Below are 72,089 nucleotides of genomic sequence, written 5' to 3'. Positions count from 1 at the left end.
TCATATTCATATTGTTGACGTATCTAATTCACCAATTTTTTTCAGTTAAACGGAATCACTAGAGGTTATTTACTCAATCCATCAATGAACACATGTTAGCTGAAAATCTTTCTGTCATAAGCAATTATAAGTTAGAATAGAGAAGAACTATACATCATTCAAGGTCGAATGTACAGAAAAACAATATATAATAACAACTGTTTTCATTTTAGCTAGGAATTTTATTAAATCTCTCAAATGTACAACATTTCAACCCAAACGTTAATTTGTGTGCCCAACAACTGCTATAAGACATAGCAAGAGATTGGATTTATTATTATTATATATAAGGAAAATACAGGCCCCAAAAGAAGGAGAATACAATACATGAAGCTTGGTAAGAACTGAGCTATAGCTTAACATTTGATGAGAAAAAAAAGATGTTATGTTGCAGCGAATTGCAGGACAGCTTCTTTTGAGGGTAGTGCAGGAATTGCCCCTCTCTCTGTTACCGTGATGGCACCACATACATTCGCAAAATGCAGAGCTTTTCGGAGACGTTCCTCATTCTGCCACACAAATTTAATGTTCAAGTTAATGCCTGAAACTAACTGTTAAGAGTTTCTTTTTCTTTGATATTATACAGAATTCAATTCAAGAGTACTATCCCTTTAACTAGTACTGAATACCAAGAAAGAGAGAAACAAGATTAATAAAAGACCAAAAAAACTAAGATTAGAAGCATATGCAGCATATGTTCTGCTTTTATCTTTTAGGAGAATCATTAAGTTGTTTAAGATAGTCCCAGCCAATCTTTTAAGTGACAGTATATAAGTTGTGTTACATAAAGATTGGCCAATACTAAGTGCAAGTGGTATTTCAGGGACCCATATTTTGAATGTGTAAAAAATGCATCAAGATTCAAGAGGAGTGTGTAAAAAATTCTGAATTACCTGGAAAAGACTTTGGTCAGAAGCTAAGCTATAGATAATGCCACTAACAAATGCATCACCAGCACCAGTTGTGTCAACAGCTTTAACTTTGACACCTCCAACCCTGCCCTTAAAATTCTGCATAGTAATTAGGCAATCACTATTAGGCTAACAGATTGGACATCAAAGAAAACCTGGTAATCAGATTTACAAGTAGTCAAGTACACTACAACACGATGAAACATTCTAAATAAGTCACAATCATCAATTCAGCCCACAATGTTAATACAAGAAGCAAACACACAAGCACAGACAGAACATAGAAAATGATGACATGAGGGAATACAGTACACTACAAATTAAAGGCAACATGGTCAAATAACTTTGACAAAACTAACTTACCTTGGCGTAATATCTACAACCTTCTGACCCTTCAGTAACGATTAAAAGCTTGAGATTAGGGTGAAAAAGCTTCTTTAATACAACATTATCATCATAAGGATCATCACCACCAGTCAAAAATGAAATCTCGTCCTCACTTATCTGCACAAACATAAAAATTGCACATATGATTTACTAAGGGGGAAATGACAGAATGCTTATTTTAAAAATAATAAGCTTTATGAAGTATATCATACAAAAATCTACCAGCCACACACAATATACCTTTATGACATCGGCTTGATCCCATATACTCTTTATGCCATTCCGAGCAGCCTCAGCAGAGGGCCATAGTGCCAATCTCAAATTTGGATCATATGAGAGAATGCAACCAGAGTCTTTAGCAATTTTCATAGCAGCAAGATGAGCTGACTTGATTGGCTCATCAATCAAGCTGATTGAACCATAATGGAATATTTTAGCCTGCGATCAATATCATGAGTAGCTGGACCTTCTTAAACCACATTTTACAACTACAAAAATGAAACTAAAAAAATTACCTTCTTTATGAGATCGGTATCAAGCTCAGACTCTTTAAGAAGCATATCAGCACTAGGATTTCGGAAAAACAAAAACTCACGCTCGCCATCGGCTCTAAGTGTAACAAAAGCTAAAGCAGTTCTTGCATTAGGGTCAAACTTTATGCCAGATGTTTCAACATTGTTCTTCTTTAAAATATCAGCCAACATATACCCAAATTCATCTGCTCCAACCTAAAATGCAGATGACAGATGACAAATAATCAAGCTATGATTTTCCTATCAAATAGATCAAGCAAGCATTCTCTCTATCTCTCTCACACTTTTTTTTTGCGGGGTGAGGAGATGTCCTGGAACAGTCTTATTCAGATAAATGCAATTAATTTTAAACAATATAACACATGACATGGATAGAGAAATACACCTTGCCTATAAAAGCAGCTGAACCTCCAAGCCTAGAGATGCCAACAGCCACATTGGCAGGAGCACCACCGGCAGCTTTCTTGAAAGCGGGTGCTTCAGCTAGTGACACTCCACCCACTGTTGGCACAAAATCTATTAACATTTCACCAAAGCAAACGACGGGTCCATCTTTTCCCTTACAGTCTTCATTTTTGAGATCGCTTGATTTACCTGCACAAGTGGAGTAGCTAAGGTACCAACATGAAGTGTAAGTAATCCAAGATGCAGCCACTCAATACTTTAAAAGGAGAAAAATTCATCTTCGTAATAGGATGACTTCTATTAGTGTATTTACATGTGGAATACCATAAACTTCTTATGCTAGATACCAAGAGAGACAATAATCATTTCACATGTATCACATGACATCCTATATGGCTAAATTGATATTACATCTTCTGCTCTCTGTTTCCTTGGACCCAAAATCCATAACAACAAAAAGTGTAGGCATTTTGAATTCAAATATTGCTCGAGTATATACCAATAATAAACCTTCAAAGAATTGGCTACGAGCCAAGGCATCTTGTGAGCAAGCTCTAACTCAATTTGTTAAGAACTCAGTTAAAATTTTGAGACGTTTGTTAGATGAAATGAGCTTGATGATTCACAAATTCAATTCAACGGCTTATGAGTTAACTTTTTAAGAATACATGGAATTTTTTTTAAGAATAATAATAGTAGTGATTTGATTAAATATATATCATCACTTAAATTTATTTTTAATAGTACCTAATATAAATATATGTAAAAGATTATCATTGAATTACAAATTTGGAACTAACTCGTTGAGTAAAAAAGCTCTTCAAATTTTCAATGAATTATGCTCCCCGGTAGGCCCTATCTAAATCAAAAACAGATCCCAGAGACACACAGAGGCCAAAAAAATTTAAATATAAATAACCACCCAAGCAATCGGATCTTCACATCAACCACCGCATAGCCTTCTACGGAACGGCCTCATGTGTTATGATATCAGCCTTTAAAATAAAGAATCCATATACCAGATTTATATCTCTTCATGCATTAACAAGAAAATATAACAACACATGCAGACAAACACAAAAGCTAACAAAGAAGAACTCGAATCTGATTCAGCAAACAAATTCAATAAAAACGGGAACCCAACACCAGAAGAACATCAAAGATGCCATCTTTAGCTCAAAAACACAGTTTCAACGCACACGACAAACAACGTCCTCATCTGAACAACAATAACAGGTAATGAAACCGTAAAACAGAACACCCCAGAAAAGAAAAGAAAAGAAAATCCGTGAGAGAGAGGGAGAAAGTGGAAAGACGAGAAACCTGAGGAGGTAACGTGGTCCATCGGGGCAATGGAAACCAAGAAACAGAGTATTGGAAATGCAGAAGAAGAAGACAAAGAAGAATGTTTTGGTGGAACTTAATAGTTTATACAGAGAGAAGAGAAGCGAGGGAATGCAATGAAGAGGGAAATTGGTTGGATTTATAAAAGCATGGAGATTTGTATTGTTCTGTTTAAAAGAAAAGTGAAATGTTACAGTGCGATACCTGACAACGTGAAATACGACCACGATAAACTTTTTTTTTTTTAAAGAAACAATATGATTTAAGAAAAATTTAATTTTAAAATAATAATGATTAAGTATTCAAATTTCATGCATATAGAGTTTAATGGTTATGAAAATGAGTAGAAAGTTTATTTAGTTAATTAATATAAAGATATTTGGTTTGAGGCTATAGTTTTAGATTGTGTCGACAATAAATCTTGTCGTATAATCTAATAATAAGTAATAAAAATCCACTTTTATAATTTTTATTTGCTAAATACTTTCAGGACAATTTTTTGTTTTGTTTTTACTATCACCAAAATAATTAATTGGTAAAAGTGGTCTCGTGTTGTCTTTTTCTAAAATTTATTAATAAATGTTTTACTTTTATCTTATTTATTTAATTTATAAATATTTATGAAAAAACTTCCCCACATACTTTTTATTTAAAAGTTAACAAAAACTATTGATCAATCAAGTTGATTCGGGAGAAAAATATATTTGATATATAAATAAATTTTAATCAGTTTATTTTGGATTTTAAATGGAATTATCTAACAAATTAATAATTAAATTTATGTAAGTTCATATCGACCATGTCAGTGTATTTAAAAATTGAATTTTCTTTTTCATGGTTAAAAAAAATCACAAATTTACTCCAAATTTTAGAAATTAAAAAACATAATTAAATATAAAAAATTACTACAACACGCACTCTTTATTTTATTAATATAGGATTAATTTTCTAGCAACGTTAACAAATTAGAAATAATCTAAGAATATTTTAGAAATAATTATTAAAAGTTACTAAATTTGTAGTATAATATTAATTAAAATTCTGCATTGTAAATACATAGTAATTATTATTATTATCTAATTTTAGTGTTGATACTATAGTTGTCAAAATTGGAATTGTGTAGCTAATTGAGTTTGGTCCATTTTGATCTATTTAAATGGGTGGACACAGTTTGATTCATTTAATATGTAATTAAAATTATTAATTTGATTTACTAAATCCGTGGTAGATGGCTTAAATAGGTAGATCAATTTAAATTTAAAATATTTATTTTTAAAAAATCAATTTCTTTAAATTTGCATATTTTTAACAAAAACATAAAACATAAGATATGAGAATTTATGTTTCATAATTAAGAGTTAAATGCATAATTAATATAAAATTAAATATGCACTAGTGCAGAAATGTAAAACAAATGCAGCTATTTTAAATTTACAAATGCGGTCATGGAACCGCATTTGATCAGCACGCATTCGTAAATCTGGCATTTACAAATGCGGTCATAGGACCGCATTCATAAATCACATTTACAACTGCGGTTACTTAAAATAACCGCATTTGTATATTATTCTGAATGAGGGACGAGGGTTAGGGGTTTAGGATTTATGAATGCGGTCTTGGTAAAAACCGCATTCATAAATCACATTTACAAATGCGGTCATTTACCAAGAAGCTTGATGGTGATCGGAGTGGAAGACAAAGGCAAAGGCGACGGCGGAAGCTGTGACGGTGGCGGAGCACGAAAACAGCAGCGAACACCAATGGAACAGTAACCTAAGTGCCATAAACGAAGTGAATAATGAATGATGCGAAAACGAAAACGAAAACAAATGAGTGAAACTGAAACTTACAAAATGCAGAGAGAAGAAACTAAATTGAGCGCAAAACGTTAAAACGAAGAGCGGAGAAGAGGAAAGTGAAAGTGAAACTAGTGGCGCGCTACAAATTTTTAGGGTAAAATTGTTTTACAAACACGGTCTTACCCTACAACCGCATTTGTAAAATAATTTAATTTCAAAAATGTCACCACGTTTTTTACAAATGCGTTTAAGCGCAAAGTCGCACTAAATAAAGGATCATTGTTTTACATTTTTCCACTAGTGATATCACATCAATACATTTATGAGTCCTTTTAAATTTTAAAATTTTCAAGTTTCAAAGTTACTGTAAATTGATCTTTAGTTTTTCAAGTTTTCTCGTAACTTGATTCATTTTAAATATTATAATTCATTAAATTATATTATAACTCATTAAATTATATTGAATATGTTTCTATCATCACTAATAATATTGTTTATTTTTACTTTTTTATAATTACTAGTCTATAAATATGATATATATATATATTTAATGTATAAATTTTCGTAAACTTCTCATCATATGATATTTTAATGTAGTGATCAGATGTGAGATTATTAGTGAAGTATAACATACATCTTTTTCTTAATAAGTTACTCGATATCTTTTTAACACATATTCACAAAGGACAACAGATATGTAAAATGTCTTCCATAAAAGACCCTTATCACACAAAACTTAAGTTTCAAACTTAAAAACATCACTATTTGAATTATAAAGAAATAATCAACAAAAATAACATCTTACATATACTCAAATTTACCCAAATCATCAAATATATTGATATTCAACTCTAAAAGTATTTATAATAAGATACATACTTCCTTTTATTCCAAAATCATAAATATAAATATACATATATAAAGTTTCATATGTTTATACAACAATTCAACTATCACATTTTTCGTACATTTAAACAATCATTTCATTAATTATATAAAAAAATTAACTCCTCTTATTTGGAGAGGTAGAAACTTTATTAGCTAAAACTTCCTAGTTTACCAAAGTTTTAGGTAAATCCCTCAAATATCAAACCATACACATCAACAATATATCCTCTTAAGAAATGACTCATAAAGAAAAAGAAAAAAAATTCTTGCTCTTTTTAGAAATGTAATTTGAGAATACAATTGTGTCGTTGAATCTAAAGAAAGTTAAGAAGAATGAGTTATACAAAAATAAAATTATGAACATTTAATCTTTTATTTATACACTTTCTATCTTTTATTTATTTAAAATTTATATTTAAGTAAAACTCAAGTCTTGCAAAAAAAAAAATTAAATATTAAAACCAAAACAATTAAAGAACTAATATTTTTGGACCAAAATATTGGTTTTCATAATATCAGTAATTTCAATCTAGAAAGATAAATTGTTTTTAAAATATAAAAATTAAAATAATCAACGATAATGCCACATGATATTAAATTTTCATATAACTTCACTCTAATATAGGTTATATCAATGTTTTTTAAATTACTGTGTTATAGATGCCAAATATTTTATAAAAGTGTTACATATGTGAAGTAACAATAAATTATTTACCCGAGAATATGGCTAACTTTTAATGAATTTTTACTCTCAGATTTTATGAATGTTTGTCGTTCTGTCAATATAAAATTTTAAAATATTACTATTCTATTATTTATTTATTTTCTCGTTGTCAATTTAAAGTGAAATGTACAATCAATATAGATGAAACAGTAGATTATGTAAAGAGAAAAGGGTGTTTGAACTCAATTTTATATAATTAGGATAAGTCAATAAACTACGGTTAGGCAAATCTCAATCACTCAATTGAGGCCTAACATTCTCTGCGTAAAAAGCCAACAGTTCAGAAGAATATTTAGAAGGGATAGGAATCGTTGAAAATCAATTATATATGTATAAGAGATTAAATTATACTCGTATAATAATTTATATTAGATGTTAGATTCTCACTAATTTTATATAAAAATAAGTTGTATTGATTTAACTCTTTAATTATGTCAAATTTTATTAAAACTAAATAATAGTGATAAGACGAGTATTATTATATTTGGAAACAACAATTTTAATGTAAATAAAACATGTATCAAATCTTTGTATATTATTTATTTAATAGTAAATTTTAATAAAAAGGACAAGTTTTAAAAAAAAATGTAATTCAATAAAAAGATACTAAATAATGATGTAATTTATTTAACATCCCTTGTTTATCTATTCCAAATACTACATCATCATGCATGTAATATCTATTCTCTGTCCGTTGAGAGAGTGAGTGTAAAATTTTGTCGCATGAAACATCATTGCTCACATGTAATATACGATTATCACAAATTCTAAAACAAACACACAACAAATAGTAGGGGTAAGCTAGCAGTTTTAAATTCAATAAAGGTTTAAATAAAACAATTTTCATTCACAATCATATCAATCGTCATTCACAAAGAGTCAAATGTCTACAATATATATCTCATATTTCACATCCCTGATGCCGTAAATTCACTAGCATCGACACATAAACACTCAATTCTACTTTTAGAAGAATCGTGTATTGAAATTAGCACTCGGAGAATTATATTTGTCATACTACCTGTCGTGAATCCACACAACCACGCACATAATCTCAATATCAAATTACCTCATATGACAGGGTAAATCCATATGATCTGTTATGATCATTTATTTCAAACCTCAAACTCAGTCATACGAACATCTTTCGACACTCATAACCCGATACTCTTCATCTATATGATTCCAAGATATTAGTAGAGTCAGGATCGTCTCTTTCACATAACACTCACAAATCAATACATTATCCTAACAATCTCAACACAATATTTCCTTTCCTAAAATTACTATCTTGATTTCACTTTCACATAATTTCATACTTCATATCACACATCAATATACCATTCAATCACACTAAAGTTTATATTTTTAAAACAATTCAAAAATATCACAAAAAACACATAAACACATAACTAATTACTTTTAACGACATTTTTAAATAAAAAATTAACTTTAAAACAATAAACATTAATAAATCATACTTTCATAAGCAAAAATAAAAGTTTTAAGTCTTTTGTAGCTTGAGTGAAAATGGCTCTCGTTTGAGATAATCTCGTTATTTGAGCAAAAATCAACTCGAAAGCACTCTAAAATTCACCCCATTTTCACTTTGAGCGAAAATAGACCCAACTATTTTTCATCCTATTTTCGCTTCAACAAAAATAGATTTGGAACTCACTATCTTGATTTAGCTTAAGCGAGACATGCAAACTAAATATTCATAATAACTGATTTTCTTAAAATTTTCACCAAATATTTTAATTCCAACCTATATTTTATAACACCTATCATATAAAAATAATATCATTTTGTTTAGATTTGTAGAGGTGCTCTCATTGAGCTTTTATATCAACCTATATACTTAAGCATTAATAATTTTTAATCCAAAATCATTCAAACTCAAACAACAATTATTAATCAATGTTTTGTAGTATTTGCTGCCATAAGTCCAATGACGAACTTTGATCATGAGTTTGATGACAAATGGATTCAAAAAGTTATAGAGAAGACAAAAGAAGAAAAAAGAAAACATTTTAGAGAGATGGTGGTTCTTTTAAAATGAAACTTGAATAACTATTTTTTTTTCTATTTATATACTCTTTTCACTTTAATAATAAAAATATTCATATGTCATTTTAAATATATCACTTCTACTCTAAACATATTTTCTAGTTCCTTACAATTTATTTCAATGTAATTTTATTAATACTAATATAATATGTAACTTTTAAAATTAATATACATATATATTCAAAGAGTGATTTGTTTATATGTAACACAAAAATATTTTTCGTAATTTAAATACTAATTCAGAAAGATATTTTTTTACACGAAGTTAATAAATATAATTTGATTATAGATAATTTTATAGGTAGTTAAATTTTTATTTGAGAAAAAAATAAAAAATAATCTTTAAGGAGGATAGTTTAAAGAGTGATTGTTTTTACTGATTGTTGTCCTACAGGGAGGTTGAATACTAAGAGTCAAGATCATTATTTGGCCACTCAACATCCCAGCATCTCTAACTACGTCCCACGAAATGATTAACTACATCATTTAGCAATTATGTATGAAAACCACAATCGAGAAGTAGTGGGTTCTATTATAGTTGAATGATTTGTAAACTTCGTACACTAGAAAGTCTAATCCCACAATTATAAATAGGTGAACCTCCTAATAATCTTTGACTCAGATCCTAATGAGAAAAAGAGTGTGAGGAGATTTGAGTGTGAATGAAGGAGATTGGTATAAGAACTTTATATAGAAAGTGTGAGAGAGAAATAATGGGTAAAGAAATTTTATTTAATGACCTGCTTGCTTTTGTAGACGTACTCTTCACAAGAAAAAATATGAAAGAATATCAGTTATTTGGATCCAGGGTATGTGGGAAAGAGAAGGAAATGATATAAGTCTGAACAATAAATATCATTTTCCCTTAAAATGAAGAAAAATAAAGGGGAAGTCACATCAGCATAGGGTTATTTTCGAATTTATCCTTATTAAATAAATTTAACTAACACAAATATTTTAACAAAATGAAATAATAATAATTAATAATAAATTTTGAATACAAAAATATATACTTATTTATAATAAACAAATTATATAATAATTATTATATATATAATAATACTATTTATATTTAATACAAAATAATTTTCTAATTATAATTTTTAAATTTATGAATATTTAAATTGTTTATTTCTATATAAAAATTAATAACTTTTACATATATTCAAAATTTTACATATGTAAAATATTTTTTCGTCAAGTAACTCGTATTTTCTTATAAATTAATTATTGAACTATATCAAATTATACTACTAATAATTTTAATTCATCCAAATTTACACAAAAATACATAATATTTGATTGTTCTATTTTTTTAAAGACAAGAGTAAATTTGTAATTTTACATTTTACACCTTCAAAAATAATATAAATACTTTCACAACCATCACATCACTCCAAACTTCAATAAACTTCACAAATCTAATTTAAGATACCCAATACCAAACACACTAACTTTCTTCGGACTTTTCTCTCAAATCCTCACATTTCCACCTATCAATCCAAATAGAATCTAAATCTATATACAATTCATGTTCGTTCTCATGAAGGCACACATGTTCATAATATATAAATTAACGTTGATTTGACCCACGCTAATGTCTTTTATTTTAAAATATATTTAATTTAGAGTCTGGTTAGTCCATGCAAATGTTTTTTATTAAAATTTATTTAATTTTACGTTTCTTTAGCCTATGGTAATATTTTTTATTTTAAAATATATTTAATTTAGCATCCGCTTTATCCATGTTAATGGTTTTTATTTTAAAATTTATTTTATTTAACATTCGTTTCGTCCATGCTAATATTTTTTATTTATTTAATTTAGCATCGCTTAACCCACACTAATATTTTTTATTTTAAATTTAATTTAATTTAATTTAGCGTCCAACATTAAACATCCTCTATTAACGTAAATTAAATCAATATTAACAAAAATATTTATTTAATTAAAAAAATGGATTTTATGGTTTTTATTTATTTTTTAAATATTTTTTGGTGTCGCGTTAAGATCGACTTTAGCTGACACTGATAACAACACAATTTGATCAAAGCTTATTTGAAAGTGAATTAGTGTGCTCTTTTAGAGTATGTTTGCTTCTATGGATATAATGTTTACAAACAAAGATGTTATAGGATATCAATTATTTGGATCCATGATTTTGTGAGGAAGAGAAGAAGAAAGAGAAACAAAGAAAAGTCATGTTAATGTGGGTTATTTTCGAATTTACCTTTATTAAATAAATTTAACTAAAACAAATATTTTAATAAAATACAATAATAATTAATAATAAAATAAAACATACACTTATTTATAATAAACAGATTATATAATAGTTGTTATTGTAAATATAATAATAATAATTATAGATATAATAATACTATTTACATTTAATACAAAATGATTTTTTAATTACAATTCGAAATTTTACATGTAAATTATTTTTCCATCTAAGTCACTCATTTTTTTATTCAAAAATTAATTATTGAACTATATCAGATTATACTACTAATAATTTTAATTCATCCAAATTTACACAAAAATACCTAATATTTGATTCTTCTAATTTTTTTTTTCTAGATAAGAGTAAGTTTGTAATTTTACACTTTTACAAAAAATAGAAATATTCTCACAATCATCACATCACTCACAAACTTCAATAAACTCTTAAAAAATCCACTTTGAGATACTCAATCCAAACATACTATCTTTCTTCACACTTTCATCTCAAATCCTCACATTTACTCCCTCAAATGCTCACACATTCACTCTTCAATCCAAACACAACCTTAATAACATACGTGGCTTAAATTATTTGTAAAAAACTTGTGTCTTACATTTCCTTTCAAAGAACTACATCTCAATAATTGGGTATGACATTTACAATAAAAGGAAAGATGAAGATCTTTGTTCTGTGATGATATTTTTTTTTTGATAATGATTCATTCAACTTTTATGGTTAAAAACCTTTCCTTTTAGTTTTCTACTTAAAGTTTAATTTTATTTCGTATACATAGTTATGGTATTTGGGAGTGTAAAAGATTAAAATGACGTGTAGAGAAAAAAATAATTAAAATTGTATGTGTAAGATCGAAAATAAATTATTTTTAAGTATATAAAAGAGGGTTTTTTTTGTAAATTTAGAAACCAAATGTATATTTCTTTCCTTTTATTTCCTTATTTTCTTGTGTAGCAAAATAAAGAAAGGCTTTTAATAAATGTATATCCATCTCCTTCCTTTTTTACTTCATTATTTTTCTTGCATTCGAAAATATACATTAGTAATGTTTACGACAAAAGTAATTAAGTCGTGAAGAAATTAATTAAATATTTCTTTCAATGTTATTGCAAATGTTTAATTATATTTTTAGTTTTTGAAATCTAGAATGAGTATAGTTTTGGTCTCTCAATTTTTTTAAAATATTCAAACGTCTCAAAAACTTTTAAGAAATATGTTTTTAATTTTTAAATACTAAGAGGAACTAAAGTGATTTTCGTAAAACTATTTTTCTTAATTTAATAAATCAAAACTATATTCTTTCTAAATTTTATAGGATTTTTTTTTCCATCAGCAATCAAGAATATATATACACAAGAACCACTTTAGAGATGATTCAATAATTATACAAAAAGGTATGAACAACCTAACCGTATAACACATTTCAAACATATAAGAAACAAAACAGTTCCTGATATAACCTGGCAAAACCTGACAAAAACTTCTTCCGACATCCCACTAAAACGAATACAGACAAACCAAAGGGACAAGACACCAATCATCTAAATTTTATAGGATGTAAAAACATAAATATTAATTTTTATAGGATGTAAAAACATAAATATTAATTTAACCATTGCTGATAAAAAAAAATTTAACCATTAAATATTTTGTTCTTGAAACATTATAATATGCTCATTCATATAAATGGTAACTATGAAAATATACTAATGGTTTTTAATATTCCATGTATCCTCAAAATAGGTTCTCTTAGCAATTATCAAAAATTAAAAAATTTAGTGAAAGACAAATGCTAGTTGATAAATTAATATAACAAAATAGGACATATAAATAAAATACACTAAGTCAAACTGTCATCAATTGAAGCTCAACTTGCTAGATTTCTGAGACTTAGGAACTAAAAATATATATTTGATGGATATACACACGACCAAGAGCAATGAATATTAAGCATATGGCCATTTTATTGAAAGCTGCCATTGGTTATTCGTGTCTACTTCTTTTCCTTTTGAACTACTTTGCTCCTGCTGAAGCCGCAACGAACTGCAGCAACAAAAATTCTTTATGAATGAAGTTTAATTTTGATCATCTTTCCTTTCACCTTGCCAAAATATTTCATCTCCTTTTGCCCTAATTCCTCCTATATCTAAGTTAATACATCTCTGCATAAAAAAAATGCATGCATGCTGCAAAATTTCCCTATGCATCATACGTGCATGATGATGAATGACTCATAATTTGCGTTTTTAAAAAGTAATAAGAGTAAAGAAGAATGAAGTACTCACCCTGCTGTTCCAGCTTCAAACTGATTAGTAGAATCTTCAGAAATCTGAGTGCATTTGCCTATTTCCTGCTGCATAAAGTTTGAAAATGCACATAGAAAAGGCCATATCAGATAAACTGTTCAATTATACAACATTCATCTACTATATTCACATGTTTAATTATTTAATGAAAAACCTTAGACTCCAAATGTTTGTTAATCTGCTCCAGGTTGCGCACCTAACAATACGTAGATATAAATTAATTTATGTGTAAGTTAAAGTTGATTTTTACAAAAAAAATAATTGTTTTTTATATATGTAGAAGATGATTTTAGTTTATAATTTGTTTTCTATTTTTGAAGTACATTTGTTTGTAAATAAAAACTCATCCAAAAAATACTGTAACCATAGACCACAAATAAGTGATTATTAAAGGTTGCTTTCATTGAATTTAATATTTGATGAAGTAATTACATACCTTTCCGTGTAGTTCGTCAATTCTTGACACCAGCTTCTGTGACTGCAATTGAAAGAGAGAACTTAAAAGTATTTTTATTTTCAATAGAACAAATTATTTCTTTTATTTTGTGTATTGATCTTTGAAAACAAACTTTGAAAATGTGCATTGGAAATTCCTATAAATATGCCCCTCATTATTTATCTAGTTGAAAGGAAAATGTAAACATAGTTAAAAAAAGCATTAAGAATAAGTTGTAGTAAGTACTAGGTGCTTCCGAGCTTGTGCAAGGGTTCTATCCAATTGTTTCTCTAAGTTATGCAATTCTTTCATGCTAAGTGGCTCAAGCTCTTCTCCCAGAAGATTCCTTCAAACACAACAGAAACAAAATAAGTCAGTGCATGTCCTCTAGAACTTTGACATGATCGACAAGTTCTCTTTTTCTCCATGATCGTGCGTTCATCAGAATTTGTACCTTTGAGTTCGCTGGAGTGATTCATGTTTGATTCTTAATACCAAAAGCTCCTGATATAAGCACTGTAAGGTGCAGCGTTATTGTTGATACTATCTATTTTATGTAAATTAAAGGAGCACGTGCACATTATATGAATCGCTATCTTGAGAACTGGCATGGAAATTAGCTTCACAATTTTCTAATTATGTTTTTCTCTATTAGAGAGGGGAAAAGAAGAGAAAAAACCTGCTCCGATTGAGGTTCAGCATCGTCGCCAGCCTGAGACATGCTGAAGCAGCATTGACGATACCTCTCAATGATTCTGTTAATGCTGATAAGAGTGAACATAACATTATTCATTTAATGCTATGTAGAATTGTAAACATAGCAACGACATTGTATGATTTCTTCATTTCAGCACGAAGGGTTTGCTAATTTCAAAATAGATGTTTGAAAATTATGTAAACATCATATCAAGATTTTCACATTTAAAGAGAGTAAAAAAAACAGCAAAAAAGAAAAGAAAAAGAAAAAAAATTGTGAGAATAAATAAAAATAGATTATTTAGTTAGAAATAAATAAAATGATAGAAATAAAATAATTTGAATCAACAATAATAAAAAAATAAGATATATATTTAATTAATTTTTACTATTGTTATTATTATAAAAAAAAAAGCACTCATGACTTTAATAAAAATAAAACATAAGATAATATTTTTTATATTTTTTTAATAATATTTTTTTTATGACAAAAGTGTAGATTAGTTGAGATGTCAATTAGTATAGCAATACCTAATCTGAATTTTTTTTTTTAAAAAGTAAAACATATATAATATATAATGATTTAAGTTCATTGTGTGTAGATCCACCTTTTTCACTCATTTACTTTTCTCTGTTTTCCTTGTTTCAAACAACTTTTAATTACCCGGAACAAACGAACCCTAATTAGCATCACTTAAAGTAATGTACTATGTTTGATTGAAAGTTGAAACGCTATTTAAAAAGTTGTTTCCTAATAAATAACTTTATAATTTCCTAAATAGCCAATAAAAGAGTATTTCAAATAGGGAAAGCTGGAGACAAAATGAGAATTACAAATTAAAGTCTCCTGGAGCAGCATTTTAAGAAAATATGTATGTCTGGGGACAGTAAATTATCACAATTCTTTTAAAAAAATATGTTATGTTTGCATGAGTAATTGTGAACTTTAACTTAGTTCAAAAGCATTAAATAAAAATTAAATTTAGAAAAAAAAACTAGTTATTATATTAATTAAAGTAGATATTATTTTATAAAAATTAAAAAATATATTGATATTTAAAATAGTTTTTATTATTAATAAAATTTCTAAATTAATTTCTAAATATTTAATTAGCTACCAAGTTTTTATTTACTAATTATTTTATATTTTAATAAATAAAAATAAAATATGTTTTTTTTTATTATTTATAAGAATAAAACTTATCAAGTATTAACATAGCCTTGTTTTTTTGCCTTTTTAAGAGAAAACCACTTTTAGTGTGGTCTATTTAGTTGATGTGGAATAGCAATTTTTCCAAAGTAATTGAGTGATGAAAATTGTGCAACACTGACCCACAGATAAACATGCTCAATTAACTTAATTTAGCTACATTGTTCCATATCTTCCGTTTATGGTATTGTTTCCTTTTTTAAAAGGGATTTTTAAATCGGCCCCATTGGATCCTTATATCATGACCTCTTTCATAACTTTAACCTTATAAATGCTCACTAAAATATTTTAGCACAAGACCCTAACATAGTAAATAAATAATAATAATTTTATTGAAATTCAATTTTTTTTTTGTTAAGTCTGGGACAGTATCTTGGTAGTTCGTGACTATAAGAAATATTGGAATCAATTTGTCCCAGTTCACACAGTTGTATAACTAGTACTTAAAGGGACACCTGGTGACAAAACTATTATGTAAATAATCAATTAAGAGTTTTGCAATTGCTTCCTCATCTATAAACAAAACATAATGTTCAAATCTATTTATGATTATGAGGGCCAGTCACAAAATAACCCTTAAAGAAAAATAACAGTTACTCCACCTCCAAACAAAAGAGCCTTTACCCTACATATATGTATGACCTATAATTTATATTATCCCAAAGGGTTGGGGAAATTTTGTCCACTGAAACAAACAGTTCTCCCAAGTTAAGGATTAATTATTAATTGTATTAGCTTTTAATTTCATTTATTTGATAAAAACACATTTATTCTTAATTAAATGATAAATTTTGATACTCTTGAAAGTTATTTATTTATATGAATTTGTTGTTATGCTATTTTTAATGTTATGACACATGTTGACCAATAAATTTTAAGTTTAGTTTTTGTTGTGGTTCAAGTTTTATACCATCCAAATATTTATAATATGAAAATGATTAAAATTGACACTTTTGTATTTTTTTAAAAATTAAATTAAAAAAAATATTTAAGAGGTGTTCCAACCAAATCCTTTTATATATAAAATGATTATAAGTTATTTTCAAAAATTATTAGTTTTTTTAAAACTTATTATTGTTTTAATTGCTGATTGATGTCTATTACAACTACTTTCAATAGTTTGATAGATTGAAACCTAAAATTGAATCAAATTTACATAAAAATAACATATTTCAATATTTTTTATACTAAAAAATACTACAAATATCTGGTTTGTGTTATAATATAGGACAAAAACATATTTAATTATAAATTTTATAAAAAAGATATAGGAAATAATTATATTTGATCAAACTAGGAAATCACATATTGATTCATTAATAAACTAACAAATAAGAATACTAGTTCTAACAATTATATATATATATATATATATATATATATATATGAGTAAAATTTTACTTTAATAGGGGAAAAAACGATTTCTAGCTCCCGATGCATTCTTTTGCATGATAATTACACAAGGGCATCCCATCTCAAGTTGATATTTTCTACAAGTGACTAATTCTTGCTATTTTTGAAATACTACTTAAAGGATGATTTTGTTCAGCTGAAATAAGCAACGCTTTGTAATTCTTACTGTGGCAAACACTCTTCATCGGATGACAAATACTACAACAACAATATGATTAAAAATTCACAATAAAATCATAAAATAAAAACTAATTTTTAGATATAAAAAATAATTAATTATTATAATAACTAAATTAGAAACTATTTTAGAAATTAAAAAAAAAATTAAATTAGTTTGTATTATTATTAAATGATTTCTAAATTGATATCTAATTAGCCACCAAAGTTTTTATTACCAAATTTAGAATCTATATAATTAGTAGTTAAAATTTTGGTAGCTAATTAGATATCAATTTAAAAACTATTTAACAATAATATAAACTAATTTAGAAACCAATTTTTTTTAAGTCTCTAATTTAATCATTATAACAACTAATTATTTTTTTTTTCTTCTAAAAATTAATTTATATTTCATGATTTTCTTGTCCTTCTAAAAATTAGTTTATATTTCATGATTTTCTTATAATGGAAAGGTCATCAGTCGTCCTCGAATATATACACACATGTATAAGGATTATTTTAAACTATTTCAAAAGTATTCTTCAAATTATCGTAAATTTAAATCCATAAAAAATATTATATGTTTAATTGTAGTACATTTTTTTTGTTAAGAACATTTCAAAGAAATTTGCAAGAATAAATATTCGTTTCGAGATAAAAAAAAAAAAAAGAAACAAAATCTTGGACATGCTAAAAACAGTTACCCTTCAACAAATTACTCTACCCCGACCTCTTTACTTAAGGAGATATATAGTGTTCGTATGAATATACAATGAGAGTTTGTTATCTTTTTTCTTTCAATGATAAAAAAAAAGTGGCAAAATAAAGGGGAAAAGGGGGTGAATGAAGAATTGAAAACCCTAGCAACGATCCCTGCACCTCAATTAATAGAAGAAAACAAGCGAAAGCTTCACAGGTTTCAGGGATTTACTACGTAAGTTATGTGCAATACTAACAAAAAAAAAAAGTGGAAGCAGGTAGCAAGATGATGATGAAAAAGAAAAATCTAGGAATGGAGATGAGAGAGAAAGAGGGAAATTACTCAGTGGTGCTGTACTGAAAAAGCTTGCCACGACTGGAGAAGATGATAAGAGCGATTTCAGCGTCGCATAGCACAGATAGTTCGAAGGCTTTCTTTAACAAACCGTTTCTGCGCTTTGAGAAGGTGACTTGGCGATTGATCTTGTTGTGTATTCTCTCCAGAACGACCTTCCCTCTTCCCATGCTTCCTTCCTGATCTTTCTCTGCACCTCTCTCACCCTTTTCGCTTCTCTCTCTATATTGCATATAATAAATTAATTAATAAGGGATCTAATAAGAAAGCCACATGCACAGCATATACAGTACTATTATATGCACTCCCTATTATATTTTGACTGCACCAAATCCAAAATAGAGTGGCATATGGTTGTTGCCGGGGCAACATCAAGCAATTATTCTGCCTACGAAGATAATATTGGTGAAAAGAAAGCAGCTATACACGTGTCGATCAACATACATACAATTTTATCAAAGCTTCACTTTCATCATAGCCATAGAAATTTTGAGGTCATGCTTCCAATTAATACTTTCTTTATGCAAAAACAAATGTAGTGTAAGTATGGATAAAGTAATTTTTAAGAAAATGAGAATAGAGAAATCACTATCAGAAAATACAGATTTAGTCATTAAGTTTAGAGATCAAACAATAGTGATCACAAGAAATAACTACTGATTACACCTAATGTCAAATCTACTATCGAAATAGCGACCGAATAAAACGTTAATGATTTTAGTTAGTTTTATGATCGAAACAATGACTGAAATTGATAGTAAAAAAACATTTCATCCTATTTTGATGTTGAATATTTAAGATATATTAGTCCTACTGTTTTAAAAACTCAAATTGACCAAGACATTTCATCTTATTTTGTTATATGGTGTAAACAATATGTAGGTTTTTAATTTGCCTTTTATAAAAAAAAATATTTTTAGATAGACATTGTATAATTTATAATCTTTTGTTTAGGTTTTAATCTAGAAAGTAATATTGAAGATCCATTATTTGTTAATTTAGCATGGGTCCTAAGAGAAAAGTTCAATCATGGCCTTTCAATGTTATCAATGGATACAAATTTCACATTGTTCTTTGGAGTGAAGGCATGAATTTCAATAACTATGGTGTTTATGTTCGAGGAACCAATGGTCAATCAGAGTCAAATTTCTATGAAATATTGTCTAATATTATTCAATTGGAGTATATTGGCTTTTCAATAATGAATGTAATTCTCTTTCAGTGTGAATGGTTTGATAATACTCCTAATATAGGAACCAAAGTAGATAATAACTATGAAATCGTTCAAGTAAAGGAATCACGAAGATATAATAAAGTGTATGATCCATTCATATTTGAATAATTAAAACAAAAGTTCATATTAGAATCATTGATAACACCAACTTGAAGTAGTGCTACATGTTGATTCGGACTTCATTCATGATTCTCTTGTCGATGTTGATGGGGGAGAAGGAGTAGATATAAAATTACTAAATGAAACAAACATAGATGAACAATACGAGGAGGAATACATTTCAAGTGAGGATAACATTGATAGTGATTTTAGTGACACAAATACCTTTTCGATAATTTATGCATTAAAATTAATTGTATTCCTTGTCTAAATTATGTTTTACATTAATTTTATCGTAATTTTCTATAATTGTAGTGAATGACATACAAGATAACTGACATATTTGGTCATAGAAAACACGACCAGGTTTGAATTTTTTTTATCATGATTACGTTATTTATTTATTCAAAATTGTTTGATTCATTTTGATTATATATGTAATACGTTTTACTTATAGATGACACCAAGGGGTGGAGGTAGTGGTCGTAAACCACCTAATCGTGGTGGTCGAGGTTTTTGTGTCGACGACAAATCTTTACCTAACACCAACATTCCCCCTTTGTTTGTTCTTCCAACAACCATGAAGTCTACACATCCTATCTATGAAGGACCACCATTTCCTACATTTCACGAACAAGGAGTTGAACATCATGTAGGAGAACCAAATCTTACTGTCTTTCCTACAGAGCCAACTATGAATCAACCTTCACCAATACAAGACACTCTTACACTTGAGTATGAGTTTGTGTAGTTGATCAAAGGCTCTGACTTCATGCAGAAAGAGGAGAGTAAGTATATTTTAATTTAATTGTTATTCAACAATATGTTCTTATTTCCATATATCATTTTGACAATATGTTTTGAACACAATTTTGCACCAGCAAGTGGACCTTCCAATGTAATCTCACGAATCATCAAGGAAAAAATATTATGAACTCAGTCCCACTTGAAAGAAGGTTCGTCTTGAATTTGTAGTATTTATAAGCAAGTTAGAAAATTGTTTATAAACAGGTCGGAATACCATTTAAAATAGGTATTAATAATACATATAAAAATAACCACCGAAACTTATTTAGTGGTTGATTCTAAATAGTCATTGTGTAGAGACTATTGCTATAATTAAAAAACTAATATTTAGTTCACTGAAATAAATTTAGTCGTTATATATTTTTAAATTTAGTCACTACAATTTAATTTATTTCAATCCATTAGCTTTCAAAATGGTGTTCAGTATTACCTTTTACTTCAGGACCAATTTCTCATAAAAAAAAGGGTCGCTAATTACTATCAATTCATTATTAGGTGACTAAATAGTTTGCTACTAGAGTTTTTAGTTTTTGTTAGTCTATTTTGATCACGAATGCTTAACGAGTGATTGTAATACTTTTCCCTACCAATGTTATGATACTAAAAGTGAAAAGGAAAAAGACAGATAATAAGACGAAACTACCTTTATTTTTTATTCTATTTACTAATAGTCAGAAAGTCTCATTGTTATTCTTATTTGGTTGAAAGACATAATCACTTAGGAAGACTTTAAAGAATAAGACAATGAACTATACTTAAAAAGAACAAAAGATTATGGACGGGAACAATCAATTGTATTCTTATAAAAATTATAATTATGTTATAGCTTTTATAACCTAATCGATTATATAATATAATAACAATAAAATAATTATATTCTAAATAATATATCAAATATTAAAAAAATTATATAACAAAAATAAGAAAAATAAATTAATAATATAAATATTAAAAATTATAGAATAATAATATTCAAAATTAATTATAAAATAATAATAATAAAATCACAAATAATATTTTTAATAAAATATTAAAAATAATAATCATCAAAATTAATTTATAAAATTATTATTATTATAAAAATAAAATTATGAAATAATAAGAAATTTTTTTAAAATAATTATCAAAATAAATTCATTAAATAATAATAGTATTAACAATAATTTTACTTTATAAACATATTTTTTAGATTTTTTTACAGTATTAAATTACTCTTATGATATAATTATTTTCGCTTAATTATTTTAATTTAACTCTCTTTTATTATTACATTGTATTATATTATTTTATATTTAATATTTATTAGGTGTTATATCTTTACATCAATTTCTAATCATTTTACTGAATTTTACAAAATTTACAATTTCAGTTATTTAATTTTATAAAAATATATTTTCAACAAATTTCCATATATGCACAATGAGATAAATCATGTTTTATTTCAATATTTAGTTGAACAACATTAAGAGAAATTAATTTTAATTATAAAACAAAATTATACTCTTACAACTTTATGAGTTTAAAAATATTATCAATCACGTTATAATACTTACAAATCTTTATAAATTTTTCTTTCATGTTTTACTTTTTTTCTTAATTTAAATAACCTCATTTCTTACCTTCTTTTTCTTTAAATTCAGTTTTTCTTCTCTCTATAAAATGATGAATGATATATTGATACTAATTACATTTGTTTAAAAGTTAAATAAATTATTATTTTATTTTCAAAAGCAAAGGTAGATAACTCTTTCTACTATTTACATGTGAAATAAACTTTATTTATATGAAATTCATTCTAAATAAAGCATAGGTGAGGCTAAAGTGAGTGAATTACTCGTGTGGATTCCCATTTTGCGGACACAGAGTCAATTCAATCAAATCAAGTTTTGAACTTTATTCCTTATAGATAAATTGTTATTATTATTGGGATCATAGTATTAGACAGTAGATGGGTGTAGGATAGGAGGTTATAAAGTTGTAGGTCCAGTCACAGTTAGTTGGACACGTTTCAGAGCCTCACTGGTTCTTCCTTTCTTTCTGTCCTCTGAAGAGACCACCATCCTTTCCACCCTCGACACGTTGCATGTCCTTCGTCTACTTAATATTTTTTAAGTCCAATAAATTCTTCAACTCCAATATTTTTTAAGTCCAATAAATTCTTCAACTCCAATATGTTTATATCTAATGTATAATGTAGAAGTTAAAACTTTTTCATGCGTAGTGAGTTAATAGAGTTTTTATCATCGTTGGGTTATTTATTTATCTTTTATTAAAATGGTGTCTATTTTTAAAAAATTATAAATTTAAGGAGACACGACTTCGTATACACAAATCGTTTCAATTTGACACAATTCTACCATGTCATAATAAAGTCGTGCCAACTTGGCACGACTTCTGTCCTGTCATACTGAAGTCGTGCCAACTTGTCACGACTTTTGCTATGTCATAATTTTTTTTTATAAATTTTATTGTTTATATATTGGGTTGTAAGTTATATAATGTAAAAAATTAATTAGATACATAATTTTCTAAGAGTGTTAGTTTTAAGAAACAAAAAATTGGATAATCGTGTATCACAATTATTCATTTTTTTTCTAAAGTAATAATTTTTTTATCACAATTCAAATAATACATTTTTTAAACCTGTTTATTTTTTTTAATGTCATTTATATTAAAATATAAAAAGGTATAAGTACTGTAATTATTTTTGAAATAATTAAATAATTTAAAAATAATTATATAAATTTTAAATAAGTCAAATAATATAAATAAGTTGTAATTATTTTGAAATAATTAAATAATTTAAAAATAATTATATAAATTTTAAATAAGTCAAATAATATAAATAAGTTGTAATTATTTTGAAATAATTAAATAATTTAAAAATAACTATATATCCAAATTTTTTTTCCTTAAAACTAACACTCTTAGAAAATTATGTATCAAATTAATTTTTAACATTACATAACTTACTACCCAATATATAAACAATAATTTTTAAAAAAAAAAATAAGATGTGGCAGATTTGTGCCAAGTTGGCACGACTTCAGTATGATAGGGCAGAAGTCGTGTCAAGTTAGCACGAATTTAGTATGACATGACAGAGTCGTGTCAAATTGGAACGATTTGTGCATATGAAGTCATGCCAAATTGGCATGACTTGCCTAAATTTGTAATTTTTTTTAAACGGACTCCATTTTGATAAAAACAAAAAAAAACAACCCCATCATGATAAAAAAAACTCGAGTTAATATATCAATTTTAACTAACTTAACTCCTTAAAGACTAATAAAAGTTATTGTAATACATTTAACGAGGAAGTAAATAACTCAGGAAAAGTTCTATTTCCTCTACTTCTTGTTTGACGAGAGTTTTCTTCTTCAAATATTAAAATAAACATGATGTGAGAAATTATTGATAGTTTCTCTAATTTCTTTAATATTTTGACTACTTTGATTGTTGACTTTTGATGGATTTATACATGCTATTGAACAAGCTAAAAAATGAGTCTTATTAGTTTATTGCTTAAATGTGATTTTGCCTTGATTTGTGCTTCATTTATTGTTACGACTAATGTTCCTTGAATGTTTTGTAATAGGTGGAACGTTTGTCTTAACTATTGTGGAAAAATCAGGTTTATGATTTCTCACATTTTTCATGAAGGGATAAACTTGCTAACTTAGGCTTTATTCATAAAGAGTATTTTCATTGGTATAATAGATTTTCATCTATTCTTTTTTTAGAGTTTTTTATTAATAGGTATAGATTATCTATGTACCATTTTTGTTAATATATTGGGTTTTGGTATAGTCCCCCCATATTTTCCTGTATTTCCTTTTTTTTTTTTTTAATAATACTTTTAACATGAGATGTCAAGTTTCATAGTGATGCCTAACATAAAAGCTTTTATATAAAAAGAAGTAAATACCTCAGGATAAATTCAATTAAGGTTAGTTATGTGATGATATGGATTGTATCTAAAACATTGCATAAGTTTTTAGCATTGGTAAAAAAATTGTTGATACAATATGTACTGGTCGGTATCGACAAGCTAGTCTCGGCCTCGATGACTAACCGCCCGCGTCAAAGAACATCTTAAAACATATAATAAATAATGTTGAAAACAATTACAATAACATTGAATGAGTCAACCTATATCCCGAAATATACGAGAATATCTTCGAAAAACCAACTAAAACAAAATTAACAAAAAGATGTACATTCCTAGTAATAAGAAATCACGATGCACGTCTAATAATAACTGACAGACGAGCCATTAGGGCTAGGGCCTATTGATACAAACCACATCAACCAGCAGATGACTAAGGACACAACAAACACTACACAAATAAGTCAGTCATCACAAAACCTCGAGAGAGAATCAGTAGAAGAAGAACCAGATATAAACTAGAATATCATAAGTTCTTCCTTCTTGTCTTTCCACAAGAGAAGTTATGTAAATAAATTGGGCTCACTTTGGGGGTCCAAATAGAAGAATAAACTAGAGTAGGGTGTGTTTAGTAATTTGAGTAAGGTGTGCTTAGTAATTTAATTAGGGTGTGCTTAGTAATTTGGATTTGTGTCAAGCCCACCTTTCACGACAAGTGCTTCTAGGTTTAGGGTTTCTTTGACCTACCTTTTAGAAGGCTTCTAAAAAAAGACACCCATACCCCTCTATCTTGTTCTCTAAGGCACTCTCTCCTATGTCTTGCCTCATGTATTCACACATTGAATTCGATTATAGTAAAGAAACTTTGCATAAATGTTTTTGTGAGACCTGAGAGTTCTCATAGTGGGTCTTATCTTGAATGTGTGAGCACTTAAAGTAGCGGCTCTTTCACCACTCATTTTGGAGTCCTCCTTCTCCAAGTGGCGTGACTTCCTTCTTCTTCCATAAGCTTTCTTTATCCATTCCTCTTTTTATCTTCCTTTTTGTGTCATTCATTCCATTCCTCTTTATCATGTTTGTATTTTAATTTTGGTTAACACTTGTCTTTCAGGGATGAGTGGCGGAGGAGGAGAAGAGGGGGATAGTTTGAAGTTCACTCCCATCTAGGTAGTGGTCGCTGTTTGCAAAACAACATTACCAAAATTTGCGTTTCATCGGACTTCATGCTCGATATGCTTTTGTGTAGCCTTGACCTCGCCCCCAACCATGAATCTCATTTCCATAATTTTTATTTCCCCGAAACACACAAACGCTTTCTTGTTTCCACTACGGAGGAACACGCCCCACCCCACTCCAATGCTGAGACTGAGACTAGTTTCTGCGCTCGCAAGGTCGCACCTCACACAATCGCTACAATTCAAAAAACCATAAACCCCCAACTGATTTTTCCTAATCTTTCAATCCATGCCACTTGACACCTCACACCTTACATAACACCAATCTGACATCTCTATGTCACATAAGCAACACTTGATGCCATAAGGTGAGATTTAACAAAAAAGATCAATTTAGATATATTTTAAAAAACATAGGGATAAAATTGATTTTTTTTAAAAACCACCGTACTAAATTGAATATTGACTCTAAATGTATGGACAAATAAGATAATTATACCTATATTTTTCATATTTTCAATTTGATATTTTGGAAAGTTGCATTTATCTAGTATAAGGTTATGTGAAGTCACAATAAACTCAGTTGTAAAATAAATATACACTTCTCTTATATTTTTAATAAAATAATATTCATATATATATATATATATATCTTTGTTTTTTTTAAATGACACTATTTTTTTATATTTGTAATAAAACGATATTTATCTTCTTTATTTTATTTAAAAAGGATATATTTGTTAAAATTTAAATAAAATTATAAATAAAAAATACAAAAAGTTAAAGAATTTTATAAATAAAAATGGAATGATTTAGCTATTTGAAAATTATTCTCATCTTTCTTAGGACTTTTATACATAAGGGAAATTTGATATTCTTCCATCTCTTTTTGGTCAAACTTTTATTAAGATCCAATCTTCTTTGGCTGTTTCTCCCTACACCCCAACAAATGACTTCCTGCACCCATTATTTTTGGAAAAGACCATTTTACCCTTTTTAAAAATGATTTTTACTTTTTTCAAAATATTTTCAAAACATACGGAACATATTTTATGAATTCTGAATTTACTATTTTAGAAATTTAAAAAAAGTGTTTCAGAAAAGATATTTCAGAATAATTTTTTGGCTTTTGAATTTCCTATATCAGAAACACATTTTGTTTACAGAACCCTATTCCAGAAATATCTTTTGCTTACGGAATCCTTATTCTGGAATCATCCAAAATTATCAAAGATAATTCTAGTATTGCATAGAATGTAGGGGTGCAGGAAGAAATACCTATCTTTTATTTCCCTTGACCTCAGTCGCCAGTTTAGGCCCAAGTCTCTTAGCCCAAAAGAAGCCCATATATTGGCCCAAATCCCCCAAGCTAATTTTTGTAATTATTTCAATGACGGTGATATCATTTCATCTTTTCCTCCCACCGCCACATATCCACGGCAACCGCCACTTTGCAGATCGCCGGCAGGGTCCATTAGCACACCCTCAGCCGCAAGCACCATTCCAATCCCTAATTCCTCACCGAAGCGTAAACTCGAAGAGCTGAATCCGCAGAATAACAAGAGCAGAGTTGTTGAATCTTAACCATGAGGAGGTACGGTTCGATAAGGCTTCGATGTTGAATTTCTCTTTGAGTGTAACCGTCGATGTTTTGTTTTTTGTAGAGCTGGCTTCCACAGGCAGCATGGGAGGAACACTGGAGGAGGCTCAGGAATGAAAGGAATGATTGTGAAGTTATCTGTTGCTGCTGCGGTGCTCTTGATCTGCACGCTCTCCTTGTTCTTCTCTTCAACAGGAACTTCGAATGTTCAATCCAGCTATCGCTCCGAGGTTCTTGCAAATTATTCAGTTCAGATTATTTACTCGCTGACCGAAATTTAACCAATCAAAGAAAATTCGTTCAGCATCTTTATACATTATCTTTTATGAAATGAAATTTGTACTTATATGATGTAATTCGACGATTTGTTATTCGTATTTCGTTCGGTTTTTGTCAGATCCATGTAGAAGAGCTCTGGAGCAACGCTGATTCTGGCGGTTGGCGGCCGTCGTCTACTCCGCGAACTTATTGGCCTCGTATCTATCTATTCTTGTAGTTACAGACTGTTTCTGATGCAATAGTTTTCATCTGGATGCAACGTTCATGAAGTTTCTGATGTTGTGTTTGATGTTATGTCTCAGCTCCTCCTAATGAGAGCAATGGCTACTTGCGTGTTCGATGTAACGGTGGACTGAATCAACAGAGGAGTGCGGTTTGTACCTTTTTGCTCTTACTGTAAACTTTAGTATACTTTTATGAATTGTGGGAATTATCTGTTGTATTTTTTGGTTTAGTGCATTCAATGAAGCTGCAAAGTATTTGCATTGCGTCTCTTACTAAGCTAGGTGAATATAAGGCTTTTGATAGGATGAGGCTTGCTATGTGTATGGTGGTGCTATTCTGTATATATACACGTTGATGTTGTTATACTGATACATTAGTTTATCAATGCTGTAGATATCTAATGCTGTTCTTGCTGCACGGATCATGAATGCTACGTTAGTGCTACCCGAGTTGGATGCGAACTCTTTTTGGCATGACGACAGGTAACTGTCACGACTCTTAATTCTTATCTGATTTCTGAGCTGTAGTATGCATTCATTTACTTCGGATCAGGAATATTTTTTTATTGGGACGAATAAAAGAAAATAAATTCTTTTTACTCTTGAACATGAAGCCTTTGTAGCTAATTTATAGTGACAAATTTGTCTTCCCCTTTTTGGTTTTAGTGCATCTTCGGTTTTACTTAGAAGAAGGGTGCTAGCAACACACTTTTTAATACATTCCTTCTACCTTCATTATTGGTTAAATTTACTGGAAACTAAAAAATCACTAGTAGAACTCTTTAAATAAGAAGTAAGACCCAAATTTTTGTGATTTTTAATATTTTTCAATTAATAATAAATAGATTTTATTACTAGCATTTTTCTTTTGAAGAAATAATCACTTATTTTTGGCATCTTTGGAAGAGATTATTTTGAAAAAAGTGATTATTTCCTTGAAAGTGTGTTGGAACTTAAGCACAAGAAAAGAACATAACCCAAAAAAACTAGTCCATTATCTTAGGTTCATCCTATTCAATATAATACTTCTGACATTACCACGCCCCTAAGGTCCGATGACTTTCACTTGATTGACACTAACTCAATGGTAGTTCTTATCTCTTCAACAAGTTTACTCATCTTTCAGTATTGGGTTTGCACTTTAGTCCAGCCTATCGGTAGGTCGTCCTTTTTGTACCATCAATTGTTAGGACTTAAGTGGAAGAGCCTTAAGGGTTAGTACCACTTAAAATAGATCATTCTACTCAATATGGTACTCCTAACAAAAAGCTTCCCCAAACATGCGTTTAGTTGAAATAAATGTTCCTTTAGTGGAAGATACCAAATGGGGAACCCTTTTTCAGTATATCATGAGTGGTTTAATTGATTCTTAACTTTTTATGGGTCATAGTCACACTACACTAAATAGCCTCCTTTTTATTTTATTTTTTATTTTTATTTACATGCAGCGGTTTCTATGGTATTTATGATGTTGAGCATTTCATCAAAACACTGAGGTATGATGTTAAGATTGTGGAAAGCATTCCAGAAAATCAGAAAAATGGTAAAAAAAAGAAAATAAAGGCATTTCAGGTAGATTAATAATTTGGTCATCAATAAGTAGTTTGAAATTATTCCAATTTTCTGGATGATGTATGTTCAAATGTTATTTTGGTACAGCTTCGTCCTCCTAGAGATGCTCCTATAAGTTGGTATACTAATGATGCTTTGAAGAAGATGAAGGAACATGGTGCGATTTATCTTACTCCCTTTTCACATCGCTTAGCTGAAGAAATTGACAATCCTGAGTACCAAAGGTTGAGGTGTAGAGTCAACTATCATGCTTTAAGATTCAAGCCACATATCATGAAGCTAGGTCAATCAATTGTAGATAAGCTTCGAGCACAAGGTCCCTTTATATCTATACATCTTCGGTTTGAGATGGACATGTTGGCATTTGCTGGGTAAGTTATCTGGGTTTGACTGGACAATTATGTTTACATAGTTTATTGGCTATATGTTTATTGACTTTTAATGGGACGTAAATATTGTGTAACTGTTGTTTTGTTTTCTACAATATCAAATGTTAAATGCATGTTTTTCTTTGATTTAAAGCAATGGATGTTTATGCCAAAGCTTTATTAAACCATGTATAACATCTATGGGATTTTCCTTGTTATCTTGTCAGAAACCACATTCCCTATGTATATATGATATATGACTAGTTATGTACACATTTTCTCTGTTAATGGTTTATTTTCTATTTTTTATGGGACTATATTTTATGTTTGGATAAATAATTGCTTATTTTTTAATAGTTATCTCAGAAAATTGATAAAAACGTGATATTTTCTTTAAAATAAATTGAACTAATGAGCTTTGGCAATCTTGTTGGTGCATTGCAGCCATTTTCTAGGAATTCTTGCAGCCTGTTAAATTGTGCTGATTTCTTATAAACATGGTGTTGAATAACTTAGTTTCTTTCTATTTTTTGCTCCAGCTGTATTGATATACATAAACTATAATTTCATCCTATTAGTTAATTTAGAGGATTGTTCTGTGAGAAGGAGATGAAGGTGTCGTTGAGGGGTGGGTTGGAGTAAGGTTGATTTTATAACAAAAGATGGATGAGTGAGCGTCGGTCTTCAGGTTGAGTTGAGAGGTGGTCAGCATGTGTCTCTGTGGAAGACAAGGGTTGTTCCGTTAGGACTATTTACCAAAAAATTCTGAATTGGTCAACACTTTCTGGCTGTCCATTGGTGGGCTAGACATAGTTGATGTACTGCTTTTCTTGACATTTTTGTGCTTAAAATAATTTTTTTCTGTAATCTTGTGATAGGGAGGAGGCTTTCGCCCAAATCCATATCAATTATGTAGGACATTTTTTCAAACGGGCTACTTTTTACACAATTGAAACAGATGGTGTTAGTGTTTCATGCTTCCTCCCTAAACTGCTATTGATCATCTGGTGAATGGTAGACTGGGTGCAGACAATTCTAAAATCATCAATCCGTGTTTTAAGGATGGATTGAAAAGAGAAAATCTTCCTTTCATACTTTGAAGAAAAATGTCTGATATTTTCTTAATCTAACTGGCACGTTTGAACAAGGCTCAACATTTTTCTACTATCGGCCAGTTGGAGTTTTAAGGGATAAAGCATGCACTCAGTACTTTCTGACTATTTGCAGTTTGCAAGCCTTTTAATGTTCTAGGGTCTTCAAGAACTTAGTAATTACTGTCATCCATCTCTCCTATTTCCACCAGCATTTTTTCTTTTCATATCAGCAGATCCACCATGTCCATAGCAGAAGATACCAATGGAGAGAAAATAAAAAACATCAGGAGTTTGAAACAGGGTGCTTATGTTGTCTAAACTGAGAACAAAGCTTGAGTAGAACTCAAACAAAAGATTGAGGATCATAAAGCCTCAAGTCTTCAACAACCACTAGAACTGAGTTTGCTTCCTTAAATGGAGAGAGACGAAATATTAGATGTAGAAAACAAATCTTGAAGGAATATTGAGTGCAAAATATTTATCAATAAGGAAAAAGTATGTATCAAAGACTCCAAATTATGTTTTGTGGAAGGGTTGGCCTTATTATCATCCAAAGTGAATACCAGTAACTCCAGTTTTTAGGAACCAAGAATTTGGGAATAGAAAATAGAAGACAAATTTTATTGAATATGATCAAAAGATCAAGAAACAGGAGAGCACTCTCTCCTATAAGGGTTTCCCGTTTTACAACAGAGCTACTGTTGTATTCCCATGAAGGTTTACTAATACAATGTCCCTCACTAACCCTATTATCATCCTGTTTTATATGTATAATAATGGGTATGAGCCATGATATCCCTCTAATTAGTAACTACACTAATTTCCTTTATTCTATATCCTCAAGGTTCAATTTGGTAATAATTTGCTCCAATGCTGTAGGAGTTGAAAATAATCTTCACCTTTTGGATCCCACTTTAGGAAGTAAGATGAACCAGCTATTTCTTCATGAGACACATGTTGGACAACACTCATTGCAAAAAAATTTCTTGAATATATTTTTCTACGTTATGTTTACTTAATCTATAATTTTATGCTAAATAAAAGTATTACATCACTATTCAACAACCATTGAACCATAAGAGTACTTAAATTCCATATGTATTTTTTAATAATTTTATTTTTATTCAGTTTACACATCTTATTTATTAGCATTATATTTTTTATATTAAATTTGAAAAAGCCTATGTACCATACTCGTTTAACCTGTGTGATTAAAAAGACTGCACTAATGAGCCTGCACCTTAGACTGACTTATTTTAAAAGCCTATGTACCATACAGGTTGCAGGTTTTGTTGGTAGTCAGCAGGCCGAACCTAAATACCCACCTCTAGTTGTGAATATGGTGAAAACACAAGTTCAATGAAACAAGTTTCGAAAACTTGAGCAAAGCCTCCTGAAGTCTGGTATGGGCTAAATACCCCTTGTGTCGGACCTTAAATTTGGCTATTGCAAAGCATTTGCTCCTGAACACGCATGTTACGTTCAAATTGGGATTGACCCATTAGGTCTAGACTTACATACAATACCATTTATGCCTCTGTCTTTCTACTTCATCAGACTCAAATATTTATTGACAGAGACATGGGCTGTTGGAGATCCTTTAGGCAGCCATCTTTGTCCTGCAGATAATAACACCCTTCTAAATACCACCTGTTTGATTGTGTCTAGTGGTTTCGGTGGTGGAGGTATGAGTGGAAATTATGTGCGTAGCTAGCATTCTCTGTTATCTGGAAGTCTTGATCTGGCTGCTCCAGCGACATAAGTTTAGTTGGGATGCAAAATTTCCATAGCTTCTTCACTATTGAAACTGATACTTTAATTGGTTGGCTACATCTGCTGCTCCTTGAAGAACTTCTCAATGGCACAACACAATGGACTAATTTTGTCACTCACCTTTCTTGCCCAAGAACAAATCTCACATGTCTCCTTGCCCAAGAACAAATCTCACCTGTCTCCTTGCCCAAGGACAAATTTCACCTGTCTCCTTGCCCAAGGACAAATCTCACCTGTCTTCTTGCCCAAGGACAGATCTCACCTGTCTTCTTGCCCAAGGATAAATCTCACTTTGTCTTCTAGCCTAAGCATAGTTCTCGCCTGTGTTTCTCATCCAAGATGGAGTCTTGTTCTTATTTCTTGCCCAAGAACAAGTCTTGTCACCTCCTCCATTTTACATATTGTCATCAAAGTTCTCGTCACTCTTTCTTGTTTTGCCAAAATTTTGGTTGCTGCTCCTTCCTTTTTCCATGTCCATCTCTGCTTCTTTGATGCAGGCTTCCATCTCAATTTGCACTTCTTGCTTCAAGTTAGCCAACTCTTCAACGATGTGACTACCATATTCATATATGAATCTTTTCATCAAAACTAAGGAAAATGACTCCCAATTTAAATCAAGGTTATTTTGGCTCCAAAACATAGAACCAATTCATTGCAACACCTTCCATGCTCATGAATTCAAATTGCAACTTATGGAGTGAATGAATTTCTTGTACAACGAAGAATTTTTCAGCCTTAAATCAATTGGGTCTACCTTAACAAACACAGGCTGCTTATCCTTCTTAGCCAAAATGTGTTTGCTCCATCTCTAGCACTGGCTCTCCCTTGAAGATTTGGGGCCGTGCCAAATATTAGGAACCAAGAATTTGAGAATGGGAAATAGACGACAAGTTTTGTTGAAAGGGATGAAAAGAACAAGAAATAGGTAAATACTCTCTTCCAGGGGTTTTCCCCTTCACAAAGAGCTGATGCTGAATCTACAAATGAACATATCTGTATCCCCTTTTCTCCCTACATCCCTCCTACTTGTTTAACTCATTAACCCCCTAACTAACTAATCAATATCCTAATTGAATTAACTAACTCATCCTTTCCCATAATCCTAATAATTCCAATAAAATCAGAGCAGCCTAAAAATTACAGCTCCCATTGGATCACTTTCTTGGTCTGGACTAATGGGCGGTTTGTGTTTTTTAAAACCGACCTTGGCTCCAAAGTTTGATGTCTGTCCTAGTTAATGATGTGTAGTGCATATTTGTTCCAAGAAATAGAATGTTTTTCTTGTTTTTACTTGTATTGTACTACATAATTATAATTATGGTATTTCCTTAAAATCTTACACATGCACCATGGATATGCTCCTGTATAGGAGTATTTGACAGTGTTTGTATTACAGGCATGTGCAGAAGTTATAGGAATTTAGGTAGGAAAAAGAAAGAGAAAAGTTGAGATTCTAATGTATGATGGATTTGATATGATATGATGTGATGCAATGCAAAAGACAGAACTGTAATAATCCATATTTATAGTACTTCTAGTCTGATATGTATTGCAAGTGATGATCCAAAACTCAATCCCCCCTCCTTATAAAAAAAAGAAAGCTTCTTGTAAATTACTCATGTTGAATGTGGATGTGATTGCAGATGCTTTGATATATTTACACCCCAGGAGCAAAAGATTTTGAAAAAGTATCGAGAAGAAAATTTTGCACCTAAAAGACTTGTCTATGATGAAAGAAGGGCTATTGGGAAATGCCCGTTGACTCCTGAGGAGGTGAACACTAGTTTTTGCTTTTGTTGTTCTTTAATATTTTCCCGGGGTCTTTGTTAATACAGTAACCTTTACATGTATGCTGGTGATAACAAATTTCAAATTTGTTTAGATTATGATGTGATTCGAATGTTTTGATTCGCACATTTATTATGTGCTTCTCATTGCAGGTTGGTCTTATTCTGCGTGCATTGGGTTTTGACAATTCTACTAGGATATATCTTGCAGCTGGTGAATTGTTTGGAGGGGATCGATTTATGAAACCATTTCGAAGTTTGTTCCCTCGACTTGAGAATCATTCTTCTGTGGAACACTCTGAAGAGCTTGCTGAAAACACCAGGGGATTGGCAGGTTCTGCTGTGGATTACATGGTCTGTCTTCTTTCTGACATTTTCATGCCAACTTATGATGGCCCTAGCAACTTTGCCAATAATCTCCTTGGGCATCGTCTATATTATGGCTTCCGTACTACTATCAGACCTGATAGAAAATCTCTTGCCCCAATCTTCATCGATAGGGAGAAAGGGCGGACAGCTGGTTTTGATGAAGCTATTAGGAAGGTCATGCTCCGAACAAACTTTGGAGAACCTCATAAGCGTGTTTCTCCAGAGTCTTTCTATACTAATTCTTGGCCTGAATGCTTCTGTCAAACATCTGCCAAGAACCCTGCAGACAAATGTCCCCCAAAGGACATTTTGAATATTATGAATGACGAGTTAGAGAAAACAGAGACAGACGCTAATTCTACAATATCTTGAACCTAAGTTGTGGCATTGGGTTCAACTCTGAAGTAATGAACTTCTGTGGGCCTAGGGGAACTGGAATGAAGTCCTATTACTGGAACTCCTGATTTGCAGGTGATCATTTTTGTCTCATACCGTTTAATCTGCCTAGGGAATGATGTAGAGAGTTCAAGGTGCTGATTCGTATATTTACATTCTTTAGCTTCTTGTAGACATTAGGAGGAAGATCACACGTGGATAAAGAGCTGGCTATGTTACCGGGCTTTAATTAGGAAAAAAAAATCAAATTATAAATGTATTTTTTCTCTTCTCTGCCTGAGAAAGGTACTTCAAAGTTACCTAGGAATTGATGAAAACTCGGGCAGATTTATGTCAGATATTTGGAGTGCTGGAAAAATCAAAATGTGTTAAATTTATGTTGTTTTATTTATTTAATCTTTTTTGTGCGCGATGGAAATCACGTTGTTCAAGTGTTTCTACAGTCCTATATTTCCTCTTTGGAAGAAATAGTAAACATAATCTGTATCTGATGTCGATACTGCCAAAGAGTCAAATGAAATGTTATAGCAAAATGTATATAAACAACAAAAGGAGAACAAGTTTGTTAAGATATTTTGCTGGTTCAAAATGTCAGGCTTGACCTGCATCTTCACAAGGAGAATCTTCACTAGTAGATTATTCACAATGAATTTATTAGTTTGGGAACTTTTTACTTATAAATGGTAGATTATTTTTTATGCAAGAGTCTTCGATTTGAAACTTTAATATCATCACAAACTTTATTAATGTGAACTAACGAAAGTCTTAAAATTATGACTTCAGTCTTGTATAAGAGTGTTAATAATAAAAGATAATTTTCAATATCAATATGTTTTTAGAATAACATTAAATCAATATTTAATTATACTAATTAAATTAATTTTTTAGGTTATAAAAAATTGTAAATAAAAATGATAGAAGTGTAAGTGTTATAAGATTAGTAATAATATATTCTAGAGTCTTGGCAAAAGTCTTCAATTTAAAATTTAAGTTCAATGAAAAACTATTGGAATTTTCGAATGTGGTATGATAAATGTTTAAATTTAGCACTTAAGTCTTACATTTTTTTAAATGATTAGTTAGTCTTTATAATACCAATTTCAAAGAAAAAAAGATAACGTTAATTATTGGAATGATTAGGACATTCAAGAACTATGATCAATACAAAAAATATAATCTCAGTCTTAGAAAAAGTCTTAAATTTAAAATTTAAGTCTAATGAAAAACTATTGGAATTTTCGGATATGGTATGATGAATGTTTAAATTTAAGACTTAGGTCTTATAAATAAAAAATATTTTTTAAATGATTGGCAAGTCTTTAATACCAATTTCAGAGAAAAAAAATTATTGGTGACATTGTTAAAATTATTATCAATACAAAAAGTATAATCTTACAGGAGTTTTTAAAATTTCTCTAATATTATTTTTCAGTTGATTAGATTTAGAATGTAATCTTCATATAACTACAATCACATTAAATTGCTATTTAATTATAATAATTAAGTTGTAAAAAAATGAAATGCCAAAACAACTATAATTCATGGATCTTAAAAGATTTGATCATTGAAGCAAAATTTGTAAGAGAATTTTAAAAATGATGTGAACGGTAAAATTTACTCAAACAACATAATTTTTTTGAAAATGACAACATAAAACCTAATAAGAGAGTCTTATCATGTTCATTTTATATAATTAAAAATCATAATAAATAAATATTTTCAACATGCCAATTATTTTATAACCAAACTTAGAATGAATAAATAAACTTTACTATAAATTATATTTTAAATTTCTACTATAAATTTTAAATTATAATACAAGGCTATTTTTAACTATTAACAATTTCTTTTTAAAATTATGAAATTTTAATTTAGAGATAAAAATAAAATAAAAAAGTTGAAAGAATTAAACGACTTAAGAATAAGAAATCTAATTCAAAATGATTGAATTATTATTTCTAGTAAATCATAGGAGTATGCACTGCGTAAAATATACAATCCAAAGTATAGAGAAGAAAAATATTTAAATTGTGTAATCAGATTATAAAGTCTTCTTGATATTTAAACTGTGTATTTTAATTAGCAATTATAAGCTATTGAATTAGAATATTAGGTAAATTTAAACTAAAATTTAACTAAAAAAGTTGAAGGGAGAGATGCATGCATGGAAATGGGTGAAATAATTTTCCACCTGACGAAAATCAAGATGGGTCCGAATTAATAATTCTTAGCCGTTCTTTGTGCAATCGAACATACGATGTTCAGTAACCTTCTTAGCAAAAATCATGGGAAGGGCCAAAAAAAGCATTTCACAGTTCACATTCACATGTTGTTGAATCTCAAGATAAGTGTCTCTTCGTACATGTGGCATCAATGTGTTCCCACAGCTGCTCCTATCACAGTTAAGAGACTCTCTCATAAATCATCACATCACTGATCACTCATTACTCACAAATAGCACAGCATCAGAGTCTCTTTTTCTCTCATAAAAACTGAGAGAACAAAATTTCCTTCACACCCATCAATGGCTTTCTCTTCTAAACTTGACAACTTCATCCTCTCTGCCTACAAACCCCAAAACTCCACTGCCCCATTTTCAAAAATCCAACCTTCCTCCTTCCTCCCATGTCCTTCTTCCTTGAAGTCTCAAAAGCTTCCCTTCAGAAATCGCTACGGTTCAACCATCAGAGCCACGTCATCATCCTCATCGCCTTCCACAACCATTGCCGAACCTGAAGGCATTAAGGTTTTGTCTTTCTCCTTTCATGCATTGTCCCTTCTGTTTATATTAATGCTCTTAAGTTTTAAAATCTAACATTTTCTTTTATACTTTTGTTGTTGCAAGATTAATTCGATTCCAACCAAACCCATTGAGGGGCAAAAGACTGGTACAAGTGGGCTTCGGAAGAAGGTATCTTTCTTGCGGGGTTTTAGTTTCCTTTTTGTTTAGTCTAGCAATGGAACACCAGTAATCTAAAGCAATGAAATTGAAGCATCTCGTCGCTCATTTTCTGCTTGCAGTAACTTTGTTTGAGTTTCATGGATCAAAGTGATCACTTAGACCCTCTCTTTATTCCTGGTTTGTTTATGCTCGATCAGAAAGCTTGTAGCATATGGATTGTGTTAGTGTTGACATGGATTTAATTAAGGTTATGATTGATGATATATTTATATGCTTGAAAATGAAATAAATTTGTAAGGTTGGATGCGTCCTTTTTTTTTGTTAATTGTATTTTTAGGTTGCTGTTTTGCTTTTTCTCTTTACTCCATTCATACATAATTAGTTACTCATTATTTTCTCTTTGGTAAACACTGGTTTGATAGCCTTTTCCGTGTATTGATTATTTTTCTTTTCATCACTGTTTGAAAATTGGTTGTTAACTGACTGTAGCACATTGGAAAGCTATTAATGAAGGAACATAGTTATAAGGAAGTATTTACAGTGTGGGAGTAATGTTTTTCTTATAATCAACTACATGCATATATGTTTTGTAGGTGAAAGTGTTTATGCAAGAAAATTACCTTGCAAATTGGATCCAGGTTTGTAGAATTCTATTCAGTGTATGATTGTGTGTGATTTATGCATTTTGCTTTGCATGTAAGTAAAAATCCTGTCCCTCTGTAGGCCCTGTTTAATTCATTGCCTCCTGAGGATTACAAGAATGGTTTGTTAGTGTTGGGAGGTGATGGTCGATACTTTAATCGGGAAGCTGCACAGGTAAACTTTTTTGAATGTGTCACAATAGCAATTAGATGTAAATTTTGTATTTAGAGAATCATTTTGTTTCTGATTTTTACAGCTGTTTATGGTGCATTACAGATCATAATCAAAATTGCAGCTGGAAATGGTGTTGGAAAAATTCTGGTTGGAAAGTAAGTATCTTAATCGGTTTATTTTTCCAATTAATTTTCTTCCAAATCAAGAGATCTACTAGTGAATGGAATCATTAGGCTAAAACAGCTTTGTTGGGTTAGTGTATGAGTTATTGTTCAGTGCGCAATTACTTATGCGGAGGTAGTAATAGACATTAATTATTTCTTTTTCTTTCAAATGCAGGGAAGGTATTTTGTCAACACCAGCTGTTTCTGCAGTAATAAGAAAGCAAAAGGCAAGCCAGTTAAATTTTTTTCTCCTGGAATATTTTGGCGTATAATGAGCATAGCCTTTCCAGATCATTTGCTCATTGCTTCTGATTTGCTTAAATTTTAACAGGCAAATGGTGGATTTGTTATGAGTGCAAGCCATAATCCCGGTGGGCCTGAATATGATTGGGGTATTAAGGTGACTATCTTTTCTAGTTACTCTCGTCCATTATGTTTTCATTGATCAAATTGTGCATTGACTAATGCTGATAGCTACTCCTGAAGTTACTGTATTTTAAACTTTGGTGAGGACATTGGTTGATACTCTGAAAAGCCTATGATTCAGAGATCACTCTGGTTTTCATTATTGTGGGGGGGTGTATGGATATTATGCTTGGGGATTGGTAATTTTGTATTCCATATGCAATCTTGCAGCTTTGTCGAAGCATAATTTATTCTGAAGATGTTTGTGGCCAATTTCTAAGACTTTGTGTGCAGATCTGTCAGTTTGTGTTTCTAATAAATGGCTTTGCTACTCCAGTTTAATTACAGCAGTGGACAACCTGCACCAGAATCCATTACTGACAAGATTTATGGAAACACACTGTCAGTAAGTGTCCCATCATTCTGATCCTACATTCTGTTCTTTAAAATATTTGACTTATACCTAGGTTGTCTTTTGTATGATGAAAATTCAGCGTAATCTTGATCTTATATTGTATCATTACTTATTTAGTGATGATGTCTTCTTATATAAAGATTTAATTTCTTTAAAGCTGTTGCATTACATATCAGTTCTTGATTAATTGTCCTTTACACCTCGTATCTAGAACTCTGTTACATTACATATCAATCTTGTTGTACGTTTTTTTGTAAAATCTCCTTTAAGTCCTAATAGTCTTCATTACATCATGATATTACTACATGATTAACAACTGGCACATTGCATATCATCTGTATCGCCATTTCTAAATGCTCCTAATGGTTACCCACTAAAATCTTCAAGCAAACTATAACTTCTAATGCGAAGCCTCGTCATCATGGTAGTTTGATAAAATAATTATTGATTTCAAAATTTCTTTCATAAAATAATTATTGATTTCAAAATTTCTTTCTGAAGTTTATCTGGAACTCTGATGACGTTGCTTGAGAGCTGTTTGTACTTGGGTTTATCTAGTGTGAAGTTTTACATGATGTCAATGTTCACTTTATCTTTATGTTAAAACTGAACCTAAATGCCATCCGTCCTCCTCTCAATAAATTTTTTTACGAAAAAAGGGAAAATAAAAAAAGTTAAGAGCTAACGAGCAGAGTCATTCTGGTAATTTTAAATTTATCATTTGATTAAATTAGGTAGGATATATTAGACTTTCAATTTTTCTTTTCTTATAGTCTTGCATAATTCAGAGATGTGAAATATGGTTTATTCAATTCTTTGAAATACTTTACTGGACATATCTTCTGTTTTGTGTTATTTTTATGAGGTCCACTGATTAGAATTTATATAATAAGCCACATGCATGATTTCCCCGTTATATTACATTTTTTTTCAGGTCTTTATATATTTCTTTTCTTTTTGACAGATGTTAGTATGTTATAATGGTTAGACTGTAGGCTTTTTTGTAAGTATGCAAAGTTGCTCTAACAAGCCATGGAAGCGGCTAGCCTTTTGTACTTTTAAGACTAAACATTTATCTTAAAACTAGGTGTTATAAAATGATTTGGAAGTGACATTAGTAAGAATACTATCTTCCAGATAAATAGTCCTTTCTTATTGTCAATGATAAAGTGTTTTAGATATTGGGGTTAAATATTTTATGTTGATGCAGATCTCTGAGTTAAAGATAGCTGAAGTTCCTGATGTTGACTTATCGAAAGTTGGGGTTACAAAGTTTGGAAACTTCAGTGTGGAAGTAATAGACCCTGTCTCCGACTATCTGGAATTACTGGAGGTGAAAATAATTTGTTTGCATCGTTATAATCTTTCATTTACATACCACTATAATCTAATAGAATATTTCACTTGAACTAGATCGCATTCTTGTGATTTTTACTTAATTTATTTATTCGTTTGTTATATTCCCTGCAGACAGTATTTGATTTTCAGCTAATCAAGGGTCTTCTTTCACGACCAGATTTTAGGTAGTCATCTTGTTCCCTAAATATTGCAAATATTGAGTTATTTGGGGTTAGATGTTGCTTTGGATTTTATTCCTTTTAGTGTACTTCTTTATTGTGGTCTTAGAGGTCAAAGTCACTCTACAAATAATGGCTTTTGTACATAGTTTGCTTTGTCCCACAACCCTACTCTGGTACTATATAGTCTCTTCACATTGACATGGACCAAAAAGGTTTTTCTCTTTAACATCCTGCTGTCTGCACAATTATAATTTGAGTTGAGACCCCCTGTTTGACAAAATATTTAATTTTCTGTGCTACTTCAATATCACCCAAAAGAATCCTTGGGAGGCTTGCATTAGAAATCGGAGATCTGGTTGTTAAATGGGGAATCATTAAAAGGATCTATTGAGAGATATGGTCATCAAATATGGAATCATTAAAAGGATCTTGCGATCTTGTATGTTTTTTCCCTTGCTATGTATTTGTATTCCACTTCTTGAGTCAACCTTATTCGTAATTGAAAGAGGTTAGCCTTTTCTGTCCGTACTTACAGTGCAAGCTGTTGTATATCCTTGTGGTTTTCTAAAATTTTAATGGTGCTGCACTACCAGAAACAAGTTAGATTTTCCAAATTATGGATGTTATTTTTCTTAACAGAGAGTAGGGAAATCCCAACTCAAGAGTCATGGCTGGTTATAGCGTTTAAGCTCTATGAGAATCCCGCAGTATTTAAATTTTTGTGTTTTTTTCTAGGTTTATATTTGATGCCATGCATGCAGTTTCTGGTGCTTACGCTAAACCCATCTTCGTTGATAAACTTGGTGCTAGTCTGGTATGGTCCTCCACTCCTCCTTTAAATTATTATAAGCAGACTGAAAAAAAATTATTTCTCTATATTATTTCATATGAGAAGAAATACATTATAGAGAAAGAAGGATGAAAATGGAAAAGAAAACAATAGTAACATATGAATCAACTAGAAATCCAAAAATTACATTGAATGAAATGAAAATAGAAATAAGTTGACTATAGTCCTTCCAATTAATGAGATGTGATAAGATTTTCGGATGGATTTCTAACACTCCTCTGATATTGGGGAATAGATATTAGTCATCCCCAGCTTGTCAACATTAGACTCAAAATTTGATTTTAACAAAGCCTTTGTGAGCACATTGCTGACTGTAATTTTGTTTGAATGTAGTGTATGGTAAATGTCCGAATTTCAATTTCTAATTTGATAAAGTTTGTATCAAGCCTTATGTGCTTCATAGTTCATCTTATCATGTTGAATTGGATTGGACTGCAAACTGTAGTGCTAGTTGACTTGATGCCACTAAAGAGTTTCATAGGTTCTTGAATTAGAATAGATGAATCATCAAGTAACCTATTTTATCTAGATAAATTCACAAACACCTTGAGCTCTTGCTTTATGTTCTACCTCTGCACTGCTCTTTGCCACTGCAGTTTGTTTCTTGCATCTCCATCTTGTCAAATTTCCCTACACCATTGTACAATACCCTTGATGGACTTTGTATCCTCAACTGAACTGGCATTTGTATAGAACTCAACAGTTTGATCTTCATTCTTTCAAAAATAACGTCCCCTTTCCAGATGTATATATGGCATAGTTTTTGACATACAACATCAAGGTATTCGTTTTCTTGTATAATACATGAACTGATTTACCACACTATTACTGTAGGTAATGCCTAGTCCAGTAAAAGACAAAAGAAAAGTAAACCAGTTTACCTACAAAGCATTTGTTCCTGCCCTTTTCAACAAGTTGATCATCCTTAGTGGTCTTGTGCTTCTTCTTTTGGACCATAGAAGTTGCTGTAAATTTGATTCCTAGTTCCTCTATTTCTTTTAGAAAATCAAGAATGTTCTTCCTTTGGGAGACAAAAATACCCTTCCTGCTTATGGTCGCTTCCATCCCAGGAAAGTATTAATTTATAACCTGTGAAGACCGAAACAGACTATTAGAACAACTTCTTCCATCTTCTAAATTCTTCACAAAAAAGATGTTGTTCTTGTAACTTTTGGTAGCCAAACTGCATCGTAGCAGTACTGAATTTTGTAAACCAAGTCCTCAGTGACTGCTTCAGCCCATATTATAGGGATTTATTCAATATTATTGTTTTATCCTTCCTAGGAGTAGTTTCATATAAACCTCCTCTTCCTGTTCAAGAAGTCTTTCTTTACATCCATTTGGTATAGTCTCCAACACAAATTCGCTATAAGAGAAATTAATATCGTAATTTAATAGATTGGTATAGTACTTCTGTTTCCGCAGTTACCTTTCTGTTAGTTAGCTCCTTAGTCAGCAGTTAGTCAGACTTTGGTAGTTTGGATTGCAAGTCTCACTTTCTTATAAGTAGCTTCCTCTCTCTTTGTATATGATTATATAATCATTAGCATTCTTCTCTTTATCCTCTCTTTTTCTTCTCTCTGTATGCTGAACTCTATTATACTGAATTTCACCTCGCCAATGGGTCAAACATTTCCTGATAATCTATTGCCATGAGTTTGAGTATAACCTTGGGCAACTAGTGTTGTTATTGCCCATTTTTCCTTCTGAGTTCATCTTTATGTTAATGATCCATCTGCATCCAACGAAATTCTTTCCTTTGGAAACAGTAACAATTTCCCAGGTCTTATTTCATTCAGTGCTGTCATTTCCCCTTGAACAATAACTCTAGTTCTGATCTTTCAGATTTAATAAACTGATTTTGGAACCTATATACGTTCCAATTTTGTAATTAAAGATCCCTAACATGGGGACGGGTTAGAATATGAAAGATAACTTGATGTAAGATGCTTTGTGCAACTCCTAACTCCTAAAAGCACTGAGCAGATCAAGATCATCAATTGTATCATTACCCTCCCTGTTACTTTTTGGGGCTTTCTTCTTATTTGGCTCAACGTATGGAATTTGACTCTGCAAAGGAACATGAGATCTCATGCTGGAAACTTTTGCAAAATTTTGAAATTCCTCAAGGTTTATTTTCCAATTCCCTCTAATACTTGTTTCTTGTGCGAGAGAGAAGGAGCAGATCAAGATCATCTATTGCATCATTACCTTTGTTACTTTTTATGTTACTTTTATGACTTTCTCCTGATCTAGGTCTATATATGGTGACTGAATTTGCAAAGGAACATGATCTCATTTTGAAAAGTTACGGAAACAAATTGAAATTCACCTTGAGGTCTATTTTCTAATTCTCCTCCTTGACTTGCTTTTGTTTAGGTTTTCTGATTGGGTAGAATTTTCTGGAACTTTGAGTTCTTCACTTTGCATTGGGGTTGGGGTAGATAAAGGAATATAGAAAGGGAGATGGGAGGGTCCCAATGATGAGCTTTGGTTATGCTCTCCCCCTAAAGTGAGTTATTGGAGATTGACTTATTTTTTGGGATTTGATTAAGTTTTTTGGGAGGTGTGAGAGGCTGATCAACCTTTTTGGGGTGGTGCATCTGTTAGGCATGGGGCTGCACCTGGTTTTCATTTGTGATGAACAAACATTGATCCCATATGAACAGAGTATAAAGAAAATTATATCATCTTTGTATTACTTAGTTTCAGTAAAGATACATTATAAAGAAAGAAAACGAAAAACAAAATGATAAATAGGATATTCCCATAATTAACTTGGAATCTCAAAAATTACTGGAATGAAATCAAAATAGGACTGTAGTCCTCCTTCCAGTGAGTGAGATTCGTTGATTTCCAACAGCTATTTCATTTCAGGGTCTGTACAAATTTATATGAAGTTATTGATATTGGATGTTCATTATGTAATGTAGGATTCAATTTCAAATGGAATTCCTTTGGAAGATTTTGGACACGGCCATCCTGATCCTAATCTAACGTGAGTTTAGTGCTTTAATTTTTTTCATTTTGTTTTCATACATAAGAACATTAGTTTTAATGGTAATGTTTCCTGAGCAGATATGCAAAGGATCTTGTAAACATTCTGTATGCTGAAAATGGACCTGATTTTGGAGCTGCCAGTGATGGTATGTGAGACCAATGCAGTAGCCAGCTTTTTATTAAGTAGCTAATTTGTTTTTTAGTATATGTGTTTCTGTTGGGAGATAGCTTTGGCAACAAGTATTGTTGCTGCCTTGTGACCCAGAGGTCATGGGTCCACATCGTTGAAATAGTTTTCCACTTACGAGGGGTAAGGCTAGGTTTCCCTTATATGTTGACACAGCTTCAATCTAGCCAGATGTTTTTGGTACTTGATTTTATAAGACTGATTGTTGATTAACACCTTAGAGGAAATAATTAAATCTCTAATTGTCATTAAATTTTCTTAAAATAAATTGTTTGTTTGCAGATATTCAATAGAAGAAATTCTTGCCTATTGTTGAACTGGTTTATCAATGGCCACTGTTTGTGGAGATTGCCTTAGTTGCTTTGCTTTATTTTGGATTTTTTTGCTGTGTCTTGTTATACTTGAAAATCAAAATTGATGCCATCCTTTTACTATTTCACTGTGTCCTTTTTTTTCTCTGTTTTTGATTCATGATAAGTTATATAGTTTTGCAACAAATTCTTCTCAATCCGTGTTTGTGTCAATGTGGTACGAGCAACATGACATATGACAGGGGAATACATAGATTTATTATGTGTTTGGTTAAGTTTATTATGGAAAAATACTCACTCTTTATTTAGGATTTAATGGGTTTATTTTATGGTTGTGTTGGATCAGTTTTAAGGGGGCATTGTGAACAGTACATGTGAATTTGTAATTTTAGGTCAGATGGATTTATGGGAAAACTCATGAGAAGGTGACAGTTATAAAAAAGGAATATCTTAATTCTGTCGACCAAATCTGGTAAGGATTGCAAACTCAAGAAAGCATATATTGAGAAGAAAAAATTAGGGTTTTCCTAGACATGCCTAGGTTCCTTGCATCACCACCAAGGGTTTGATTGCATCACACAACCTATAAAATAACAATTTGCTGCATCATTTTTAATTCATCTGAAGAACATCATCTCTTGGATGACATGATCCAGTTTTATGTTATGTATGGTCAAGTTATTTAGGCCATTTTAGAAGTAAAACTACTTTTCCCTTATAGAAAGTCGATTGAAATGATTGAACAAGGGCATTTATTTGTACTATGTTAAATCAGTTTAGGGATATACTAGCTTATGCAATTATTGTAGATTATATTGTTGGGGATGAATCTTCTCTCTGTAACCTTGACTCAAGTACTCTCCACATTCCACACGAAGTTTATATCTGATCAGCTTATTTATCGTAGAATTGGAGAAATTGTTTGTTAACATCATAGAAAAAATAAAATTAACTTGACAATACCCAATGAACCTGAACAAGTAATATTATCTATTTTTTTATTTTTTATGAATTAAAAGCGATAAAATATTTTCAATTGTATTTCTTACATATTCTGATAACCCAGTACTGATACATACTACCCTAATTCTAGCCTGAGTATATTTGGGTGAGTTTTTCCATAGACGCATGTCAGAAAGAAAAATGAAAAAAATGAAATTAGTTTTTTCATAACCAAATTTTTAGAAGTTTTTCATATAGCTTCTCTAAATTTTTATTTTAACTTGCATATAAGCTAATTTTAAACTGATGGAGGAACTCATTTCATTTTCTTCTTATTTTTCTCCCCTTAAAGTGCTTATGAAAATGCTCATTCAAACAAGCTTTGTCTGGGAAATATAAATGAAATAAATGGAAATTAGCAATGTTTGGGTGAATATATCTCCACAATATTTCAATTTTTACTCTTTCGTTCCAACTTTTGCCGAATGTAACCAACAATTTTAAGCTAAACGTTGTATTTGTGGTTCAAGTGTTCACATGGTATATATCATGCCATTTTTTAGACATATTGCAGAAGACGTGATTGATGTATGCTTGTGCAACAATGTTTTGTTTGTCTTTGTGTGTATGCTTGTGCAACAATATTTTGTTTGTCTTTGTGTGTGTTTATTCAATGGGGTTAATGTATGCAATCTTTGTTCAGGGGATGGTGATAGAAATATGATTCTAGGAAAAAGTTTCTTTGTAACTCCTTCAGACTCTGTAGCAGTTATTGCAGCCAATACAGAAGCAATTCCATACTTCAAGGACGGTGTGAAGGTTGAAATTTTACACACAAATTAATATGAATTCGTCGTTGTACAACAGAAGTATATATATTCTGTGTTTTAATTGCAGGGTCTTGCTCGATCAATGCCGACAAGTGGTGCTCTAGATCGTGTTGCTGAAAAACTGAACCTCCCTTTCTTCGAGGCAAGTTTTATTTCTTTTTTAAAATCTCTTCCTGAAAATTATGAAATAAGCTTCACATATTTTTAGACATAGTTCTCAAATAACAAAAGATGGACACTGGATTCAGGTCCCCACTGGTTGGAAATTTTTTGGGAATCTTATGGATGCTGGGAATTTGTCAGTTTGCGGGGAAGAGAGTTTTGGAACAGGTTCTGACCACATTCGTGAGAAAGATGGCATCTGGTATATATTCCAAATGGTTTTGTAAATCTAAGTTAATTTTTTCAATTATTTTTTAGGCTAGCTACTTTGATGTATCTTGAACTTAATAGAATTCTGAAAGACACCTACATTTGCTCTGCTCGAATTGTTGTCAAGAATAGAACTTAATCAAATTGCTTAGATGTTTGTAATATTGTGGCCCTATAAAACTAAAACATGTATTACATTTTATGCCTCAACCGGAACAACCTCAAGGGAAGATCATATGACAAAAAATAATACACGTTATATTTTTATTGGGAAACATCACCACGATCATGTTAGAAACTTTATCTAAGTTCTGTCCTATGCATAATCGTCTGCATCATCCAAATGATTTCCACTTACAGGGCTGTCTTAGCTTGGCTTTCAATTATAGCACATCGCAACAAAGACAAGAAGCCAGGGGAGAAATTGGTCTCCGTATCCGACGTCGTGAAGGAGCACTGGGCAACTTATGGAAGGAATTTCTTCTCTAGATATGACTACGAGGTAGGTATCATTGCTGCAATTGGAGTTCAATTTTGTAACATATTCTGAGCTTGGTTAAGTGTAATGTTTCTTTAACAAATCTATGTCCGTAATATAGGAATGTGAATCTGAAGGTGCCAATAAGATGATAGAATACCTACGAGATATTGTATCCAAGAGCAAGGCTGGTGATAAGTATGGTAAGTTTCAGGAATCACGATCCTTCAATTCTTTCAATCCTCTCCTGACTATTTTTTAAGTGTGGAAAGTATTCATCTACAGGAAGTTATGTCCTCCAGTTTGCAGATGATTTTACATACACCGATCCTGTAAGTTTTACATCGTGTACATTTGTATCATATTCATTTTTTCATTTTTAATTCAAGGACAAGCTACCATAATTCACAATTTCCTTGCAATTGTTCGGTTCTGATCTGCTTTAGATGTGCAGGTAGACGGAAGTGTGGTATCAAAACAAGGCGTTCGGTTTGTTTTTACAGATGGATCAAGGATTATATATCGTTTATCAGTACGTGACATCTGTTTGTTTGTCCACCTTGTCTCTTTCAAAGTAGTTGAATCCATCTTGGAAATCTGGGCATAAAATTGAAGTGATTGCAATGTTTTCTTTTACAGGGAACTGGTTCTGCAGGGGCAACTGTTAGAGTGTACATAGAACAGTTTGAACCACATGTTTCTAAACATGATGTTGAAGCTCAAATTGCCTTAAAACCATTGATAGGTTATTTTCATTTACTAAGATAAAATAAAGTAATATCAAATGACTTGCTCTATTTTCTATGCAATTGATTGCTCTTATTATTGTACAGATTTGGCAATATCCGTGTCAAAGCTCAAAGACTTCACAGGGAGGGAGCAACCTACTGTGATCACATAATGGACAATTCCACCACCACTTAATCAAGTTGTGATATGTACCAAGATGTGCTCTAAGTTGAGTTCATACGCAGGTTGTTTTGTTACACGCGTATCCATATCAGAGATCGCTCGAGTTCGGTCGCGTATGGTTGTTCAAGAATTTTGAAGCGATAGGTCCCTTGTAAAATATGGTACTTATGTTTATGTGCAAAAAGTGATGCACCGTTGTGCGACAAAACAATAAAAATGGTAACAGTTGCTGCTCTAAGTAGCTAATCTTTTCAAAGTTATGTCCAATATCTAAGTTAAGAAACTGGAGTTTGTTACTTCTCAAGCTTAATACAATACCAGATATGTTCCAAGCTTCTTTGTCTGTTACAATTGATGATCTCGTTTATTCCGATGTCTATAGGATGCCCAAAAGTATACATGTTATTTTCAAGAATATATTTTTTAGCACTTGAGATGAAAGCAGAGACAAGGCCCCCTAAGATGTGAAGGTTGTCCATAACGATATAGATGTCCATTGCTGTTTTCTTGGTCATGAATTTACTTTGTATTCTGAGTGGTATCTGACAGTGACAAATCACTGATTTTCACCTTGTTGATCTCAGCAAAAAGGAAAATAAAAACAAAACTATGCATTTTCAGACCATATGTTTATGAGCAGATAGACCATGGTGAGCTTTGAAGTACGTTTCGAGTGAAAGTCAAATGCAGAGCTGATTCCTAAAAAGATCGTTTGTCGGAGCATTTTGAATTCTGTTGGCATATCAATAAAGATAGAACTTAGATGCAATTTTATAAGTGTGTTTAGAGTTGTAAAGTTAGTTTTAACTGTTTTTTCAATCAAAGTTGAAGTTTTATTTTTATTTGATATCTTATGTTAATCTTGAATGGAAACTTTATCACACAGTTCTTAAAATAAAAGTTCAAATCTTATTATTAGAAAAGACCATGAGAGATAGTCATAGAACTGTGTTTAAACTTTGTCCTATTAATAAAGACAAGGTTGGACAGCAACTTATCATGATCCCAGTGAAGTTGTATTTGGTTTAAGCCTATTGCATTGACCGCATAATGTGGTTATAGCTTTGAAAGACATGATGAGGTGGTGCCATGTGATGAGACAAGGTTCTCACGTGTATCTACCAATCCCATTGGTCATACTTGATTTGATGAGAGCTTATGTGGGAACCCAGTGTACTCCTAAGAGTAAGATTCACATCAGAATGCTTGCAAAGCCAGAGGCAGTTACTGTAAGTTATATAACAAATTCAATGTATTCTCTCTAAATTTACCTTTTAGGCTATCACACTCAAACTGTTTTTAGATTGAACCAATCACACTCAAATTGTTGAATCCAGGGAATACAGATTTGGTCTATAAAATAATTTTTCAACAGAAGTAGCCTGGAATAGGCCAGATAGTTGGGGTGAGTAAGTGTCACACATTCAAGTGGTCTCATAATCTTCAATAAAAATCTCCTCTTTTTAACTTCTTAATCAATGTTCTTAGGACACTAATTAGCAAGACCTTGTCAAAACTAGTCTTATTACAAATTTGTTTCATCACACCAGATTCCTTCTATTTCTTAAACATCACTAAACACTTCCTGTGTTTCTGACTGCATTGCTGTCAAATCCTCTGCAATAAAGACAAATTGAAGTTATTGAGCACTTAATTGATAGAATTTTGAAGTTTTAAACGATAGAGTTGGAAGTTGCATGATTCATAGGAAAATTGTTGAGACATATTAGATAAAGAGAGTGGCGTATTGTTGATGGAACAGGTAATGGGCATGGGGATGATTATCTGTTAAGATGGGATAATAGGGACAAATAGTTTCTTCTCCATTTGCAAATGGGACGAGACAGGGATCATGTTCTTGCTCTCCACCCCATTTAGCCTTTTTCTTTTTTAATTATTTCCATATCTTATAATTTTTATTTCAAATAGTTTTTTCAAATTTTTTCCAGATCATATACATGCTCCTTCAATTTCCATTTTCTGCTGCGAATTGTTTCTTTCATAATATCATTAGTTTTAAGGAACAACACCCGGAACATGTAGATGTTATTCTACTTTCATATTGTTATCTTCTCCAGGTTGGCTCAATGCTATCTATCTAAGTCAAAATTATATTACAGTCTTTTAATAATGACACATAATTCATTGATTTATTTTTCTCGTATAAATTAAAATCCTATTATTATATAAATTTGTGATTTAATTTAGCAATTTTCAATACATTTTAACTATTAACAAATAGTTCATTGAAAAAGAGTATTTTAAAAAATAAATTGTCAGTATTTATCATAATAAAAAATGTTAATAACACTCTTTAATAGATTATTACTAATATGAAAGTTTTTATAAAAAAAATAATAATAGACTATTACTAATATACTTCTTACCATTGGTTCACCCACTGGAAATTATAAAACTGATCATGTGTGAGACTAGCAAATGTTTATTTTTTTTAATAATGGTCTCTTTTTTTATCTTTATCTCCAAACTGAATTTTAATATTTTTTTAAAATAATAGTTAAAAATATCTTTATATCACAATTTAAATTTTTTATTGTAAGTCTAAATAGAATTCATTGAATCAAATACATTTATTTATTATGAATTTAACTATAATATAAGTCATATTAGACATGTTTATCATGTCAAATAACATTCAAATATTTATTTATTCTAAATTTTAATTATATAAAAATACAGATTTATCTTGTACAATACCATGCTAAAATGTTATTTAAGTAATAAAAGTTAGATTATGGAGTCCAAATAATAAGGCTTTATTAATTTTAATTTTGAAAAAAAAAATTGTCACTAAAATTATATCAGCAAATGGCTAATGATATTTTATAAATTGTATTTCCATGCATTTCAAAACCTTTTAATTTATTTTTCTGAAATTCAAATTTTCGAATATATTTATATATAATTAAAAAAATTATTTGGGTTGTCACAAATATGGGATCCTCTATCCTAAGCATAGACTTTAGTGGTGTGTCATGAGTGAGGCTCATCTTGCTCTATTTACATTTTAAACAAAAAAAAGAAGGAAATTACACAATTCATGAATTGATGACTAAAGTAAATTGCACTCAATTTCACTGATCCAGCAGCTGTAATGCTTTGCTTTGTTGCATTCCATTACCTTGCTACAGTTTTGAGGCGGCAGGTTTGATGATAAATTAATCAATTTATGCTCAAAACTTCAATTCTTAAATTTACTGAAACAAGTTTAGAAATCTACAAAGAGAAAGCTACAAGTTACAACCAAACACTTGTGATTGTAACTTATAAATGCTGATGCAGTAAGGCAAAATAAGGTTTACAGAAAGATAAGCACTGAGATAGCAGTTGTGTGGAATAGTAATATGTAAGAATTTGGTTTGTTAATTGTTTCTAGGAATGAAGATTGAGGATGAAAAGCAACTTGGTCACGATCAGATTTGCCAGTATTAGTGAACATAGTTTGGATATGATCACAATGAAGCAAACCTTTTTCTTCAAAACTCCAAAACCAAAATCAGAATGGGATTGTCTCTGCCCCCCAATTTGTGATGGCTGGATGACCCACCAACAAATAATGGCGCAGACATGAAAGAAGCAATTGTGACCAATCTTATAATGGAGATAAATAAGAGGGTGTAACTGTGTTTGTCGTAATTGTGACACACCCTGTGGCTCAAGAAAATGAAGTAGTAGTTGTTGTTGCTGCTAAAATCCAACCTTGTTGGGTAGGTCAATTTCATGTCATTTTTTTTTATTTATATTTGCATCAGATAGTCTTACTTGCTATCTATCTGCATTAAACTCTGATAATTACAGCATCATGTTAGTTGCCTCTGCAAATGGACCAGATTACTTGTCCTGTTCCCACAAATGGTCACACACCATCCACACAACCACAATCTAATTGTAATCTATGCTTAGAGTGAGAGTTCAAAGTATTAGGTTAGAATACTAAACTTTTTTTTTTTAAGGTGGAGTGATCGACCATTCGAAAATATTCATCTTGATTTAATTAAAGATTTGGTTTTGGGTAACATTTAAATCTGATTTTGCTTGTTTTACTTATTTTGAGTGATGCATTGATCTTGTGACTTGTATGTTTTCAATTAAATGAGCTTATTTTGAGTGATGCATTGATCTTGTGACTTGTATGTTTTCAATTAAATGAGCTTGTGCAAGGTTTATTCCTTTGGCTGTGGTGTTTGTTATTTTAAATTTATAAGGATTAGGTTGGTTAGAAGGGGTTCTGACGGTTGTTGTGTTATGATTATATATAAGGGTTGAACCACCTTAAAGTGGTTCAAAGGTTGAACCATCCCTAAAGTGGTTCATATTTATTTATTTTCTATGGTTGATAAAAAAAATTAAACTATTTTTTTAATCTAAAACATTCCAAAACAATAATATAATAAATCATATCTTTTAAAAGTTAAACACCTAGTACTATGATAATGTAAAGGTTTTGTAATATTATAGCATAAGTTAATTGTTTAATATTATATAAAACAAAAATGATCATTCTAAACAAAACATAAAATATACTTATAATTTATGGACAAAAAGATTAAGTGAACTAAATTTGAGTATGTGGTAGTGGGGAAGCACTATAAATTTAATGGGGGTGATTGTTACATTGCTGAAGAATTTGAACCTGATTTGGTGTGCATGATGGGTTTTTATTTTCTCAATTTAAGTTTTTTTGCTTTAACTATGAATTAATTAAGATAGGAACATATTGGCATTGACCGAGTAATTTTGCTCCATAAGGTACGAGTTAAGGGACGAGTGGTGTCACGTGGGAAAGGTGCAAGACAATAGTGGGGTCAGGAAATAAAGTATATAATTTGTAAGCTATTATTGGATTAAAATTTGGATTTTTTTTAAAAAATTTAATACACAAAATGAAAAGATACTTTCATCAGAAATTGCTATTTTTGCTAATTTCAATCCATATACTTTTTTTCAAATATTTATTTAAATGTTTAGCTAATATTTTGCATCATATTTTTTGTTTTCGTTTTATAAATATTTGGTTAAAAAAAAATCATAACTTATTCTTTTATTACATTAAAAGATTGCATATAATAAGTAAGTATACCAAACAAATTATTTTAATAAGTTAATTTAACAATTTTTAATGTCAAACACTTTTAATAGGGTTGAGGGTTATAATTATATTTACAGAAAACCATTTTCTAATCATATAAAATATAAATAAACTTTTATATAAAAATATAAAACATGTATATTTCATATTATTTTGTGTTTATTAATAAATATAATAATCAAGTTTATGACGCGTTTTAATTTAGAAAGTAATATAACAACTTTTTCCTTCAATTTAATAACTATATAATTAACCTTTTAAACTTTCAATGAATTTACCAACTGCTAATTATACTTTAACTCGTTAAAAACCAAAATTAGGACTCATTGATTGATTGAATTAGATTAATATTTGTTTCGACATTGATTATGTCTTTATTCTGCCAAATAAACTTTAAAAGTGTGAAGATAATGCAATTCAAAAGTTTAAGTAATACTAAAATAATAAAGATAAAGTATTTAGTTATTATTTTTAAAATAGTTTTAGTTTATTTTTGTTAATATATTATTCATTTCAGCTATTATATTATTACACCACGCTCATCTTCTCATGGTCTTTATTATGATTTAAAAGCAAGATATTTTTATTATGTTACAATTAATACTCAAAAATACATATACATCAACAATCATCCTTATATATGATATGAGAGTCAACACTTATATAAAATATGAGTGTAAATTAGTTTAAATCAATGAACTTATAATCATAAATGCATACAAAGTTAACATAGTTAACATACCAAAAACTATTTCTCGAATAACATCTTTACATCTTTTTATAATGTTATACACATACATAATATTTATCAATTTAAAAATATCAATTTCATCATAAAATTACTTAAGTGGTATGGTACGACTTCAACAAAATTCAACAACAAAAGAGAAAATTGGTTTTTATCAGAATTTTTTTGTTTGAGCAACTAGTTTTCGTTTGAACAAAAAATATCCTAAAATAAGAGTTTTGTTTTGCTTCCTTGAGTGTAAAAAAACCTGTTTGAGTACAAATTAAAAACACAAATTATTATGCAACAAACTTAAAGTATCCAAAACATTTTCTATCAATTTAACATCTTAAACAAATTTAAAATAACATTAAACACTACATTAATATTTTAAGTGATTATCCAAAACCTACAAACATAATCTAACCATAACTCCTCAATAATGTAAACATGCAATCATTCATCATATCAATACAGATTCAAATAAAACTAATATTAAAACATCAATTATAACATGTTTGCAACATGCTGATGAAAAACAATATTTACAACATTAATTATAACTACTTCAAGCATGCACTTTATCCACAATAATTATAAAATGAGCAGTTAATATTACAATATTCTCAAACTAACCATATAATTATAGACCTAGTATCCCATATATCCATTTAATCCAATTTAATCTCACATAGGATAACAAACACCCCCAAGCAATCAATAAAAAAAATGAGAACGTGAGATTTAAAGAAAGAAAGAAATTACTTTAATTAATATTCTAATCAGTCAAAAATAATCTCCACTTCACTACCTCTCATTAACTCTTTCTAGTAGTAAAAAGAAAAAAAATAATCAACATAAAAAAAATAAAGTAACAAAAACTCAAAAGAAAATTAAAAAAGTGACAAGATTTAAAAATAAATAACTAAATAATTAGAACTCTAACTTATAGACTTAATATAGAATGATGATGATTCTTATTTCCTTTTTAAAAAACTATTTTTATAAAACAATATTTAAAGAACTATATTTTTTTTAAGTTTTTTTTTATCCGCAAAACAATGAATAAATGTGAATCACTTTAGGGGTGACCAAACCCTTATACAAAACACAAGACTTTTAATCTTTTCCACATCACACATTCCCGTCAACACCTAAACACTACTTAAATAAATTCGGAAAGAACCGCCTACAACTCCCACTCTTATATCCAAACAAAACATCAAAACATCATCTCCATACAGACCAAAGGATCAACACACCAATCAGAGAAGGAGAAAATCGCATCTTGCGACTTGGAAGTAACCCAAGCTCATGCCTTTAGTTGCACCAAAGCGAATACTTCCAATACATCTATTACACTCCCTCTAAATATTACTTTATTTCTATCTTTCCAGATTTTGTTAACGACTGCAATCCAAATCACTTCTCAAAACCACATTTACCGAAATAGACTCATTACACAATCTAAATTGAGAGAAATTTAGCAATAAAACATTATGAAACACACTTTGCACGTCCAACCATGTCAAGAATGATTTTTTTTTAAGTGTGTATACATATAAGTAGGAGTTGAAAGTTTTTATAAAGCAATGATGAAGTATTTAAACTGGTGTTTGTGAAAAGCGGGAGTAGCATTAGTTGGTTGAAATTGAAGTGTTAAAGAAGTCAATGATTGATGCATACACGTCCCTCTATAAAAATATTCATAATTTCCATTGTCCTTAACGTTGGACGAAGAAACAACGCAGTGTTAATTATAATCTATTGCATCAAAGACAAAGAGGTAGCATTTAGTAAAAACCCCTTTTAGAACCCATAATTCAACACTACCACTTATCAACACAGTAAATAATCTTCCCCAAGATCTTGTCGGCAATGTGTTATGCCCAAACTCAACAATGCAAAAAGACTTTCAAATCAATAACTTTATTAAGCTCCATACCAAAATATATAATCTTTTCATTCATTACGTCTTAATCACATCATTAATCACTAACTAGTTAATAAATCATCATCCACTGAAACCATTACCATGCTAAATCATTAACCTTTCCAATTTTTGGATATGAGTTACATGACTTTTCCATCTTTCCAAACACTAGGTGTAATTATGTAGGATATTATTTTCAGTTAGTTTGAAAGTAATTAAATTAAAATATTTTTAAGGCTTAAAAATATTTTTAGCTTCCCGATTTCATATAATTTTATTATTAAAAATCTGTAAAAAATATTCTTTTAGAAAAATAATTTTTTTTATTTAATCTTTAAAAAGAATCTTCTGAAATTATTCTTAAAAAGAATCTTCATTTTCTACCAATTCATTATTGTTACTTGATAAATTAACGATACTTGGTGATCTATTCTTGCTGAATGCAGTGCAAAATGACCTATATATTATTATTGGACTGAAAGTTTTAAAATTTTTATTATTATATTATTCATTAAATTTATAGTTTTGATGAAAAAATAACTATGAATTTGTTTTTCTAAACAATGAGATTGATTATGTTATTGAGAGTAAGAAACCATTCCTTATACAAACAATATGTACTTTCTTATTTATAATTCACAAATAAACTTGCATTTAGAAATATTGTTCAAACATATGATATATGATGTTGATAATGATATATTTTGCCCATAAAAAAAAAGTTAACAATTATATACTTCATTCAATATATAAGTATATATAAGTATGGATAACATTTAATTTTTGAATTTGAATTATAGTCAATTATCATATTTAAGATATTATATTTTTTTATCAGAAAAAATAAATAAAACAAAATTAAACATTTCACGAGTGTTTCAATTCTTATAAAAAAATAGTCACGACCAACCTACTCAACATCACGACCAACCAACTCAACATCTAAATTGTATCATTATACTGTATCCAAATTGTCTTTGAAGAAAGAAAAAATATGTATTTATATTGACATAAAACACTTATAAAACTAAATATGAATATTTAGATAGATATAAAAATAAATATATAGTTACAGTTCTAATACCGTCCTTCATTGTCATTAGTATTCTTAACCGCACAACTAATTATATTGTTGTAAGAAAATTGTCATACATTTCTTCATTGAGAAATTGTTCTGGACAAGTGAGGAGTGATGAGTATATTTTCTCACACAAACAATAATACTAACATTATGAGTGAAAAGGAACCAACATCATTTTTTAGAACTAATTTTTAAAGATTTTTAACAGAATAAAATTGTGATTTTTTTAACATCCTTTAAATAATTATATAAAAATAAAGGACTAAAACATATTGAAATTTATTTTAAATAAAATCTCAAATTAAATTTAATGATAAATTAGTGTTATTAATACTTTTGATTAAAAACAGTCAATTAATGTTTTAATAAAATATAATTATCTATAAATTAATGATGTTTCACACTTAATACATAATAAAAAAATCAGTATTCATAATAACAAAATACCTTACTTCGACCTCGAAATTAATGTCACGTACAATCAGTTGACTTCTTCATTATCTTTCATTAAAGACATCTGCATCCAATTAATTTTTTTTCACTCCTTTGTTTCAAAGAGGTCATTATATCTTATCTTGCTATAAATATTAAAGTTAACATGTCAAAATTGATAAATAAATAAAAAATGACGCTGTGTTCCAATAAACGAGACTGTCTTTTCCTTTTTTTTCTTTTAGTTTTATTTTTTAATAAATTGAAAAACTACAATCGAGAACTATGAAGCACACTCATCTTAAATGGTGTGTCAGTGTCGGATACTCGTATATCGGATACTAACAGTCGTATGACATTTGTAGAATACATATCCGTGAAGTGTCAATTCAAAATATATTTATTAGAATTGTCAGACAGTTCTATTACGGTTTTAACATAATTTTAAAAAAGAAAAATACATTAATTTTTCTAAATACTCAAACTTATTATATAAGTTTTTATTATGATTATAAAAATAAGAAACAAATCATTGTAAACCAGTCAAGAAAAATATTTTTCTGCTCCAAAAAATAATTTAGAACATACTTATGCATATAAATCTTTATTGTCAATTTATATAATTTATAATTATATAATATATATTTATATCCCGTATCCTATATTTTAAATATTATACATATTTCTGTGTCGGTGTCTTATCAGTTTCAGTGCTACGAGAAGAATTTTGATATTTTTGAATTAAAAATGCAATTGATCCAACACGTGAATTACTAGAGTTGAACCAATTGACAGAATAGGTACTTGAGACGATCATGATATGTATTGAATTGTAGAAAAATAGTATTTATGTAATAATATTATATGATTGTAAGATTTTAGCGGTTGATATAATTGAAAAGCCAAAAGTATCTTTGGGACATTGATGGAGGAACTCAAAAGTGAGAAAGACTGTGACTAACAGAGTGAGATATAGACACAATTTTGTTTTCGTCTTCAATTTTCAATTTTTTTAAAATTTTTTTAATTCTTTAATCCTTCACCTCCTCTTATTTCTTTAATAACGTAAATTCTCTTTTAACGATTATCTTAAAGAACAATAATTCCATTCTGTTATATTTAAACATTCAAATCAAAATGTTAATTTCTAATAATCAATACGTTTAAAATAAGTCACAAATTAGATGAATAAATCTATTCAGATATTAAATATTAAAGTTATAAAATGTGAAATTTGTACCTATTTAGTATTATGAAATATTTTTATTTTTAATCGATATTAATAAGTTCAGATAATAAAATCGCTTAAGATGAGTAAACTTTAACTCTAAATTAAAGTTATTCAATATTACAATAAATAAAATATGGTTTTGTTTTTGGTACAAAATGAAGATTTTCTTAAGCAATGCCGAAACTGGAAATAGTAGTATTTCTTTGCGAACATCAATTATGAAGTTGATTAACTGGACTTGTGTCATGACTAGTGGGCCAGTTTGATGCCCATCTATATATAGATTGTCATATCAGTACTCAACTAATCTTTTCCACACCCACCATTGAAACCCCCTTTCTGGAATAAAAAATGTTCGCAAGTACTTTCCTTCCTTTCTACTAAAAATGGTAATTTAATGTGTTTTGCTAAAAAAAAATAGTAAGCCAAGCCAAAAATAAAAAATCTTATATGATTTTTCACAAAAAAATAAATAACGTATGTTAAGGAATACGATGTAGACTAATAAAATTAATTAATCTCATTCATCTTAAGGTTTGATCGATTTACATATCTCTAGGCTTTCATTATAAGAAAATCATAAAATAAAAACTAATTTTAGAGATAAAAATAAATAGTTGTTATAGTAATTAAATTATATTCTAATTTTGAATTTGGTAGCAAAAATCTTGGTAGCTAATTAGATACCATTTTAGAAACTATTTATTAATAATAGAAACAAATTTAGAAACTATAATAATTTTTTTAATCTCTAAAATTGATTTCTATTTAATGATTTTTTGTAGTGATTAATTTTTTTTAAGAATTTTTATATTTTTGTCTTTATTGCTAGTGTAAATATTTTGGTTGGTGAGTTTCTCGTGTCGATCTAGGTATAGTTTTTTTTATGAAAAAGTCAATGATGTTAAGAATTTTGTTTTGAGAGACTATCATGAGTCTTTAGTCTTGAAAGTTATATGAAAAGTGTTTTTACAAAAATTAGAATATCTCTTAAATATTCTTATTTATTAATTTACTTATAAAAACTTGGTTTGAATGATATTTGACTCAATTTTCTTAATTTTAGGGTTTAAGTTTTAGAAAAAAAATCTATAATTTTTATATATATAATAAGATTATGAAATTTTATAGAAATTACTATAAAAGCCGTATTTAATTAGCAGGATTTAAAAGAGATTGAGAGTGTAAATTCTTGAGAATGAGATGGAAAAAAATGGAATTATTTAATTTAATTAAAAAATTGCTTGCAATGATATAATTATAATTATTATAAAAAAAATGTGGACATGTGAAGAACTTGAAAAAACACACACACACACATATATATATATATATATATATATATATATATGTAAAATGTGTTTAGTGAGATGAGTTATTTGATGTGGTGAGTCTAAAATGAAGTGTATGTTTAGTTGAAGATGGAGGAGTAAACGCGATTTGGGATATGATGGGTAGTATTCCAAGTTGTGGTTGTTTTATAAAATCCAAAAACAAACATCACATGACCCACCACCAAGTGATAGTACGTGTGTGATTGTAATAAAGGAAGCCATGTTTTAGTGGAAGATGTAAGAATATGAACCCTATTCTGTTGTGTTCAAAATAAATGGAACCCACTTTCTACACACATTTCCACGTTACTTCACTTCTTCCTAACATCTCTTCTTAAAAATTAAACCAAAAAAAGGGATAGTTTCACTCATTCCCCTCATCAAAATTTCTCCATTTTAAGTTTTTAATCAATTACATATGCAAATAAAGTACTAATAATGACTTAATTCAATTTTAATATCACTCATCTAAATAAATCTGTGATACTTATTTATCGCGTAATTTGTTAGACATTAAACTCTATTTTTAATTATCCTTTGCTTCCCTCGATTCTTCAAAGCACTAAAACTGTATGAAACTTCAGTTTTTCTTCGGATGCTGACAGAAGCAATTGTCCCATTGCAGAGTTAAAAAGTATTTGTGTTCATTTCTCTGTTGAATTTTTATATCATGCTGTTGATCCATGAGGTTATCTCAACATATAGAACATACATAGGAATTAGACAATGTTTTTCTCTCCCATATCCAGCTGATACACTGAGATAGGGTGTGGGCAAATGAATGTTGGCGACGAGGAGCTACCATTCTGAAGAATTAGGTGACATTGTCGATCATAGGTGGAGAATCGAACAATTTTTTTTGAGTGTATATGGATAAAGCTCATGCAGACAATGCTGATATAACAAGACCAGTTCTACAGAATTTGACATCACTGCATCACCACATGAGTTTTTGGATCAACATTGTCGGGATTATTATATTACCCTAGGTTTTTTTTTATCGTCTTTATATTATATTTATCATTACTGCTTTTATGATTTGTCAGGATTCTTACATCATCTTCTGATTTATTTTATTTCCCTTGTTTTTTATAATCAATATTGATAAACATTTAATATTTATTAATTAATATATTTGAAGTTATATAATAACTGTTATAATTACAAATTAATTATAATTGCTAATATTTGAAGTTATTTAATGATTGCTCAGATACTGGGAAAAAAACAAAAACGAAAAACTTTGTCGTGTTTTTTATTAGAACGATTTTTTTTTATCAGACAACTTTGTCATGTTTAAGTACCCACATTTTTTTAAACTGATGTGTGTATTGAAAAATTTGCATTACACTGAAAGTATAAGACCATACCAACAACTTTTAACAGTGAGAGTAATATTTTTTTTTCTCTCTTGTAATAGATGATTATCTTGCTTTTCTCGTACTAATATCATATACCAAGAGATAATACATGCTTTTTTTTCAGATACATATATTCTGTGCTATAGTGGTCTCTCTTTTTTTTTCATGTCTTTTGATAAATCAGGTTAGTCTACCAGTTTTACTTAAATGATTTGAAGAACAAAATACTTTTGAGACTTTCAAGATACGCTATAATTTGTATGTGATATACATTCTTCAATCAACTCAAAGAAATATAATAATAGGGCAATTTAAACACGATAATTAAATTAATCATAATAGACAAAATATAGCATTGAGTCTTACTTTATTGATTTGAAAGACTGAATACTTTAAAATTTTCATAATTTAACTCTTTTAATAACTTATGTGGTATATTCTTCAGTCAACTCTAAGAAACACTGTAATACGACAATGAAAACATAGTATATTAACTAGTCATAAAATAATAGACCAAATGTAGCATAAAGTCACTTATTTGTAGGATGGAAATGTTTTGTCCTATTAAAAATATATTTTTTCGTGTTCTTTGCTGTCATATTAAATTTTTGCCTAGCTGATAAAAATATAAAACATTTGCCAGCTATAGATCGTGATTTTACCTAAGACAATTCTTAATGCAATAAGAAAAATAATGGATTTTGATTATCAATGTATGCAAAAGGAAAACGGTTTGAGAGAATAGAAAGAAACGGTTTTAGCCAGAATATATAGAACCGATATATAATTGTTTAAAGCAATTAATAACACTCACACTAAGAGGAGAACAAAATTGGTGGAAACTTAATGAGAATTGATGCACAATTAGGTTGATAACAATAATAAAGAGGAAATATATAAATAAATAGAAGGTAAAATTGTGTTTGGAATTACCAATAAGGAAGATATTTCTTTTTATCTAGTGATAACACCTCTCATTCATAGGGTTGACAATGCGCGTTGGTCCGCCCCGCATACACCGTTCCGTATAAAATTTGCAGGTTGATTTTTTTAGTCTGTTCTATATAAAGGTTGATCCGCATAAAAAATATTTATTAAAAAAATAATTTTTTAAATAAAATTTTTGAATTTTATTTATTTAGATACATTACGTAAATTGTCTTATAATATTATTTTCATGAAACATTGCGTAGTAAGAAGTTATTAAAATTTTTGGAATGTAAAATATGAGGTTACATGAAGAAAAAAAATTATACACTTTAAAGTTATGCGAATTATGTGAGTCAATCCGTCCCGCACTTAGCCCGCGCGGGCTGCGGGTTATGCGGGGCGGGCCTAAGAGGGCCAGCGAGTTGAAATAAGCAACCCGCCCTGCGTTTCTTTCAGCAGGCCACAGGCTAGCCCGCACGGCCCACCCCACTTTGTCACCCCTGCTCATTCAATATTATTTACTAGAAAGTATCTAAAACTTACACTAAAAATATTATTAAATAAAAATTAATTTTAAAAATAAAAATAATTAATTATTATATTAATTAAAATAGATATTATTTTATAAATTAAAAAATTATTATTATCTAAAATAATTTCTATTATTAATAAAAATTTATAAAATAATTTCTAAATTATATTTAATATTTATTATCAATATTTTAGTTGGTAACCATCTTAAAGTGCACTAAAGGAAAAGAAACATTACAAACACAACTTAATTAGCAACGAAAAAATAAGAGAAGAGTAAGATCCTGTGATGATGATAAAACAAATATAAATAAGAGAGTTTTTCTTTTTTATCTTTTTAAGTCAACAAAATATTCAACGTGCTGTATAATTTAAGATCCATATGTCTTAACTAGAACAAGAATCATCAAAGAAAAAATATGAAACAATAATAAGATTTAATCCAATAATTAATTAATATTAATATACAGAAATACCATCCACATCGTCAAACGAAGCTTATGTTCTCCATTTCCACAAACTCCCACGTGCAAAAGTTATTATCGTGATCACCTTCCAAGGGCACCTTCTTGTTTCACAAACATTTGAAGAAGCTTCTTTGTTCCAATGTACATCCAATTGAAAATCTTGCATACAATTGTTTCTTGGTTCCCCCCAAACAAATACATATAATTGAAATTTATATTTGATTTACTAAAATGTGGTCCAATAACTTTTTCACTGATTCAAACTATCTTTCTACTAATTATTGCATTTTAGTTTTTTCGAAAAAGAAATATAGTTTGACAACTTTCATCGTATACAATTCTTGATATACAATTTTTGTTACGTTTCGAGTTTTTATGAAAGTAACATAATAAGTAAGAAGTTGTTTTAGTTTAATGAAAAAAGTTATAATGTGATGAATTTATAAATAAATATATATAATAATGAGTAAGTTTTAAACTAAATGATATGAAAAAATATTAAAATAATAATATTAAAAGTTATAATGTGATGATATAAAAAATATAAGTTGTAATTTTTTTTAAATATACAAATAAGCAAACATGTTTAATTTTTAGAGGCCTTGTGTCCTTAGAGATCACATAATGCGTGACCATTCAAAAAGGAGTTGATCAATGTAACATAATAAATACAATCAAGTTTCATTATAGTTTGAAAAATAAAGTAACAGATTAGGCTGTCTGTATTAAGAAAAGAAACTAAAATATTTATATATTAATTATTAAATAAAAGAACTAAAAATAATTTATGCGCATAAAAGTGAGGTGATTTTACTATTTTGGTTATCATTATTCGAAAATGTAGTTCCAGCTTTTTTCCCCATCTCCTCTACTATAGGAAAAAATAAAAAAGAAATCCAAAAGAAAAAGTAGATGGGATATACTCAATTGAGATTGTATTTGAAATGGCAAATTTTGGACCATGGCTTGCTTGGTATGCAGGAATAGGGGGGAAATCACTGATGATCCACCTTCTTTCTCCTTTCCTATTAAAACAGTATTTAAAAGAATCTTTAGGAATCCCAACCTTATATCCTTCTTAAGACACCAGTGTAGTCATAGTCATAACATTGTTTATAACTATTTAGAAGATGATGAGCCGAGAATGGTCATAGTGATCATATTATTTATAACTATTTTAAACGAGAAAGTTTAACTTAATCTTATAAAATTAATTTTAAAAATTATTATATATATATATATATATATTAAGATTATAAATTTATATGTGAGATTATATAATTACAGTAATAATTAGAATATTATATTAAAAAGTTGACTTTAATTTTAATTTAATATTATAAAATATTTTTATTTAACTTTAACTCAACGTTATAATATAAAATATTTTTATTTCTACTACAACGTATACCAAAATTGATAAATGAAGTGATTTGGTGATATTATTTGCAAGTGGTGGTTTCACGACATGAAAATGAAGCAGTGGCCATGCTCGGCACTGTGGTTCCTCTGCAATATCTCTGTATATAAAGCAATTGTTTTATGAACAGAAAAACTTGTCTGCATATTGGATGCTCGCTCTTTCCATCGTTTAGTTTACATACCAGTTATCATCAACTGCTTCCACATAGAGATGCTTTTTTTAAAGGACTTGTCACACTACTTCAGATGTACTTCTATCTCTGTCTTTATTCATACACTTTTTCCTCCTTTCCTTTCATTTTTCTTCACCTTTTTCATCGTTTTCATCAAATCACTTCAAAGATGATCTTGAATTCATCCAGTTTTCAAGATTTTCCGCTAACGACGTCCCATAGTGGAATACTCACTTGGCCTAGTTACAATTCTGCTTTTGCCTTTCACAATTTGCATCAAATTCCTAAAATTCTTTCCCTAAAAAGGTCGATTGCAGGACCTCCCCGAACCTACTTGAGGGTGTGAAAATGACAAAATGCACTATGCCAGTTTTTAGTTCTGATTTTTTTTATATATTTTTCTTTAGAAAAATGCTTTAACACATTCTAACAGAATATTTTAGACACATTCCTTTTTACACTGAGACTTGTTGGAATATAAAAAATTGACTATTCTCACGTCATAATTAATTAATCTATCATATCTTTATAGTTTTCAATATTTTTAATCAATATAAAAATATGTATTTGATAGAAAATCCTTGGCTTAATAATTCTTTTTAACGAACTTGTATCGTTGTATTAACATGTCACTGTCAATGTGACCAAAGACATTGCGTTAACTTATTTTTTTTAAGCAAATGAAATTAAAATATAAAATATTCAAAATAGTAAAATGAATTGAAAATTTTATCATAATAGTTGAATAAAGAAACTATGGATCCAAATAATACTATTAATCTATGAATTTTTAAAAAATAAAATTTAAGCACAATAAAGCATCACCAAATGAGTTGGAGGAGGCTAGGCAAGGTGCAGCCAACATGGATTGGAGCTGCTAATTAGAGGTGACGAAGCAGGAATCAAGCAAACTAATCTAATTCACTTCAGTTGTACTTTCAAACATTCTATTCAAGTGTTTCATGCGACTATTTTCTCTTATGTGTCAATGACAACTGTTTGGTGTTCCATCTTATAATATTAATTATGGGCTATCCTCAATAACTAATTATAATATTTAATATTAATTATAATATTAATATTAAAGCTGGATTTATAATTATAATTAATATTATCCTCCATAATTAATTATAATATTAATTATAATATTTAACATTAATTATAATATTAATATTAAAACTGAATTTATAATTATAATTAATATTTATAATTAATATAAATACTATAATTAATACTTATAAATAAATATTCACATTTATATTACTTATAAATATTTATTATAATATTTATTATAATTTTAAGATTCAGTTTTAAAATATTATCTCCATCTTTTAACATGAATCACATCTTCCAAAAAATTATTTCTCCTTATATTAATTTATTGTAGATTTGTCTAAGATATCACATTTTAAAAATGAAAAATGTTAGTTTAATAAATGTATAATTGTGGAGTAGTTAACGAGATTCGTAAGCATAGAAACAGGATAATCTTTAAAAGAGTAGTAAATGTTATGAAAACTTTTACTTTGGTCAAATTAAAAGTTTGGTCTTGGATTACATCCAAGTCACAATTTGCACATTTTTTCTTTTCTGATTGGTACATAAATCCGTTGGTTTGCATTAATCTCATAATGTATTCATTTAAGTTGTATGATGGTTTGCCTCACGTAACTTTCTTTGAGGTAATATAAGAGAGTTTTATATAGACATACACATAAATATGTCTAGTGGAAAAGATTAAGGTTGTATTAATGTATAAGGGTTGCATCATCCCTATAGTGATTCATATTTAATATTTTTTATTTTCCATAAAAAAAATTAATTGTGGGAGATTGAAGAGAGTGTGAGTAGAGAAATTGTGAAAGTGATGGGGGGTGGTGTTGGTGAATGGATCAAAGTGGGGTGAGAGAGAGAGAGAGTATGTGTGTGTGTACGTGTGTCGGAGACTGGGAGCTTATATAAGATTCCAATATGTGTTCCACCATTTCCCCAACAAGCGGCCTTGGCTTTTCTTTCATCTCTTCTACCAACTTATTTCTCTCCCTCTTCTCTTCATCTCCTCACAACACAAACCAACAACAACCTTCTATTACTCACTATTAATAATTAATATTGCAATGGCAATAGACATGCACCCCATCCCCATCATGCCTCAACCATCCAACCAAGAAATCAAAGAACAAGATCAACACCCTCTTGTCTTTGATGCCTCACTCCTCAGACACCAACTTCACATACCCTCTCAGTTCGTTTGGCCTGATGAGGAGAAAGCATGCTTGAATGAGCCTGAGTTACCAGTTCCATTCATTGACTTGGGAGGCTTCCTCTCCGGTGACCCTCTTGCTGCAACGGAAGCCTCCCGACTTGTTGGTGAGGCATGCCAAAAGCATGGCTTCTTTCTGGTTGTCAACCATGGGATTCAGCAGCAGTTGATATCTGATGCTCACCTTTACATGGACCACTTCTTTGCCCTTCCCCTGTCTCACAAACAGAGGGCTCAGAGGATGCCAGGGGAGCACTGCGGCTATGCTAGCAGCTTCACTGGCAGGTTCTCCTCTAAGCTACCTTGGAAAGAGACCCTTTCCTTCCAGTACTCACCACGCAATGACTCACAAACCCTTGTCAAGGACTACTTATGCGATAAAATGGGCAAAGAGTTTGAGAAATTCGGGTAATCAAACACATGTGCCACCTTTTTTTCCCCCACTTTTCTTCATAAAATAAATAATCAACCCTCGCCACTATAAGATTTAAATTTCAGATCTTATGCAAAGTAGTGAAACCCTCACCAATAAGTCAACCTGGTGGGTATGTTTGGTATGGTTTGACTGATGTGTTTCTGCGTATCTATACAGGAATGTTTACCAGGACTACTGTGAAGCCATGAGCAATCTTTCTTTAGGTATAATGGAGCTTCTAGGACTGAGCCTTGGAGTTGGTAGAGGTTATTTCAGGGAGTTCTTTGAAGAGAATAACTCGATAATGAGGCTGAATTACTACCCTCCGTGTCAAAAACCAGACCTCACTTTAGGCACTGGACCTCATTGCGATCCAACATCTTTGACCATTCTTCACCAAGACCAAGTGGGAGGCCTGCAAGTTTGTGTTGACAATGAGTGGCATTCCATCAAACCCGATGTCAATGCTTTTGTTGTCAATGTTGGTGATACCTTCATGGTAATGTGACTGTCTTAATTTAACTACTCTTCACTTTCATGCATTTTTCTTACCAAACCAAACAAAAAACAAAACACTGTGGAATTTGGGTTCGTGATGATACCATGTGTGTTGATGCGAAACTTGTGTTTGGTTTTTGTGTATTGATGATAGGCTCTTTCAAATGGGAGATACAAGAGCTGCTTGCACAGGGCAGTGGTGAACAGCGAGACAACAAGAAAATCTCTTGCTTTCTTTTTGTGTCCAAGAAGTGACAAGGTGGTGAGTCCACCATGTGAATTAGTGGACAAACTGAGCCCAAGGCTGTACCCAGATTTTACATGGCCCATGCTTCTTGAGTTCACTCAAAAGCATTACAGAGCTGACATGAAAACCCTTGAGGCATTTACCAACTGGCTTCAACGCAGATCAAACTTCGACAACCACATCATGTGACACCTCCACAATTGTTTGACGCATGGGAACAAACCAGGCAAAAGAGCACAGTGATGAATCCAACATGGAAGATAAAATAGTTCAAAACGAATCAATAAACTAAATTCTTCGGGTAATTTTGTACTTCTCTCATTTTCACATTTTCAAATTTTCATTTCATGTTATAGAACCAGAGTTCTTCATGTAATGTGCATATGTGATTTGGTAATTGAACCAACTTTTCTTAAGGGAAATGTAACCTTTAATTAAAAAAAAAGGAATGAATTCTGCCCTATAACGACAATAAGGCTCGGATCGAATTACGGATAAATTAATTCCAACGGATTAAATTAAGTGAAATGCTAGCATAGCATTTTGTAATATTTTATTTTTAATATATTTTTATTAGTAACTCAAATTTTTTGAGTATTGTAAAATTCTATACACCTTAATCTTAATTTAATCATTAATTTAATCAGCCTCACTCCTTAATCATTGCATCAAAACCAAGAACATAAATCACGCCATCCAATTTTTATATGGAAACAAAATTGTAAGTTTTCACAAATCTAGGGAGACAAGATTCTAAAATGTAATATTTACATAATCACACATTGACACTTAGTTTGATTTAAGAGAAAAATTAGAATAAAAAAAATTGTTAGATATATATAATAGATTTTTATTGCAGTAACTTATTTTCCTTAAAAAAGAAAATTCATTTTTTTCTAATGTTTGTACTACTTGTTTAATATTTAATTATTTGAGAAAAAATAGTAAAATGTTTTTAAAACTGTGTTTTTGTTTATTATCTAAACAACTATAAAAATTATAATAGAAGTAGTGTACGAACTAGTGTGTTATTATTTAAAAGTGAACTTTGACATTTGCCAATAATTATTTTTACGACTTCTTTTCTGTGTGAAAGTAAACGCTGTATTGAAAATAGTATGTAAATATCATTGTTATATATTGGTTAAAATAGCGATCAATTTAACTTCATCCAAAGTAAAAAGAAAACGTGAATTGCGTCAAATATTTGGAATAGAAATGATAGCTAAGAGTATAAGTCAACCATTAATTGTTGAATTACATATTCTCTAACTCTATTATGTCCAACTCAAACTTAGCTTTTTTTAATTGTATATTTTTGAAATTGACTTAAATAAAATGTGTAAAATGAAATTATGTAATTAAATGTTTTAATTTTTTATAAATATTTTATTTATAATAATTAATCATAAATATATGACAAAACAACACAATTGATTAGATTAATTAAAATATTTTAATTTTTATATACTATCAATATAAAAAAGTTGTGTACTTACTGAGTACTCACCGCCAATAAATTTTATGGTAAAATTATTATCGCCAACATATTTATTATGAATGATAATATCTTATTGGACAACAACATAAGAAACTTCTACATCGATGCACTGTTAATGAAATAAAAATAAAAATTATACTTTAGTTAAACTCTGCTTAAAAATTTATTTCATTCTATCTTCACTAAATAAAATTATTAAGTAAAAATTAATTTTTAAAAAATAATTAATTACTGTATTGACTAAATTAATATTATTTGTTACGAAGTGAACTTTAAGCCTAACTCAACCCCATAAAACCGGCTCATAGGGTTGAGGTTTGCACCCACTTATATACAATGAAAGGCTCTAATCTCTAGTCGATGTGGGATCTCCAACACACCCCCTCACGCCGAGACTGCCAACTCGTGCGTGAGACTATATATTTTGGGTGGTCCGATAGCGGCCCGATAGTGGGTGGCACGATAGGTCCAACAAATACACTCGCTAGGATAGACTCGAAATGGCTATGATACCATGTTACGAAGTGGACTTTAAGCCTAACTCAACCCCATAAAACCGGCTCATAGGGTTGAGGTTTGCACCCACTTATATACAATGAAAGGCTCTAATCTCTAGTCGACGTGGGATCTCCAACATTATTAAATAAAAATTAAATTTAAAAATAAAAAATAATTAATTATTATATTAAATAAATTAAAAACATTTTAAAGATTAAAGTTTATATAAATAGTTTTTAAATTTATAAATTAGTTCTATTTACTTTTAGCTATCAAAATTTTAGATATTAATTTTAAAATCTAAAATAATTAATAATTAAAATTTTAGTAGTTATTAAATATTAATTTAAAAATTAGTTTATAAATTTAAAAACTAGTTTAAACACTAATAATTTTTATTCTATAAAACATTTTTAATTTAGTCAATAAAATAATTAATTATTAGTTTCAAAATGATTTTTATTTAATAATTTTATTATTTATATCCAGTTGTTAATTAATGTACCGAAATAAAAAAAATTATTTGTTTATTATTATTTTTTTTATATAAAG

The 72,089-nt window shown here is 29.7% G+C and overlaps 5 protein-coding genes across 11 annotated transcripts; 3 read left to right on the top strand and 2 right to left on the bottom strand.

Moving 5' to 3' along the window:
* Positions 1-188: 188 nt before the first annotated feature.
* Positions 189-3,754, bottom strand: LOC137829555 (probable fructokinase-7). Its single transcript, XM_068636380.1, has 7 exons — positions 3,599-3,754; positions 2,256-2,464; positions 1,853-2,065; positions 1,578-1,775; positions 1,314-1,454; positions 933-1,049; positions 189-548 (listed from the first exon to the last, which is right to left on the bottom strand). The coding sequence occupies exons 1-7, from the start codon at positions 3,618-3,620 to the stop codon at positions 423-425; spliced, it is 1,026 nt and encodes a 341-aa protein (XP_068492481.1). The 5' UTR covers positions 3,621-3,754; the 3' UTR covers positions 189-422.
* Positions 3,755-13,113: 9,359 nt separating this feature from the next.
* Positions 13,114-18,906, bottom strand: LOC137828845 (agamous-like MADS-box protein MADS3). Of its 5 annotated transcripts, none has more exons than XM_068635580.1 (8): positions 18,602-18,901; positions 14,761-14,845; positions 14,536-14,585; positions 14,328-14,427; positions 14,082-14,123; positions 13,800-13,841; positions 13,625-13,692; positions 13,114-13,382 (listed from the first exon to the last, which is right to left on the bottom strand). In XM_068635580.1, exons 1-8 carry the CDS (start codon positions 18,844-18,846, stop codon positions 13,286-13,288), a joined length of 729 nt encoding a protein of 242 aa, XP_068491681.1. In that variant the 5' UTR covers positions 18,847-18,901; the 3' UTR covers positions 13,114-13,285. The 5 variants fall into 5 exon arrangements, with proteins under 5 accessions (XP_068491681.1, XP_068491680.1, XP_068491678.1 ...); XM_068635579.1 differs by having other exon boundaries at positions 13,625-13,689; positions 14,536-14,597; positions 18,602-18,900; XM_068635577.1 differs by having other exon boundaries at positions 14,536-14,597; positions 18,602-18,897.
* An 8,217-nt stretch (positions 18,907-27,123) lies between these two features.
* Positions 27,124-35,656, top strand: LOC137828501 (O-fucosyltransferase 1). 3 transcript variants are annotated; one of them, XR_011083899.1, is made up of 10 exons: positions 27,196-27,411; positions 27,482-27,647; positions 27,815-27,893; positions 27,999-28,069; positions 28,315-28,403; positions 29,369-29,492; positions 29,580-29,863; positions 34,371-34,500; positions 34,668-35,354; positions 35,453-35,656. XR_011083899.1 is itself a non-coding variant. In XM_068635109.1 (9 exons), the coding sequence occupies exons 1-9, from the start codon at positions 27,404-27,406 to the stop codon at positions 35,253-35,255; spliced, it is 1,539 nt and encodes a 512-aa protein (XP_068491210.1). In that variant the 5' UTR covers positions 27,124-27,403; the 3' UTR covers positions 35,256-35,656. The 3 variants fall into 3 exon arrangements, 1 of the variants encoding a protein (XP_068491210.1); XR_011083898.1 differs by having other exon boundaries at positions 35,443-35,656; XM_068635109.1 differs by having other exon boundaries at positions 27,124-27,411; positions 34,668-35,656.
* A 1,781-nt stretch (positions 35,657-37,437) lies between these two features.
* Positions 37,438-49,718, top strand: LOC137828500 (phosphoglucomutase, chloroplastic). Its single transcript, XM_068635108.1, has 22 exons — positions 37,438-38,025; positions 38,125-38,190; positions 38,775-38,819; positions 38,905-38,997; positions 39,100-39,152; positions 39,337-39,388; positions 39,493-39,561; positions 39,904-39,972; positions 41,192-41,314; positions 41,452-41,504; positions 42,237-42,315; positions 45,285-45,349; positions 45,430-45,497; positions 47,495-47,610; positions 47,689-47,763; positions 47,870-47,985; positions 48,354-48,495; positions 48,593-48,674; positions 48,757-48,803; positions 48,926-49,003; positions 49,111-49,216; positions 49,305-49,718. The coding sequence occupies exons 1-22, from the start codon at positions 37,804-37,806 to the stop codon at positions 49,370-49,372; spliced, it is 1,887 nt and encodes a 628-aa protein (XP_068491209.1). The 5' UTR covers positions 37,438-37,803; the 3' UTR covers positions 49,373-49,718.
* Positions 49,719-68,031: 18,313 nt separating this feature from the next.
* On the top strand, positions 68,032-69,954 carry LOC137829646 (gibberellin 20 oxidase 1-like). The gene is made up of 3 exons (XM_068636496.1): positions 68,032-68,786; positions 68,971-69,292; positions 69,446-69,954. The coding sequence occupies exons 1-3, from the start codon at positions 68,233-68,235 to the stop codon at positions 69,725-69,727; spliced, it is 1,158 nt and encodes a 385-aa protein (XP_068492597.1). The 5' UTR covers positions 68,032-68,232; the 3' UTR covers positions 69,728-69,954.
* Positions 69,955-72,089: the final 2,135 nt, after the last annotated feature.

Source organism: Phaseolus vulgaris, chromosome 7 (genome assembly GCF_000499845.2).
Source record: "Phaseolus vulgaris cultivar G19833 chromosome 7, P. vulgaris v2.0, whole genome shotgun sequence".
In the NCBI taxonomy this organism is placed as follows: Eukaryota; Viridiplantae; Streptophyta; class Magnoliopsida; order Fabales; family Fabaceae; genus Phaseolus; species Phaseolus vulgaris.
Note: the sequence above shows the minus strand (reverse complement) of the source record. Positions and strands in the feature narration are given on the sequence as shown.

What these genes read in the sequence shown, in the direction of transcription:
- LOC137829555 (XM_068636380.1), bottom strand. Translation starts at nt 3,620, where the DNA reads ATGGACCACGTTACCTCCTCAG. An exon ending in GGACCACGTTACCTCCTCAG is followed by an intron (nt 2,465 to 3,598) that starts GTTTCTCGTCTT and finishes CCACTTGTGCAG; the next exon opens with GTAAATCAAGCGATCTCAAA. An exon ending in CTGACCAAAGTCTTTTCCAG is followed by an intron (nt 549 to 932) that starts GTAATTCAGAAT and finishes TTTGTGTGGCAG; the next exon opens with AATGAGGAACGTCTCCGAAA.
- LOC137829646 (XM_068636496.1), top strand. Translation starts at nt 68,233, where the DNA reads ATGGCAATAGACATGCACCCCATCCCCATCATGCCTCAACCATCCAAC. An exon ending in AAAGAGTTTGAGAAATTCGG is followed by an intron (nt 68,787 to 68,970) that starts GTAATCAAACAC and finishes GTATCTATACAG; the next exon opens with GAATGTTTACCAGGACTACT. An exon ending in ATGTTGGTGATACCTTCATG is followed by an intron (nt 69,293 to 69,445) that starts GTAATGTGACTG and finishes TATTGATGATAG; the next exon opens with GCTCTTTCAAATGGGAGATA.
- LOC137828501 (XM_068635109.1), top strand. An exon ending in AATCCAGCTATCGCTCCGAG is followed by an intron (nt 27,648 to 27,814) that starts GTTCTTGCAAAT and finishes GGTTTTTGTCAG; the next exon opens with ATCCATGTAGAAGAGCTCTG. An exon ending in TCTTTTTGGCATGACGACAG is followed by an intron (nt 28,404 to 29,368) that starts GTAACTGTCACG and finishes ATTTACATGCAG; the next exon opens with CGGTTTCTATGGTATTTATG.
- LOC137828845 (XM_068635577.1), bottom strand. Translation starts at nt 18,846, where the DNA reads ATGCAATATAGAGAGAGAAGCGAAAAGGGTGAGAGAGGTGCAGAGAAA. An exon ending in CTGAACCTCAATCGGAGCAG is followed by an intron (nt 14,598 to 14,760) that starts GTTTTTTCTCTT and finishes TGCACCTTACAG; the next exon opens with TGCTTATATCAGGAGCTTTT. An exon ending in TCACTCCAGCGAACTCAAAG is followed by an intron (nt 14,428 to 14,535) that starts GTACAAATTCTG and finishes TTGTGTTTGAAG; the next exon opens with GAATCTTCTGGGAGAAGAGC.
- LOC137828500 (XM_068635108.1), top strand. Translation starts at nt 37,804, where the DNA reads ATGGCTTTCTCTTCTAAACTTGACAACTTCATCCTCTCTGCCTACAAA. An exon ending in ACTATCTGGAATTACTGGAG is followed by an intron (nt 41,315 to 41,451) that starts GTGAAAATAATT and finishes TATTCCCTGCAG; the next exon opens with ACAGTATTTGATTTTCAGCT. An exon ending in TGAACCTCCCTTTCTTCGAG is followed by an intron (nt 47,764 to 47,869) that starts GCAAGTTTTATT and finishes CACTGGATTCAG; the next exon opens with GTCCCCACTGGTTGGAAATT.